At 35.4% G+C, this 72,089-nt stretch overlaps 1 protein-coding gene and 2 pseudogenes across 2 annotated transcripts; all 3 read right to left on the bottom strand.

Annotated features, from left to right (window-relative positions):
* Positions 1–20,799: 20,799 nt before the first annotated feature.
* On the bottom strand, positions 20,800–34,614 carry LOC131153685 ((3S,6E)-nerolidol synthase 1-like; annotated as a pseudogene).
* Positions 34,615–39,899: 5,285 nt separating this feature from the next.
* On the bottom strand, positions 39,900–43,016 carry LOC131153302 ((3S,6E)-nerolidol synthase 1-like). 2 transcript variants are annotated; one of them, XM_058105514.1, is made up of 7 exons: positions 42,840–43,016; positions 42,459–42,726; positions 41,798–42,179; positions 41,128–41,346; positions 40,873–41,011; positions 40,463–40,711; positions 39,900–40,273 (listed from the first exon to the last, which is right to left on the bottom strand). In XM_058105514.1, exons 1-7 carry the CDS (start codon positions 43,005–43,007, stop codon positions 39,998–40,000), a joined length of 1,701 nt encoding a protein of 566 aa, XP_057961497.1. In that variant the 5' UTR covers positions 43,008–43,016; the 3' UTR covers positions 39,900–39,997. The 2 variants fall into 2 exon arrangements, with proteins under 2 accessions (XP_057961497.1, XP_057961498.1); XM_058105515.1 differs by having other exon boundaries at positions 42,477–42,726.
* Positions 43,017–50,641: 7,625 nt separating this feature from the next.
* Positions 50,642–61,028, bottom strand: LOC131153684 ((3S,6E)-nerolidol synthase 1-like; annotated as a pseudogene).
* Between the last annotated feature and the right edge of the window lie 11,061 nt (positions 61,029–72,089).

The following is a 72,089-nucleotide window of genomic DNA, read 5'->3' as shown; positions in this document are numbered from 1 at the left end:
CAGTTTAAACAATCACACAAGCACCAGAAAGCAGTAATGAAAGGTGACATGCAGATATGTTTTTGAGGTTCAGCCAACTGCTATGTCCCCGCCTTGGCTAACCAGCACAAGGATTATCACACTAACTTGCTCACTTGAACGGGTGGAGCGGCACCTATACAAACCAAGTGAAATTATCACAAGGCTGACCTCAACCTTTACACCAATCCTTATCAGGCTGGATTATCACCCCCTCAGGCCACGCCTGGAATCTCTTAGATATACAATCAAAAGGTACAATACAAGAGTGCTTTCACGTAAAGCAGATTTTTACCACAAATGCGCACAAACACATACACCACAGATGATTTAATAATGTAAGCTCAATGTGGTCTAAGTAGTTTAGCTCTCAAAGATGTATTCTATTAATGTAGTGAGTACGTGAGAGTATCAATAATAATCTGTGTATCTCAAAATATTCAATCAAACATATTTACACATAACCCCAAGCAAGCCTCAAGAATATCAATCAGAGAATATCTCAATCACACAAATGTGTATATGCTTGGATTGCAAAATAGATAATTTTTGTTTTCGGAAAATGATATATATACTTGTATAAATATTACCACAAAGATTAGTGTAACAAACACAAATATCTTTTCACAAATAGTTCAATAAATTCCACAAGATATTTGAGTAAGCTTGAAATATGTTTTTGCAAACTAAAAACAAATACAAACTTCCAAAGATATTGCAATGATAATGCAACACTCGGAAGTTTACCACAAGTCTTCTTAGGGTAGGCTTATTAGAAAAGCCTCCTAAGAAAACTTAGGTTATGCTCTCGAGAGAAAAGTCAATTCAACCACTTTAAACAATGAGAGCAAAACCTTTTTGAATATACACTCAAAGCACTTACAAATGATTTTGAACTTGAAGAAGTAAGCTAGAGTGTTTGTAAGAAAGGTATGAGCAATACGAATCAAAAGGAGTATTTTTGCTTGAAAGAGAAATCTTTAATCCTTTTTTCGCTAATCACTTTTTAATCCACCAAATGAAAGAGTATATATAGACATACTAAAAATTTTGACCGTTGGGGACCTATTAGGGATTATTGGAAAAGTTTAATGACATTTAAATTAATTTAACCCTGTTTAAAATTATTAACCGCGGTAAAAAAAAATATGAGCAACCCGAGAGATCCGATCGACCAGAAATGGTTCAGTCGACTAGGACTCAAATGGCTCGGTCGACCAGGGGACTTTTGAACTGAAAGGCTCGATCGACCAGAGAGGGAGATTTCCCAAACTTCCGAGGTTCGGTTGACCAGGGCATTTTGAACTGCCTGGTTCGGTCGACCAAACCGCTGGGAATTCTCCCGAGGACCCTTCGGTCAACCAGGTCATTATAGTACAAAAGTTCTCGGTCGATCAGATGGTTAACTGTTGACCCAGGAGGGTTTCGGTCGATCAGGGCATTTTGAACTAACCTTGCTGGTCGATCGAGTGGTCAAACTTTGACCCTAGGGAGTTTCAGTCGACCAGGGCCTTTCGAACTACCTTTGCTGGTCGACCGGGTGGTCAAACTTTGACCCAGGATGTCTTTATGGACCAGGCCAAAATGAACTGGCTTGGCTGGTCGACCAGAAGTGCATCGTGTGTGCATTTTGGTCCCATATTGAAGCAAACAAGCCCTATTCAAGTGCCTAACAAATATATGTGAAAGTGTGAGTGTCCTAGGGGCACTTGGTGTCCAATTTGAAGACATCGAAAAAGTCCGGTGTCCGTCGACCTTTAGTCGACCGAAAGAACAACCCTAAGGTCTTTCTATGGTTATTTTTGGTTTGTATCTGGTTTGAGCTTACAAAATAAATCATGCATATGATGTGTGTGCTTATTACAAACCGAATACCCTAATTACTATTATAGACAAATTTCACTAAAATTATTACAATTAAGAGCATGAGTTTGTCTTCAAGCTTTAAACTTTCACGTGCCATTGATGATATGCTAATATGAACCTGCACATGAACTAGATATTTATTAAATACAAGAGTATTTATCATTATCAAAACCAGGGCGTGACCTATAAGGTCAAAAATAGTACTATTTAATTAATTATGGAGAAAAATTTTCATTTCTTAACTTCCATCTCGGCTTAAGGAAAAAATGAAAGAAAAGTCGATTGGGATACCCACCTTCAGGGACAAAATAACCTTGTTGTCTCAACATTTGAAAGTGCAGTACAACCTCATAAAGATCATGAGTAAGATCATCACGATCAATGCGTAGTTTGGCGTACTGGTTCCTTAGTAGAGCCTCGGGCTCATCTTGGAAGTGGTAGTCGATGCCTAGGCATTGGATGGCATCAACCATCATCAGCCCTTGCAATGGATCTTCTTCATTTTCTAGAGAACTTGCTTAACCTAGTACAATTTTTTGGGGTATTTAATGAGAAATTCGTCCTACAAAGGAAGAGTTGTGTTAGCTTTAGAAGTTATATATACATATATATAGAAAATGGCAATGCAGAACTTAACAGTATTGAAGTGGGAAGAGGATAGATGAGTACGTACTTTGTGGTGCTTAGAGGGGGTAGAGACCAATTGCGAGGTGTGATTTTGGTCAATGTTCCATTTAAATGTTGGCATAGCCTTTGTGGGTTCTATTTTTCCAGTGCATGTGATTCTGCTTGGATAACCAGAAAGGGAGAAGAAAGCATGAAATGCGTGTGAGAATGCCATTGGAATGACTAACTGAGGAGAGAGAGAGAGAGAGAGAGAGAGAGAGAGAGAGAGAGAGAGAGAACTGTAATTTATAGAATCTTGGTATTCCAAATACAGGACAACATGGCTTGCTTTCCAAAGAAAAAAGAAGACAGAAAAAAATAGAAAGAGAGAGAAAATGCACAAGTGCTTCAATGACTAACACATTTTGGTTTGGTACAGTACAGTGATTTGACTTGCCACTTTTTTTGTAACACATATTTCGCTTTACCACGACACAAGTCCAAAAGAAGAGGAAAGAGAACAAGGAAAAAAGAGAGACACATTTGAGGCAAAGAAAATAATTATTGGTAGTTAGGAAAAAAACAATTGTTGACTCAACAGGTCCAATCTTGTTTTGATAATGACAAATCACTTGATATTTGATCTGTGCTTTGTGTTTGTGAACAGGACTGACACTAAGCATGCACGGAAAGTTAACAAATCTTGGCAAGATCCATGGAACTCAAAGAGTACGAGAATCAAGATGCAAGCGGCAAAGTTCAAGAATATCTTAGGAAAGGGTATTTAGAACTCATGTATTTACATTTTCGTATGATTTAATTTGAGGCTCATTATAACTTAGAATGGTTTTAGGATTCATGTATTTCATGCACATCATTAGGAAACTCTCATGGACCTTGAAATGTTTTCAAAATTATGAAAAATATGTTTTATGAAAGACTCAATAAAAGGAGCTAAGAAGATTTTTAATTAGAAATGAAAATTTAAGAAAATGGGGACTTCGGTCGCCTGAACTCAAACCTCAGGCACTTAAAGAATTTCTTCGGTTGCCTGAAAATTAAGTTCAATAGCCTGAAAAATTAAATGGAGAAGACAAAACCTGGCCGAGGCTCTTCGATTGCCTAACCTTGGAACCTTAGGCGCCTGAAGTCACCACTTCGATCGCCTGACCCTGTATTCCAACGTGATTTTTCAAGGCTTAAGGAACTTCGGTCGCCTGGACCTTTACCCTCAGGCGTCTAAAGTCGCAGGGCTGCTAAAAACCAGATTTTTATTAATTGAACTCGCAAGCCATCTGATTGATCCAACGGCTGAGATCAATCCTAAGGGTCATTTACTATATATACTAAATGTCTAAACCCTAGAAGAAAGCGAAGACACACAATAAGAAAAATATACATCTGATTGCAAGACTTGAACCCTAAAGCTGATTTTCTGCACTCCTTCCATCTTCATTGGGCAAATCTCTTCGGAAAATCAAAGGGGTTTCATTATCTCTTTCAACTGTACCTCAATCGTCTAGTGAGGTTTAATCTTTCAAGTTTTTATTTTTCAAGAACCTCTCATCACATCTTCTGTTTTCTTGAGTATCTTTAGAAAGAGTTTTTTTTTTTTATCTTGAGTGTGCATACACATATAAAAGTTGATTTTTGTAAAAAAAAAAACACATTTTGTGAGAAATTCTTGTTAGCTTGGTTCATTGATGGTTGGAATCTAGAGTATATAAACTTATATATATATATATATATATATATATATATATATATATATATTTCATAGGGTCTTTTTTATTGAAAAATCTAGTTTGGTGGAAATATTGAACTTTGAAAGAAACTTTGTGAGTTTATTGTGTTTGTCTTCAAGAAAAAGTTTTTTTTTTTGCTAACTAGTTTGCTTCAAATATACTTGTGCATCTTTACAAAGCGAATCAAGAACCCTAGTTGACTCCAAAGCATTCCAAATATATTTTCACTTGGGAGTTTTGATTAAATAGAGATTTGTGTGTTCAAGCATATCATACATAAAATGAGTTTATCGTTCTCATGCATTCACGAGTTTCAAGTTATATCATATGTTAATGTGTTAGGAAATTGAATTATACTCACAAGCTTTTGTTAGAAGCATTGTTTTGAGTGTTATTTTCAGATTTCATTGTAAACACGGTTCACGTTGTGAACCAGGTGTGAGGAGGAAGTTGTACCTCTTATGAGCAGCGGATAAGGAGGGAACTGTACCTCCTGTAACCAGCGGTTTGTAAGGGAAGCTCCATCCCACTTTAAGGAGTAGGGTTTTAGTGAATCCTTGAGTGGTTGCTCAAGGTGAGGACGTAGGCCAAGTCAGCTGAACCTCGTAAAATCGCGTTTGTTTTCTCTCTTCCCTCTACTCTTTATTTTCCGCGTTGTATTTAAATTGAGTATATTGCATGCATAGATAGGATTGCCACACACATACATAATTGAGCAACAAGAAGTAGTTGGTAAATTTATAAGAAGTGTGTAAAAGGAAATTAAGTGGCTTAAATTTTTTTTTAATATCCAATTCACCCCCCCTCTTGGGATTACACCTGATTCAACATTTGGTATCAGAGAGGGTTTACTTAGACTTGATAGTTAATTTGTAAAATGATCACATGGCACACATTGGTGTAACTCCATTTGGTGAGAGACACTCATCCACTAGACCACCCATTTTCTGTGGTGTAAATTACACCTACTGGAAATATAGGATGAGCATATATCTACTGAACGTAGATTGGAAGGTCTGAAAAATTGTGACTAAAGGAAATCACATTCCCATGAAAGTCATTGATAAGATTAATATACCTAAAACTGAAGATGAATATACTGAAGAGGATTGGAAGTCAGTTCAAAGTAATACCACAGCCATGAATATATTTTTCTATGCACTAGATGTCAATGAATTTAATAGGGTAATGATATGTAACTCAGCAAAATAAATTTGCGAAAAATTAGAAGTTACATATGAAGGCACTAAGGAAGTAAAGGATAGCATAATAGACATGCTTACTAGTGAATATGAAGCATTTAAAATGACGATTGATGAGTCCATACAATCCATGTACACTAGATTCACACACATCATTAACTCTTTAAATGCTCTTGAAAAAACTTACCCCTCTTATGAGTTGATTAGGAAAATACTCAGGGGATTACCTCCAGTGTGGGAAGCAAAAGCTACTGCAATAGCAGAAAGGAGAAATCTCAAGGAGATGTCGGTGGACGAACTCATTGGATCACTCATCACCTATGAGCTGGTGATAAACGAGAGGAAAAATGAACAAAGCAAAGCTAAAAAGGTCACTGCACTCAAGGCATCATCAAGCTATTCAAGTGAAGGAAGTGATTCCGAAACGGATGATGACATGGCCTTGCTAACAAAGAAGTTTGGAAAGTTCTTGAAGAAGAACAAAAAGTTCAACAAAAAATTTTGAAACTCTAAATCGGAAAGAGGAGAGCAAAGCATGAAGAAAAAGAAGGAGGATCCACCAACATGCTACAACTGCCGAGAAGTTGGACACATCAAGCTCGAGTGCCCCAAACTCATAAAAGCTTCAAAGAAAAAGAAGAAGGCGCTGAAAGTCGGCTGGGATACACACAGCACTAGCAGTTCAGAATCTGAATCCAGCGATGACAAGGTTGCTAATCTATGTCTAATGGCACATGATGGCCTTGAGGTACAATCATCTCGTTCATCATCTTCATATTACTCTAGTGAATCTGAAAATGAAAATGATATGATGTCATATAATGAACTGAAACAAGAATACCTATACACTATTAAAATGCTTGAGAAGAAAACAAAGAAAATTTTTGAGTTAAGAAACAAAGTCAAAGAACTTTCAAATCTTGTTGAACACCAAAATGAATCTTATGCATCTTTCATAAAGGATAAAGATTTGAAAATTGAGGAGTTAGAAAAGGACTTGAAAGACAAATTTGAAATTATCTGTAAATTTACTGAAAGACAAAACAATTTTGAAAAGTTGTTAGGATCTCAAAGAAATTCTCTAGAAAAAGAAGGGCTCGGTTTTAATGGTAAAGAAAATATAAGGAAAAAACAACTTTACATGGGGTATTTTACAAAAGAATCAAAGTCATTTGTTCCAACTAAGAATCATTATAGATATACTACATGCTTCAAATGTAGGAGGTTGGGTCACATACAATTTGACTATCCTTTCAAAAACAAAGATGTAAAAATTAGGAAAGTATGGAAGGTTAAAGGTGAATCTAGCACTAACCCTCCTGGACCCAAGACAATCTAGGTACCAAAGCTAGTTGTTTAATTGTGTCTTACAGATTTGCTTAAGATCCACATCTTCAAAAGATAGATGGTATATGGATAGAGGATGCTCACACCACATGACCGGACACAAATCAAAATTCACATCCTTCACACTCAAGGAGGAAGGGTTTGTTACTTTTGGAGATAATGTTAAGGGAAGGATCACAGGTGTCGGTAAAGTCGGTAATGATTTCTCACTCATTATTGATGATGTTTTATTAGTTGAAGGTGTAAAGCACAATTTATTGAGCATAAGTCAACTATGTAATAAAGGTTACAAAGTATCATTTGAACATGACAAGTGCATAGTTGAACACAAAACTGATAATAAGATACTGTTCATTGCTAAGCGACATGAAAACGTATACATCACAAGTTTTGATAACCTAACTTCACAAAGTGTAACATGCTTATCTGCTATGAATGAAATAAGTTGGATTTGGCATAGGATACTAGGACACGCAAACATGGATTTAATTTCAAAATTAGTTAAGAAAGAATTAGTTAAGGGACTGCCCAAGAAAAAATTTGTGAAAGATAAAATTTGTGATGCATGCTAACTAGGAAAACAAGCAAGAACAAGCTTTAAGAAGAAGAAAGAGATCTCCACTACTAGGCCACTTCAAATGCTACACTTAGACTTATTTGGACCAAACCAAATTCAGAGTTTAGGAGGAAAATCATACGTTTTTGTCATAATTGATGACTTCTCAAGATACACATGGGTACTATTCTTAGGTCATAAAGATGAAGCATGTGAAAATTTTATAAATCTATGCAAGAGAGTACAAAATGAAAAGGGATACACAATTACCAAAATTCGAAGTGATAGGGGTTGAGAGTTTAAAAATCAAGGCATGGAAGACTATTGTAACTCATTAGGAATTGCCCATAATTTTTCAGCTCCTAGAACACCACAACAAAATGGCGTAGTTGAAAAAAAGAATAGATCTATACAAGAAATGGCCAGAACTATGCTTAACGAACATAAATTACCCAAATACTTCTGGACCGAGGCAGTGAATACCGCCTGCTATGTACTAAATAGAGTTCTAATTAGACCATCACTTAATAAGACTCCTTATGAGTTATGGAATGGCCATAGACCAAACATATCATATTTTCATGTTTTTGGCTGTAAGTGTTTTGTGCTTAGAGACAATGAGCATTTAGGAAAATTCGATGTAAAATCTGATGAAGGTATCTTCTTAGGGTATGTCTTAGATAGTAAAGCCTATAGAGTATATAATAAACGACATTGACGGTTATAGAATCTATTCATGTAGTGTTCGATGAGACAAATCCCTTCTCCAAAAGAATTGATGAAGATGAACCTAAATTAAACAAGGAACTAAAAGAACTATCAATTGAGAATGATTCAAAAAAGAAAATTGAACTTAATGAACCATCCATTGAAATTGATCAAACTACAAATGAGGCTAATGAACCACCTAGAGAATGGAAATACATAAAGAATCATCCCATAGATCAAATAATAGGTGAACCATTACGTGGAGTATCCACTCGCTCCTCTCTTAGGAACATGATGTGTCATTGTGCATTTTTATCACAAGAAGAACCTAAGAATGTGAGTGAAGCTATAGAGGATGAATCTTGGGTGCTATCCATGCAAGAGGAATTAAATCAATTTGAAGGAAATACAGTATGGACTTTAGTTCCCAAACCAGAGGATAAGTCAATCATAGGGACCAAATGGATATATAAGAATAAGAAAGATGAAAATGGAATAGTTGTGAGAAATAAGGCTAGATTAGTAGCTTAGGGATATAACCATGAAGAAGGTATAGATTTTGAAGAAACATTTGCCCCTATAGCTAGGATGGAAGCCATACGAATGTTATTAGCATACGCAGCTTTTAAGGATTTCAAACTATATCAAATGAACGTGAAAAGCGCATTTTTAAATGGCTACATAAATGAAGAAGTGTATGTAGAACAACCCCTAGGGTTTGAAAACCATAAGAATTTAGATCATGTTTATAAACTAACAAAGGCCTTGTACGGTTTAAAGCAAGCTCCTAGAGCTTGGTATGAAAGGCTAAGCGGATTTCTATTAGAAAATAGATTTATAAGAGGAAAGATATATACAACCCTGTTCATAAAGGCAAAGAAAGATGATATTCTCCTAGTGCAAGTATATGTAGATGACATCATCTTTGGGCGCTACCGATAAAGAATTGTGTAATGAATTTGCTAATACAATGCAAAATGAATTTGAGATGAGCATGATGGGTGAACTAAATTTCTTCCTAAGACTTCAGATTAAACAAGCAAATCGTGGAATATTCATAAATCAATCAAAGTATATTAGAGACCTACTCAAAAAGTTTAACATGGAAGACAGAAAAATATTAGGTACACCTATGAGCACTTCATTGAAATTAGATAAAGATGAACAGGGTATACTAGTAGATGTCAAACTATATCGTGGAATGATAGGTAGCTTGTTATACCTGACTTCCAGTAGACCAGATATAATGTTTAGCGTATGTTTGTGCGCAAGATTTTAGTCTACTCCAAAAGAGTCTCACTTGCTAGCTTTTAAACGTATACTTAGATATTTGATAGCAACCGTGGACATTGGGTTATGGTATCCTAAGCACACATCATTTGAGATTCTTAGTTATTCAGATGCTGATTGTGCGGGTAGTAAAGTGGATAGGAAGAGCACTAGTGGTACTTGTCACTTCTTATGACACTCCTTGGCCTCTTGGTTTTCCAAAAAATAAAATTCAGTCGCTCTTTCCACAGCTGAAGCTGAATACATAGCGGCAGGTAGTTTTTGTGCTCAAACGCTTTACATGAAGCAACAACTAAAGGATTTTGGATTAAGCTATGAAACAATTCCCATAAGATGCGATAATACGAGTGCAATAAATATCTCAAAGAATCCCATATTACATTCACGAACTAAGCACATAGAAATACGACATCACTTTCTTCGTGACCATGTGCAAAAAGGGGATGTAACATTAGAGTGTCTGCACGGATGAACAATGGGCTGATATATTCATGAAACCACTTGCGGAGGATAAATTTATCCAAATTAGGCGTGAATTAGGTCTCATGCATAGTCGAGAGGTTGCTTAAAATCGTGTTAGATGATATAATTCAGGGGGAGCAACATCTCTTATGACTTAATCAATTGGAAGTGCATATTATTAATATTTGGTATCAACATTTGGACACATTCAAAACCTTAAGATCTCTAAGGGGAGAAGAACATAAGGTTGCGTCTACTCATGCTTTATTTGTTTACACCTTTTTGTTGATGTCAAAAGGGGGAGAAAATCTGGAAAAGCAAAAATAATAAAATGGAAGCAAAGAGTCTTGGTAAAACTAATTTGCAAAGGGTCAGATATTCAAAGGGATAAATCTAGCATATTACATTCATTATGAGCATATTTCATATTTCATTTGGATTCAGACTAAACACTTTGTGTATGAACATGAGCATATTGTCATTCATTGAATATTTGATGCATTAATTGAGGGGGAGCCCTGTTAGGCGTAACCCATTATATATATATATATATATATATATATATATATATATATTTTGATCGTGCATTTGTCATCATCAAAAAGGGGGAGATTGTTGACTCTACGAGTCCAATCTTGTTTTGATAATGACCAATCACTTGATATTTGATCTGTGCATTGAGTTTGTGAACAGGACTTACACTAAGCATGCACGGAAAGTTAACAAATCTTGGCAAGATCCATGGAACTCAAAGAGTACGAGAATCAAGATGCAAGCGGTAAAGTTCAAGAATATCTTGTGAAAGGGTATTTAGAACTCATGTACTTACATTTTCATATGATTTAATTTGAGGCTCATTATAACTTAGAATGGTTTTAGGATTCATGCATTTTATGTACATCATTAGGAAACTCTCATGAACCTTGAAATGTTTTCAAAATCATGAAAATATGTTTTATGAAAGACTCAAGAAAAGGAGTCAAGCAGATTTTTAATTAGAAATGAAAATTTAAGAAAATGGGGACTTCGGTTGCTTGAACTCAAACCTCAGGAACTTGAAGAATTTCTTCGGTTGCTTGAAGATTAAGTTCAGTAGCCTGAAGAATTAAATGGAGAAGACAGAACTTGGCCGAGGCTCTTCGGTCGCCTGACCTTGGAACCTCAGGTGAAGTCACTTCAGGAGCCTGAAGTCACCACTTCGGTCGCCTGACTTTGTATTCCAAAGTGATTTTTCAAGTTTTAAGGAACTTCAGTCGCCTGGACCTTTACCCTCAAGTGCCTGAAGTCGCGGGGCTGCTAAAAACTAGATTTTTATTAATTGAACTCGCGAGCCATCTGATTGATCCAACAACTGAGATCAATCCTAAGGGTCATTTACTATATATATACTAAATGTCTAAACCCTAGAAGAAAACTAAGACACACAATAAGAAAAATATACATCTGATTGCAAGACTTGAACCCTAGAGCTGATTTTTTGCACTCCTTCCATCTTCATTGGGCAAATCTTTTCAGAAAATCATAGGGGTTTCATTATCTCTTTCATCTGTATCTCAATCGTCTAGTGAGGTTTGATCTTTCAAGTTTTTATTTCTCAAGAACCTCTCATCACATCTTCTGTTTTCTTGAGTATCTTTAGAAATAGTTTTTTTTTTTTTTTTTTTATCTTGAGTGTGCATACACATATAAAAGTTCATTTTTGTAAAAAAAAAAAAAACATTTTGTGAGAAAGTCTTGTTAGCTTGGTTCATTGATTGTTGGAATCTATAGTATATAAACTTATATATATTTTGTTCATAGGGTCTTTTTTATTGAAAAATCTAGTTTGGTGGAAATATTGAACTTTGAAAGAAACTTTGTGAGTTATTGTGTTTGTCTTTAAGACAAAGTTTTTTTTTTTTTTTTTGCTAACTAGTTTGCTTCAAATATACTTGGGCATCTTTACAAAGTGAATCAAGAACCCTAGTTGATTCCAAAGCATTCCAAATATATTTTCACTTGGGAGTTTTGATTAAATAGGGATTTGTGTGTTCAAGCATATCATACATAAAACGAGTTTATCGTTTTCATACATTCACGAGCTTCAAGTTATATCATATGTTAATGTGTTACGAAATTGAATTGTACTCACAAGCTTTTGTTAGAAGCATTGTTTTGAGTGTTATTTTCAGATTTCATTGTAAATACGGTTCGAGTTATGAACTGGGTGTGAGGAGGAAGCTATACCTCTTGTGAGCAGCGGATAAGGAGGGAGTTATACCTTTTGTAAGCAGCGGTTTGTAAGGGAAGCTCCGTCCCACTTTAAGGAGCAGGGTTTTAGTGAATCCTTGAGTGGTTGCTCAAGGCGAGGACGTAGGCCAAGTCGGCTGAACCTCATAAAATCGCATTTGTCTTCTCTCTTCCCTCTATTCTTTATTTTCCGCGTTGTATTTAAATTAAGTATATTGCATGCATAGATAGGATTGCCACACACATACATAATTGAGCAACAAGAAGTAGTTGGTAAATTTATAAGAAGTGTGTAAAAGGAAATTAAGTGGCTTAAAATTTTTTTTAATATCCAATTCACCCCCCCCCCTCCCCTCTTGAGATTACACCTGATTCAACAACAATTACTCTATTTTATGGCATTTAGATCCCATAGATTGCTTCATCTACCCACTAAATCTGGGCCCCATGAAAATGCAAAGTTAGGATGAATCGAAGGGGTTAGCACATGGAAGGAGTTTCAATGTAGTGGGTTTGGGGCCTTTGGGTAGAAATGCCATGAGGGAGGGGGTGGAGAGAGAGAGAGAGAGAGAGACCATGTGGGTCAAAGACCGGATAGACTTAGAGCTTCAACTAGACACCCAAACCGACCAAGGAAGTTGGAAAAGAAAACCAGAGGAGGGAACTAAGAGGGTATATATCTAAAATCCTACTCCTGAAATTGGTCAATCTATGTGATAGTTATGCAGGTATGAATGCTGGTACCTCCATTCAGATTTCAAATTCACATGTGAAGCCGAACTCATAGCCTTCTTTGAATTCCGGTCCGAATCTTTTGATCTGGATTTGAACTCAATCTTGATCTAAGCTTGAACTAGAAACTTGAATCCATATCCATCCCTGACTTGAACCCGAATCGGGTTTCAAATCCCAAACCCTGTTTTGACCCAAAAATCGAGCCCACTGCTTCCAAAACTCGAACACTGTTTTTACCCAATCCCCCGTTAACCCAAAATGCAAGCTTGTTTCATAACCTGAGCCCAAATTTAACCCTCACTGAACCCAATTTCATCTTTGAATCAGCCCAATTTCCAAAGTTAACCCCCAAACCCACTTTAAAATTAACCCAAAGCCGCCTGTTGAAAAGTTTTACCTGAACCCCGTTCGAAAGAACTTAACCTAAGCTTTTTGAAACTAAAACCCTAGCCCAAAAATTCTTTTAAAAACTATAGACCCACTTCTTTACTAAAACCCACAGCCTCCACTTCATTTTAAGAGCCCATATCTTATATTCAATAAACCCCCGACCCAAATGAAATTAGGATTGCTTCCCAAGAGGGGGATGAATTGGATTTTTTAAAATTATATTCTTTTTAATACTTTATTTTATATCAACAATCACAACAAGTAAACACAAAATCAATTCAACCACAACCAATCAACAAGATAATCAAAATCTTGATCTTTGTATCAATAGCCCTGTAGCAAATTGTAAAGCACGCTGAATTTATGTAAGCCTTGTGTTATTCCAAACTCACACTTCTTCTTTGTGTTTAGTTATTAAACAAACTTTCAGATTAATAAGTTTAGGATGATCAACCAACGTAGTCCCTTTCGGTTTTCGCAATCAATGTTGATCAAACCAAAACGAATTATCCTCCAGTTTATTTAACAACCATACACTCAGAATTTAACAATTTAAAGCATACATGCAGGTTGTAAGTATTGCTAAAAAATAAAGAGTAAGGAAGAAAGAGAGAGACACAAAGCTTTTACGAGGTTCGGCTTATACCCAGCCAACGTCCTCGCCTTTGGCAAACCACCAAAGGATTCACTAGTTCAATTCTGTTGATGGGTGGAACAATACCGATTACAACCACTCCTTCATTTAGGTTAGAGCCCATCTCTCCAAATGATATTCCCTCGTTCGGTCCAACGATTCTACAACCTTGAATCGCCTATAAACAAGAACCAAGATAGAAAAAAATTTGTGTACAAAAGACACTCTCACAGTAGAGTAGATTAGTACAACTATCAGCACAAGAATACTTCAAAGTAAATCAAATATAAAAGGATTGAAGCTCAATACTGAATTTAGATCACTAAATATTTTCCATGTATTGAAAGATTCAGACTTTGAAAGTTTGAATCAGTAGCAACTCAGTATTTAAAGCTGGATGAACACAAGAGAGTTTGAGAGCTTTTAAAGAACTTTGATTGCTGGAAAATTTCTTGGTTTTCAAAATCTTTGAAGTTTGGGGCTATTTATAGATGTTTAAAAGTAATTCCTTACCCCCAAAGTTTCTTTGAAGTAAACCTCAAGTTTTTCAAAATAGTAGTTCCCAAAAAATTCATTTAAAAAATCTTCCCGTTGGAAATTTTTAAACCAACTTTCGAGTGGCAGTCGCCTGCCATAGAAGAAACTTAAAACACAGAACACTGGCAGTCGCCTGCCAGAACTCAGGCAGTGGCCTGGCATGACCACCCAGGCGCCTGGCTATGCTCAGGCAGTCACCTAGCACCCTACTCCCTCTTTGAAGATATTCATTTAAACATATCATGATTTGTTATCATCAAAATAAGAATTGTAAGTCTTGTTAGGCCAACACCAAAACATCTTTTAAAAACTACAGGCCCACTTCTTTACTAAAACCCACAGCCTCCACTTCATTTTAAAAGACCATATCTCATTTTAAATAAAGCCCGGTCCATCTATTCTAAAATCAAACCCTCAAAGTCCATTTTGGAAAGCAAACCTAGACCCATTTCGTTTCACCCGAAGCTCGAACTGATTCCAACTCACCCACTCACAGCCACACAAGCACACACACTAAACACTCACTCGCACACCACCCTGGGTTGACTCGCACAAGTCAACCCAAAACCCACTCACTAGTTCAAGGCGAAGTAACTCGGCTTCACCCCTAACCTTGCAACCGAACCTAACCTTAAATAGATTTCGGAACCCTAATAGATCTGGACTCTTCGAAACCCTAACTCCCCCAATCACAACATAGAGACCACATACCAGTATTTCGCATCATGCCCACACACATTAAACTTCAACCATACACATAAAAAATGAAAAAAAACAAAAAAAAAAAAAACAAAACAAACAAACAAACACAAAAATCAAAACAAAAAGAGGGAGGAGGAGACTTAGCTCTCAGCTTTGAACAGCCCTTGGGTCGAGTTTGCATATTGATCTGGCACCCAATGGTACTCCTTTCCCGAAGCCTTTTCAGGTACTCAGGTTGCTTCCTCATCTTGAACCTCAGAGATCTGAGAGGAAGCTAGTTGGGGCTTTCAGATTCGTCTTACTGTGAACAGGGAATGTTCAGAGGGTTTGAGATTCAAGGATTCATCGAGTCGTTGAGTCTCTGACAAAAAAGAATGTATGAGATAGAGAGAGACCTAGACGGAGAATGGAGGACAAGCAGCTCATAGTCGCTGAGAGGCGGAGGAGCAATGGATCATGTAGAAGCCCTCGAGCGCCTAAAGAATCTCCACCAAGGTAATCACCATTTTGAAGGTGGGTTTCAAGTAAAGATGGAAGATTCGATATACGACACCATCGGTGATGCCGAGTATGATGCACTCGTTGCTAAGTGTAGAGAGGAGGTTCGCAGATTCATTGTGGACGACGACGGTCTCGGGTACGGAGACGAAGGAGAGGAAGAAGATTGGTCCCAAGCTGGTCTTCCTCTATCATTAGACGAATCAGATTACGAAATGAAAACCTTGAGGGCGAGACCCTCCTCCTCTAGTTAGCGTTTGTGAAGAAGGAGATAAATGGAACGAAGAAGTGGAACAAAGAAGAGAGAGCACGCTTGGGAGAGGAGAGAGTGAGAAATGAGGGGAAACCCAAAATTTTTGGTTTAAGTAATCTCAAGTTTTGGGTCGTGCGGATCTTGCCACATGGAGTCTCTCACCACCCCATGATCAAAGGTTGTACACAGCCAAATCTGAGCCGTTCATTGTGTGTTTGTTTTAAACAACACGAATGAAGCCACATCAACGATCCTCCCCATCCACTCTCACCCACTCGTGGGGTGACACGTGTTTGGTCTTGACCAGACCTTAAAAAGGTTGACCCCCTTTTTTAAACTGGTTTTCCTCTGAATCGGTTTAGGTCATTTGAACTGACTGTGGACCAGTTCCTATTTAACTATTTTTAATCAAATTGAAAATTCACAAAAACTCAAAAAAATTCATAAAAATGCACAAAAGGTGTTTTGAAGTTTTAAATGTTTTGCATTTGAAAAATCAGAGGAAATACAATAAAAATTCAAAAAATTTACAAAAATTCTCAAAAATGATTTTGAAAATTAAAAATTTGTTTATGCACTTTAAAAATTTTAGAAAAAAGTTCACAAAAATAGTTTGAAGCTAAAAAATATTTTGCACTTGAAAAATTCACAAAAATTCATTAAAATCAAAAAAATGCTAAAAAATTCAGAAATTTCATATGAAAATTCAAAAAATATTTTGACTCGATCTTTTTTGTTTTTGCTCAATTAAATTTTTGTTATTTAATTCAAAAATTCAAAAAAATTTGAAAAATCTAGACAAATAGAGGAAAAATCAGGAAAAATATTTTAAAACTTGAAAATCATTTTACAAACTTTTCATCCCCAGCAAGTTCCCAAACCTCCTAGAATATTATTTTTCATACTTAGAAAATTCTTACACGATTTTAAAACCCTTGGAGCATATTTTGTACCGTCCTTTCTCAATTTTCCCTTCTCGATGATTGCAACGGGAGGCATTGAGCTTTTCGGAGTATGATATGCCCTGATTTTGAGGGAATACTTATATAGTATTTTATTTTGTGCATTTCTGTACACTTTTTGATAAGGAGTAATTTTCCAAGGCTTATTAAATTTATTTTAGGATAGTTTTCGATTAATTAGGTACCATTAGTAAGAACAGACATGTAGGGGGTGCTAATACTTTTCCCTTGGGTAACTAAACTCCCGAACCCAACTCTGGTAATGTAAACCGATTTTACCCTTAATTAGATAGTAATCATGTGTTCTAACTAAACTAAAAGGTTAGTGACGACTTCATACACTTTGTTTTCTACGAAAATATTATATTAAAAAATCCACCTTTTCCAGTTCGCGTATCTCGGGGCAACACACCTCGTTCTGGTGTTTTCGCCTGAGCAGGAGCACGACGCGACATACACACACACACACACAAATAAATAAATATATATATGTAGTAAATTAATATAAAAGATTCTAATTTAATACATTATAATGAACATTGTTGTTGTTATGGCTGTAATGAATATTTTATTTCATAAAGTTAACTTATATTAGATCAAATCTTTTACATTTACTAGGATTTGATAAAAGGGAAAAAAGTAACAACAAAAATAATTTTTTTCTTTTCATATTGTTTCCTTATTTTTTCGATTTGTCCAAACAAAGCTTTGGTTAGAGATTCAAAATCAACTCAAAAAAAGTTACCATACACCATACATATAAATATTCAAGCTTGAATAGCTTTTTCTTTCATAATGTTTTTTAGGATTCAACATTTTTAATTATTTGAAAATTTTTTTGCCATCAATTAAAGATTTGAGATTGCGAAGTTAAAATTTTCATGCAACGGACGTTTGAGTATAAAACCATGATGAAATATATGACATTTGTATTATAACGTTTTACTTTACATAATGATCTCACAATCGGACATTTAAATGGATGATAGAGGACAGCACGTGCAAAGGGACCCAAACAGGGCCTTATTAGAAGTGACAACCACCACGCACCATCGACCAAGTTAACATCAATGCGCGTAGCTTTCAAAACAAAAAGGGACCTTTTCACAGCGACACAAACATTGAAGCATTAGTCTATGCAGTCCGCAAAAACGACAAAACAAATTAAAATATCTAAAACGATGAAACGAAAAAACGAAATGTCAAATTCAATTCACGAGAGGCGTACATCTCTTAAATTTATACTTGGGAAAATAATTTTATGATTTGAAATGGGTTGGAATAGTGTTTCCAACCACGGATGTATGGAGCGGTGAAATTTCATTAGGTTAATGTTGATACATATATTTTAAGACAGCGAGAGTCCTTGTACGCTGAGACAAGTATTATATGTTCTGCTGTTTCTATCTATTGGGCTTCTAGTGTCATTTTCAAAAATATTAAATTTATTTTTATAAATTTGAATGATTATTTTAAAATATGTTTTAATTATCTAAAGTTATTTAAAAATACTCTTATAATTATGTTAAATTTATTTCTATAATTACTCATAATTATTTTAAAACGCTCCCATAACTAAATTTTTTAAAGGTTTTAAAAAATAGAAAGTCGTAGATATCTAAAACCATGAACAGAAAAAACAAAATGGGTTAATTTGTTTAGGTGATTAATGATTAATATCTTTGAAAAAATCATGTGTTAGAATTATTGAATTAGATGTCCTTAACTCCACTATTGAACATGAGACTTGTATGTCTCTTAATTCTATACTTGGGAAAATAATTTTGTGATTGGAATTAGGTTGGGGTTAAGTATCATTATTATTTAAGGCTCAGTTTGACTTCCCTTGCAACTTCTAAAGAATTTTTTTTAAAAAAAAAAAATTATGAAAAAGAGTTTATTGATATTGTTGTAAAAAAAATATTTTGTCCTCTGAAAAAATAATTATTAGAAAGAAAAAAAAATAACTTTAAGCATTTGGAGAGGATTTGGATTTGAATAAGATGTGACAAAAAAATTTATTTAAATTTATCCAAATTTAAGATTTGAAATTCATACTTCCAAATACTGCTTAAAAGTATTTAAAATGACTAAAATGAATATGTACTTTTAGGGAATAGAGTTAAAAGTTTCAAATATACGACTTTTAAAAATTTGTCCAAAAACTATAAGTTAAGGAAAATGCTTAAAGTTATAGGTCCGTGACGTATGGGTAATTAATTTTTAGAAGTTAAAATATACTTAACTTAAAGTTGGAATGATAAACAAGGAGAGTCAACTCACCTTATAAATGAAAAGAACAAAAATAAAGAAACAAGGTTAAATGTAAACCATACTTTGGCAATTTCCAAGTCATCCCAAAGATGAAAAAGTGTTGCCGTGGAAGGTACAATAGCTGGGTTACTATCAAAATATTTTAGCTAGCTACCTAGTACTCATACATACAGTTGTACTATAAAAATATTTTCACGTTCGAAGCCATAAAAATATTTTCACGTTCGAAGCCTCAAGTCATTCTAATCTCAAGAAGAACTATATATACACTTTTTTTATTTATTTTATTTATAGTCTTCTTATTGATCAATGGAAATATATTAACAATATTTTAATATCATTTTATTAATGCATAGAGACACACAAACATACACACTAGGCCTGGAAAAATGGGTCATGACTTCGGACCCGCCCGTTTAAAATGGGTTTGGGTTTTAAAGAAGTTAGCCCGTTTAATAATTGGGTGGGTCACAGATTGACCCGTTTATAAACGAGTTCAACCGGGTTCGGGCAGCGGGTGACCCGTTAATTGGGATCCTTTATATATATTTATTTTCAGTTCAGCCTCTCTTTACTCTTCAGATAGAAGACTCTCGGCAATTCCACAGTGGTCCACAGCCTGAACTGTTGAAACCAGCCTTGTTTCATCCTCCGTTCTACTGTCATTCACTTGCACAGTCATGCTTGTTCAGTTTCTTACCCCGTTCCAGAGAGAGCGTAGAGGAGTGAGAGGCAGAGAGGGTCACTACTATTTCTGTGGAGAGCTTTCGACGGATCTTTCCCTTTTATCTTCTGCTCCCCGTGACTGCCTCGCCACGCACCATAAACAAACCCTTCCTCTTTCATATCTGCTCCTACTGCTGGATTCTCTGTCTCCACTTCGCGTCCTTGATGCCCTTATTGGGTAACTTTTCTTTCTGAGATAATTTCTTTTTTATTCCATTGGAGCAAAACTCATCTCCTAAAACATTGGATTTTTGGGTTTTGTGCGTCTGTTTCCTGGGGATTTCATCTGGGTTTTTCTAGGGCTTTTGGTTAGAGGGAGAAACAGGGTGCTTCCAATTTGAGCTCTATTTCTATGTGTTCTGGAGTTCTTTCTGATGTTCTTAATGGCAATCTGATTCCTAGAGAAGAAGGCAACATGGCCACTTTTTTCGTAGGATTCAGCTGCTACAACGTGGTCATTTTTTTTAGGGTTTTTGTATAGGGGTCTAGCTTCTGGATCTCTGGTGCGCTGCTACGCTGCAACCCACGACTCTCCTCTCAGCTCTCACTCTCTCAATCTTCTCCTCTTCGGCTCTCCTCTTAGCTCTCACTCTCTCAACCCTCTCCTCTCTGGCTCTCCTTTCGTGCCCTGCTACGTGCTGCGGTTCCGGTGCTGCAAACGATCCCCTCATGGTCCCGAAAGCCACACCTCCAGCCTCCACAGTTCCCACCTCCAGCTTCCACAGTCTTGAGTCCACACCTCCAACTTCCACAGTCCTGCATTAATAAATATAAGCATTATTTTATTTTATTTTTAAAAGTCATTTTATATGGATTTTTTTGAAAAATATTAAAATAAATAAATTATATTTTTTAAACGGGTGATACCTGCCCGTTTATTAGACGGGCGGTTTAGGATTGGCATGTGTGTGACCCATTTAACATCAACCCTTTTATAACCCAGCCCGTTTATGACCCGGCCCGTTGGTGACCCGCCTAGACCCGGCCCACCCGCCCATTTTGCCACCCCTAATACACACACACACACATAAATAAACATATATGATTTAGAAAATAATTTCATATAAGTATAGATTTCATATGCTCCTCAAGACAGGGAAGGCATTGGTTATTGTCATAACTATACATTAAAGGGACCATTCTTGTGAGATTTAGAGAAGCTTGAACAAAGGAAGTCGAAAATGGATGTGGGGAGAGACATTCTTGGTTCAGACGCTTCCACATTTCTGAAATCATGTAAATTACATGCTCTTTTGCACTCTCAACTTATGCTTCGGGGTATTCCATCATGTAGTACTCTATGTAAGACCCATCATAACCGTCTTGATTCTCATCCTGAGTGGTAAATTATTGGTAAGTCAAGTGAAAACAATTTAAATAGTAAATTAATATAAAGATTGAATTTTGATTTAAACCATCATTAACTTTTTATTCTTCATAATTTTTAATATCTAACTTTTACTTTTAGTAGTGTTTGATAAAGATAAAAAATATAATGATTGAAAATAGATTTTCCCCCTTTTTACTTTAGGTTATTCCTCTCCCTTTCTTAAAGAAAACAATTAAGGCTAAATGCAAATCAACCATACTTTGGCACTTCCCAAGTCATCCCAAAGATGAAGAAGCGTTGCTGTGGAAGATACGATGGGTGGAGTACCATCAAGGCAATCTACCGCGTCTTTTGTTATGCCTTCACCCAGTACAAAGAAACCGTGAACCAGCATAATATGCACTCCTGAGCTCACTGCCCCATTCTTCAAGTACTCCTCTGCTTTTGGCAAACTCCTGAAAGCAAACCAATGTGCTTCTACCAGAAACGCATTACACAAACTCGCCCACTGCAACCATTAAGTTCTCATTAAAACCTAGTTAAATATAGCTAGTATTCGTACATACATTAATTTACGCTGTATAAAAACATTTTTCATGTTGAAAGTCTCCAATATTTGTAAGAGCTACATTAAATGGCCATAGAGCTACATTGAATGTTTATAAATATGTAAATATATACCGTTTTTCTTAAAGGATTGACGGGGTTCCACCCATGCTTAATGTAGACCTTATGGCTGATTTCACTAGTGATTTCATCAAGAGTCGCAAAACATTTCTTCATGTAGACTGGCAGTTGTTCCGCTGTAGCAAATTCCCACCTACAACCAGTAATATTTCATATACCAATGTAACAAATTAGCGTTGGTATATATATATGTCTATACAATATGTATGAGCATCATGAGGAAATAAAGAAAATATATTCTGTACCTATTGACAGCTTGAGTGAAGAGAGTGAGTTCATCAAGCGTCCCAATAACATCGTAAATGTCATCTATAATGTAGATGAGAGAGATGGGCTTTGTGAGATCAACCCTCTACTCTGATAAGCTTGGGTCCGCTAGAACTGCCATGGGCCACCTGTACCACTTCAGTGGTTGATCTCTAGCAAACTTCCAACTCTTTGGCTAAACCCATATCCCTCCACCATCTAAGCATTGTCACAAAAATGTATATATGTAAGGGACTATATCACTCTCATTGTCAAGAGAAAAAAAAAGATGTAATGTGAGAAAAATTTTTAAGGAGCTGCTTGTCCATCCCTATGTAAGATTTAAAATACATTAATTAAAAGATGTCGGATTAGTATTTGAATTCATAAAAGCGAGAGATAAAGATTAGTGTAGGTTCCTATGATATGGGTCCAACCATCAATATAACATTTTATGATGATTGGTAGAGGCCATATTTCAAATTATATATGGGAGTTGGGACCGTTTTTTATGCTCTAGTGTTGTGTTCTAGAAAACGTTTGGCCATATAAATGATGGATGTGACTCAACCATGCAAGTGTGCAACTAGCTAGCTTGGATTTTTTTTTTCTTGATTGTGACATAATCTTCATGAAAAATATTTATTATTGTCATGCAAACTTTGGATATTTGAAGCATTTCACTTCGGTGCACAGATTGAGCGATATAGGAATCCAACTTGGTTAATTCGCATAGGACATTCATCCATCCAGTACTAGTGCCTTGGAAATTACCTAGGAAGCTTTTCGGACATGAACCTAGCCAAGCTCTTGTGATAGGGATTCTCCAATGTGTTAGCAACAATTGTAGCTTGATGATGATCAAGATGTGTGGCCTGTGCATTAAGGAGCCCGCTAGTAGAGTACTCCATGGCCTCATTAAGTATGTCTTCTCCTTCCATACTTAGTTGTGAAGCTTCATATAATGCCATCAATCCTCTAACGCCTTTGCTTAGTCTTTTCTTGTCGAACTTTCCTTCCTCATCATTGAACTTGTTAAATATGTCTAAACCAAATTGACAATTGATTAGTAAATTGCTATAATTATATTGACACTATGTTTGAAACTGACCTTGAATCTATTTTTGTATGGATTTGAAAAAATGTAATACAAAATTATATTAAATTATGTATAAATCTATTTAAATCCAAATTTAAAGCTTGAAATTTATGGAGTCCAACACAACGTGACGGTACTATTTAATTAATTATGGAGAAAAAATTTCTTTTCTTTCAATCTCGGCGTGAGGAAAATATGAAAGAAAAATCGATCGGGATACCCACCTGCAAGGACAAAATAACCTTGTTGTCTTAACAGTCGAAAGCGAAGTGCAATCTTGTAAAGATTATGAGTAAGATCATCACGATCAATGTGTAATTTGGCGTACTGGTTCCTTAGAAGAGCTTCAAACTCGTCTCGGAAGTGGTAGCCAATGCCTGGGTGTTGGATGGCATCAACCATCATCAACCCTTGCAATGGATCTTCTCCCATTTTCCAAAGAACTTGCTTGGCTTGGTTCAAATTTTTGGGGTATTCAATGAGAAATTCATCCTACAAAGGAAGAGTAGTGTCAGAAGTTAAATATATATAGAAAATGGCAATGCAGAACTTAACAGTACTAAAGTAGGAAAAGGATGGATGAATATGTAATTTGTAGTGTTAGAGATGGAGCCAAAAGACAGTCAGGAGCTGAGTTGGAAACGCGTATCATTCATGGAGATGAGTTGGAAAAATGCGTTGAAATTAAGTGCAATTTATCTCTTCATTATCCTTCCCATTGTAACTCTCATTCTTGATTAATTTTTTATCTTAATTGTAATTTATTCCAAGCCCTATAAAAGGAGGGCTGTGGAAGATGTATTGTACTGAAGAACAGCACAGAACAGTGCAAAGAGAGCGTGAGAAGCTCAGAGAGAGCTGAGAGGAAGAAGGGAGGAAAAGAGAGAGAGAGAGAAAAAAAAAATTGTAATATTTTCCGGCGAATTAGTGAATACTTGGTGTGTGCTCCGTGGACGCAGGTCGTTATTGACCGAACCACGTTAAAATCTTGGTGTCACTTTGATCTGGATGCTCATAGGTTCGTAACAAGTGGTATCAGAGCCCAGTTGGAGTAGAAAAGCCAGATAGAAGTGATCCTGAAATTCAGAGCTCTATTTAGTAGATCGAAATTGTGTTTTGAGGCCACCATAGCACTCAGCTGGCCGAGACGAAGAGAAGGGTGCAATCCGGAGCTTAAACGAAATTCTATAGAAGCCGCACGCGCCCCCACGCACCTTGCCGAAGAAAGACGCCTTTCCACGCAGTGGCGAACAGCCCCTCACACGCTGCACGTGGTGCAGGCGTCTTCTTTGCCCGATCCGTCTCGACCTAACCCGGTCCACCACTCGACCTGAATCGGCAAGAGACTCAAACTCGAGTGAACCCGAGATCCGATCCTTGCACCGGATCCGACCTGCCGCTCATAAACGACCGTGTCAGCGCTGCTGCATCAGCTGCCACGCTAGCAGTGCCACGTCAGCGAAGGCCACGTCAATTAGAGGCACCACGTCATCAGCCATGTTATCAGTGGGCCTCACCCTGCCACGTCAGTGCTACATCATTAGGTGGGCCCCACCCCTACCACTTCATCAGTAGGTTCCACCTCTGCCACGTCAGCAGTGCCACGTCAGCAAGCTTGACCAGGTTTGACCAAACTTTGAATGACCTTTTTGGAGTCATTTTGGGTCTGTTTTTCAACCGACTTAAACCATTTATAGGGTTTTTGAGTGTTCCAGATCCAACCACACTATCCATTTGAGCTAATTCCATCTTTAGATCAGTGAATCGAGATGTTGAATGAAAAGGGCTCAAAAATTGAAATGTTCAACGGAAACAATTTCGATTTTTGGAAGATATAGATAGAGGATTATTTGTTTGGGAAGGAATTGCACTTACCATTGAAGGGTAAGCCAACATCAGTGAACGAGGACGAGTGGGAGTTGTTTGATCGAAAAGCCCTCGGAGCCATCAGAATGACGTTGTCGAAATCTGTAGCGTTCAATATCAAGCATATAACATCCACCAAGTCTCTGATGGATGTGCTCTCAAATATCTACGAGCAGCCTTCAGTCGCAAACAAGGTACATCTCATGAAAAAACTATTTACGATGAACATGTCTGCAGGTGAGAGTTTCAGCAGGCATCTGAATAACTTCAATGAGTTATCTGATCAACTTGCCTCAGTCGGGATAATGTTTGATAATGAGATTCGGACTCTACTGATTCTCAGTCAGTTGCCTGAAAATTGGAATGGTGTCATCACTGCCATCAGTAGTTCCGCAGGAAAATTGAAGCTTGTATACGATGAGGTCGTTAGCATGATTTTGACGGAGGAAATAAGAATGCAGCCGAACCATAGCTCCAATTTGACTTCAACCTTGAATATGGAGAGTCAAGGCAGAGGAAACAGGCATGGACGATCAAACAACCGCGACAGATCTAGACCCAGGCGGTCTAAATCCAGAAATCCCAGAGGTCAGGACACAGGTTCCCAGAGCACTAAAGTTATTGAGTGCTGGAACTGTGGAAAGACTGGTCATTACAGGAACCAATGCAGGAGTCAGAAGAAAGAATTCGAGATGAGGGCAAAGATTGAAGCAAATATTGCTTCCGAGAATGATGAAATGTTGATCTGCTCTTGGGAAAGCAAGCGGAGTCTTGGGTCTTAGACTCCGGAGCCTCATTTCATGCCACATGCTGCAGAGATTGCCTAGAGGAGTACACACCAGGTAATTTTGGTAAGGTGTGCCTTGGCAACGATCAACCTTGCGATGTAACCGGCAAGGGAGTTGTGAAGATCAATATAAACGTGTCAGTATGGAAGCTGAAGGATGTCAGGTATATTCCAGACCTGAGAAAGAATTTGATCTCAGTTGGTCAGCTGGCAGATGAGGGATACACGACGAAATTCATTGACGATGAATGAAAAGTTTCAGAAGGTGTACTGACGATTACCCGAGGTAAGAAAAGCGGAACACTTTTTCTAACCTCCAATGCCTCCATGTCTATTTCAGTTGCTGCAGGAAATGACGATAGCAACATCTGGCACCAACGACTTGGTCACATGAGTGAGAAGAGACTTAGGGTGATGCACTCAAAGGAAAAATTGAGTGGTCTACAGTCAGTGTAGGTTGACATGTGTGAGGATTGTATAGTCAGGAAACAGAAGAGGGTTAGTTTCCAGATAAACACTCATGCCCGAAAGAAGAAGGGACTAGAACTGGTCCACTCAGAATGTGTTGGGACACATCAGCAGAATACCAAGAATCCTTAGGTGGAGGAACCAGTGGAGTAGATTGTCGCACCACCGTATCCTACTCCAGTTCCGGAGCTTAGGAGATCTACTCGGTCTCATATACCAAACAGAAGGTATATTGATTACTTACTTCCTACTGATGGGAGGAGAGCCTGAATGCTATGATGAAGCATGTCAGGTGGCAGATACGAGCAAGTGGGAGCTTGCAATGAAGGATGAGAGGAAGTCCCTCACCTCCAATAGAATGTGGAAGTTGCCCAAAGGCCTTCACAACAAGTGGGTGTACAGAATCAAAGAGGAGCATGACGGCTCTAGAAGGTACAAGCCTCAGTTGGTAGTCAAAATCTTTTAGCAGAAGGAAGGGATTGACTACAACGGCATTTTTACACCAGTTGTGAAGATGACAGCCATCAGATTAGTCCACAGGAATCGAGTAGACAGGAACATGGTGACTACAAAGAAACTGAAGTTAATTAAAAACCATTAGATTCAAATTAGAGATAATTATTGTTAATTAGGTACCATTTTTAGAACGGAAGTATAAAGGATGCTAGTACCTTCCCGTCGCATAACTAAATTCTTGATCTCAAATCTCGTAAAAACAAACTAAGATTGTTGGTTCCACTTATTCATTTGAAACATGTCATAAATTGGTCTCATTTCTTTTAGGTTCCAAGCCGTTGGAACTCAGAAAATATTAGGAAAATAAATAAAAATATTAAATAATTTACTTTTTTTTAATATTTGCATGGTTATGAGAGAAATCAAGAAATAAAAAAATATATATATCAAAGGTTGGACTATATGACATTTTATTAATTACTTGAAAAATAAAAATCAAAGGCATGCATACATCATTAACGGCGAGTTTGGATAAAAATTTTGCTTGAGGAAAAAAAAAAACAAAAGGAAAGGAAAGAAACATGAGAGGAAATTTTCTTTTCTTCTACATTTTTTTCATATCAAATATGATTTTAAAAATTTATATATTTTTATTTTTTTAACTTCGCCTGTGATGCACTTAATGTCCTAATTTTTTCACACACAGCTAGTCTCAAGCCCGGGTTAAGGAGGAGGGTTGCGTTAGGTAGTTGACAGCCAGCGTAAAATTTGTCAGATCACTATGATATGAATCCTTACCGAATATTTACTAGGTTGTCCCCTACGAGCGATGCGTTGCACTTGAACCACCCAGGTGTAGCGAAAAGTGGGCGAAGGTGGGCTAGATAGTCGCCCCGAAGCGACGCGCCGTGTCTGCACTCGGGTACGGTGTCAAATATGCGAGGGTTCCTGTATCATTCTGGACGTGGGCAGGTAAAGACGTTAGTTCAGGAAACTAGGATTAGATTAGCAACTTGGAATATAGGGACACTTACGGGTAAAAGCATGGAAATTGTAGATACAATGATTAGAAAAAGAATTAATATAATTTGCCTTCAAGAAACTAAGTGGGTGGGGAAGAAAGCTAGAGAAATCAATAAATCAGGATTTAAACTTTGGTACACTGGAAAAGAAAAACATAAGAATGAAGTAGGCATTATTATAGACAAAAACTTAAAAGATGGCTTTGTGGATGTAACTAGAGTAAGGGATAGAATTATAAAAATCAAAATGGTATTAGGACAAAAGATAATAAATATCCTTAGTGCTTATGCTCCTCAAGTTGGCTTAGTTAGAAAATCTTAAGAGACAATTTTGGAAAGATATGGATAGTATTATACAAGGCATACCAGGGACTGAGAAAATATTTATAGGAGGAGATCTGAATGGACACGTTGGAAGAGATAATAAAAATGATGAGAGGATACATAGAGGATATGGATATGGAGACAAAAATGAGTCTAGGGAGATGATCCTAGACTTTGCTATGTTATATGATTTTAGTATAATGAATACTTGCTTTAAGAAGAGAGAAGAACACTTAATAACCTTTAAAAGTGGACAAAATAGAAGTCAAATAGATTTTTTTTTTAACTAGGAGGGTAGATCGTTTATCATGCAAGGATTGTAAAGTTATTCCAGGGGAAAGTCTAACCACGCAACATAGAGTCTTAGTATTAGATATATGCATTAAAAAATGGAAGAAAAAGGATAAAATAAACCAGTGTAGGTGAACTAGATGGTGGAACCTAAAAGGAGAAAATATAATAAAATTTAAAGATAAAATGATCAAAGATGGGGATTGGACCTTAGAGGATGAGATAGATTCAAATACTCTTTGGAATAGATTAGCTAACTCTATTAAAAAGATAGCAAAAGAGATTTTAGGCGAATTAAGGGGAAGATTCTCAAATAGCAAAGAAAGTTGGTGGTGGGATAAAGATGTACAAAAAATCATAAAGACAAAAAGAATTTGGTATAAAACGTGGCAAAAATGTAGAAACAGAGATAACTTTAAAAAATATAAGGAGGCAAGAAAAGATGCAAAAAAGGCCGTTAGTGAAGCTAAATATAGATCATTTAATAGTTTGTATGATAAATTAGGTACAAAAGAAGGGGAAAAAGATATATTTAAACTTGCTAGAGTTAGAGAAAGGAAGAATAAGGAGTTAGGAAATGTAAAATGCATAAAAAGTGAGGATGATATTGTCTTTGTTAAGGACGAAGATATTAAAGAAAGATGGCGAAGTTACTTTAGTAAGTTGTTTAACGAAAACCAAATAGAAGGCTTAAATTTAGAATTGTCAAATGAGGAAAAGACTAAAAATATAAGATTTATTCGCAAAATTAGAGTTAACGAAGTTAAGTTTGCACTAAAAAAGATGAAAAATGGGAAAGTTATGGGACCAGATAACATCCCAATTGAAGTTTGGAAATGCTTGGGTGATAACGGAATTATATGGTTAACTAATTTATTTAATACAATTGTAAAAACTAAAAAAATGTCAGATAAATGGAGGAAAAGCACTTTAATACCTATATACAAAAATAAAGGAGATATTCAAAATTATAATAACTATCGTGGAATTAAACTTATGAGTCATACGATGAAACTATGGGAAAGAGTATTTAAACAAAGATTAAGGTTAGAAATGAAGATCTCAGAAAATCAATTTGATTTTATGCCTGGGAGATCTACCACAGAAGCTATTTATCTTTTAAGAAGATTAATGGAAAAGTTTAGGGAAAAGAAGAGGGATTTGCATATGATATTTATTGACCTTGAGAAAGCATATGATAGGATACCTAGGAAGTTCTATGGTGAGTTTTAGAAAAAAAAGTGTATGTTGTAGGTATACCAATGTCATTAAAGATATGTACGATGGAGTAATGACTAGTGCAAAGACTATAGATGGAGAAACTAGAGAATTTCCAATTACCATAGGTGTACATCAAGGATCGGCTTTGAGTCCTTATCTTTTTGCTTTAGTGATGGACCAATTGACTAAGAGTATTCAAAAGGAGGTTCCATGGTGTATGTTGTTTGCAGATGATATTGTATTAATTGACGAAACTAGGGATGGAGTAGAGGCTGAGCTAGAATTATGGAGAGAAGTTTTGGAATCTAGAGGCTTTAAGATAAGTGGAAATAAAACAGAATATATGACATGTAATTTTAGTAATGATAGGAGGAATATTGGAGACAAAGTTAAACTTGATGATGAAGAAATAAATAGCACTTGTAGATTTTGATACCTTGAATCTATTATGCAAGCTGAAGGAGAAATTAAAGATAATGTAATGCATAGAGTTAAAGTAGGTTGGGTAAAATGGAGAAGTGCTTCAAGTGTTCTATGTGATCGTAGAATACCCTTAAAATTGAAAGGGAAGTTTTATAGGACAACTGTAAGACCAGCTATGTTATATGGATCAGAATGTTGGACGATGAAGAAATATAATATCCAAAAAGTAAAAGTTTCCGAGATGAGGATGCTTAGATGGATGAGTGGTATAACATTGAAAGATAACTTAAAGAATGAACATATTCGTGGTAAGTTAGGTGTAACTTTTATAGAAGATAAGATAAGGGATGGACGACTCAGATGGTATGAACACTTGCAACGTAGGCCTTATAGTGTACCTGTGAGGAAGAGTAACTTAGTTACTGGGGGGGCAATAGAAGGGGTAGGGGTAAACCTAAAATAACTTGGGAGGAAATAGTGAGTAAGGATTTAATATTTTTGAATTTATAAAAAAAAAAAAGTTCATGATTGCATAAATTGGCGGAAAATGATTCATATAACCGATCCCATTTAATGGGACTAAGACTTGGTTTTATTGTTGTTGTTGTTGTATATATTTTTATTTTTTTCTTTTTTTAATACTTTTTTCAAGTTTTACACTCATCGTAATTAATTTTAGAAAATAAAATATATAGCTAAGATCCTACAATTGGATATTTACATAAATGACATGTGCAAAGGGACCCACTCAAACAGGGCCTTATTAGAAGTGGCAGCCACCGTCCTTCGGCAATAAATGATTTTGCATGGGGCCATGAATTTCTGTCAACTTCAAATCAATCCGTACTTTTCCGTCAAAAATTTGTATAGCGACGCAAGCATTACAAGCATGAATTAGGTCCGCAGAAATGACCAAACAAATTAAAATATCTAAAACAATGAAACAAAAAACAAAATGTGTTATTTTTTTATGTGACTAATAATTAATATCTCCAAAAATAATCATTGTGTTTGAATTATTGAATTAAGTGTCCCATTCAATTCACGCTATGTATATTTCTCTTAACTATATACTTAAGAAAATAATTTCGTCGAAATAATATCTTTAGTTGGTCTCCAATTGTTTTAAAGTTCGAAATAAGGCAAGTATTATAAAGGGACTATTCAATTTAGGATCAGATTTTAATAATATTAAATTTATTTATTTAATTATTAATGATTATTTTAAAATAATCTTCGAACTATTTACAGCTATCCCAAAATATTCTTATAACTATAACTACTCATAATTATTTTAAAACACTCCTATAACTATCTATAGTTATCCCAAAATGTCCTTATGCCATTTATTTTTTTATTATTTTCTTTATAATTTTTTAAAAAAATTAAAAAATAGAAAGTCATAGACATGGCTAGTTTTAATTATCTATATATCTTCATGCGGTCTATAAAAACAATAAAACAAATTAAAACATTTAAAGCCATGAGTAGAATGTTGTATCGGGCACCCCACTTATACCAAACATCAATACTACAACTATTGCTATTGAATATATAAGAAATTAAAGCAATACAGAAACTAATAATAAAACAGTAAAAAAAATAAGACAAAAAATTTACGAGGTTCGGTATAGAAATACTATGTCCTCAGGCGCCGATGATCAATCTACTTCTTCTTGATAAAGTACAATTTTGAGGTGTGTTTTACAAATAAAGGATTGAACTCTTTATACAACTTCAACCTCAAGTCTAAAAAAATACTTTTCTCTAATGTGAGACAAATAATATAAAAAATTCAAAAGAACCTTTTATACTAATGTGGAACTATTCTACCAATGTGGAACAAAAAACAACAAATCTCCACTAGGGAATACTTATATAGTATTTTATTTTGTGTATTTCTTTACACTTTTTGATAAGGAATAATTTTCTAACACTTATTAAATTTATTTTAGGATAGTTTTCGATTAATTAGGTATCGTTCGTAAGAACGGACGTGTAGGGGGTGTTAATATCTTCCGCTCGTGTAACTGAACTCCCAAACCCGACTCTGATAATGCAAACCGATTCTATTAATATCTTCCGCTTGTGTAACTGAACTCCCAAACCCGACTCTGATAATGCAAACCGATTCTATCCTTAATTGGGGTAGTAATCATGTGTTCTAACCAAACTCAAAGGTTAGTAGAGACTTCGTACACTTTTTTTTCCACGAAAATATTATATTAAAAAATCTAACTTTTCCAGTTAGCATACCCCGGGGCAACACACCCTGTTCTGGTGTTTCCGCCCTGTGCAGGAGCACGTCGCAACACAAACACACACACATATATATGTAGTAAATTAATATACAAGATTCTAATTTAATACATTATAATGAACATTGTTGTTGATATTGCTGTAATGACTCTTTTATTTCATAAATTTAACTTATATTATATCAAATCTTTTACTTTTACTAGGATTTGATAAAAGTGGAAAAAGTAACAACAAAAATATTTTTTTTCTTTTCATATTTTTTTTATTTGTCCAAACAAAGCTTTGGTTAGAGAGTCAAAATCAACTCAAAAGAAGTTACCATGCACCATGCATATATATATATATATATAAGCTTGAATAGCTTTTTCTTTTATAATTTTTTTAGGATTCAACATTTTTAATTATTTGAAAATTTTTTTGCCATCAATTGCGGAGTTAAAATTTTCATGTAACGGACGCTTGAGTATAAAACCATGATGAAATATATGACATTTGTATTATAACATTTTACTTTTACATAATGATCTCACAATCGGACATTTAAATGGATGATAGAGGGCGGCACGAGCAAAGGGACCCAAACAGAGCCTTATTAGAAGTGACAGCCACCACATACCATCCTTGATATGCGTAGCTTTTAAAACAAGAGGGAACTTTTCACAGCGACGCAAACAATGAAGCATTAGTCCGTGCGGTCCGCAGAAACAACAAAACAAATTAAAAGATCTAAAACCATGAAACAGAAAAACAAAATGTCACATTCAATTCACGAGAGGTGTACATCTCTTAACTTTATACTTGGGAAAATAATTTTATGATTTGAAATAGGTTGGAATAGTGTTTCTAATCACGGATGTATGGGGTGGTGAAATTTCATTAGGTTAACATCAATACATATATTTTAAGATAGAGAAAGTCTTTGTACACCGAGACAAGTATTATATGTTCTGCTTCTGTCTATTGGACTTCTGGTGTCATTTTCAAAAATATTAAATTTATCTTTATAAATATGAATGATTATTTTAAAATATCTTTTAACTATCTAAAATTATTTTAAAATACTCTTATAATTATGTTAAATTTATTTCTATAATTACTCATAATTATTTTAAACCACTCCCATAACCAAATTTTTTAAAAGTTTTTAAAAAATAGAAAGTCATAGATATCTAAAACCATGAACAGAAAAAAAAAATAAAATGGGTTAATTTGTTTAGGTGATTAACGATTAACATCTTTGAAAAAAAATCATGTGTTAGAATTATTGAATTAGATGTCCTTAACTCCATTATTGAACATGAGACTTGTATGTCTCTTAATTCTATACTAGGGAAAATAATTTTGTGATTGGAATTAGGTTGGGGTTAAGCATCATTATTATTTAAGGCTCAGTTTGACTTCGCGTGCAACTTCTAAAGAATTTTTTTTTTTTTTAAATTATGAAAAAGAGTTTATTGATATTGTTGTAAAACAAATATTTTGTCCTCAAAAAATAATTATTAGAAAGAAAAAAAATTAACTTTAAGCATTTGGAGAGGAATTGGATTTGAATCAGATCTGACAAAAAATTTTATGGAAATTTATACAAATTTAAGATTTGAAATCCATACTCCTTAACACTGTTTAAAAGTATTTAAAATGACTAAAATGAATATGTACTTTTAGGGAAAATAGTTAATACTTGATAGCTTTGTAATATTTGAAAGAATTAAGGATAACAATGAAATGAAATATAATATTTTATTTGAGAAAAAAAATTAACTTTTTGTTTTTAAAAGTTTCAAATATACAACTTTTAAAAATTTGTCCAAAAACTATAAGTTAAGGAAAATGCTTAAAGTTATAGGCCCGTGTTGACACCGGTCCGTGACGTATGGCACAACTCAAAAATTAATTTTTAGAAGTTAAAATATACTCAACTTAAAGTTAGAACAATAAACAAGGAGAGTCAAACTCACCTTATAAATGAAAAGAACAAAAATAAAGAAACAAGGTTAAATGTAAACCATACTTTGGAAATTTCCAAGTCATCCCAAAGATGAAAAAGTGTTGCCCTGGAAGGTACAATAGCTGGGTTACCATCAAAATTGATGGGTGGAGAGGATCGCTCAGTCACTGGTTGTGACTGAAACTCAGTGAGAATCAATTGCACACGAATATATTTCAATCTGAAAAATACAGAGAACTTCAAAAACAAAACTCTCTCTCTAATTCACTGGCTTTACACTCTCAACACACCACATTTCCACATTGCACACACACTTACCTATTTATAGCAATTATAGAAAACAAATAATCAACAATGATAGGAATTAAACTTCAACGGAGGTAGGTTGGTAGGTGGAGTAGGTTGCCTACCAATCTCCAATGTCAACAGCGGTGGGCTGCCGGCCATCTCCAAACTCAGTCAAGGTTACTGTTTTCAACATCCCCCCTTAAACTTGACTCTCCTAGCTTTGTCATTCCGAGCATTGTCTTCAGTCTTGCAAAAATATCATACCTGAGTGGTTTTATGAAAATGTCAGCAATTTGATCATACGTTCTGTAAGATATCTACTCAACTTCTTTATTCTTGACATGCTCCCTGATAAAATGATATCGAGTATTAATATGTTTGCTTCTTTCATGGTAAACTGGATTTTTCGCAAGTGCAATTGCTGATCGATTGTCAATGTAAACTTATATGGGGTTATCTGGAAGAAATCTCAGATACTTCAGTACATTCCTAATCCATATACCATGACAAACAGCTGAGCTGGCAGCAACATACTCAGTTTCACATGATGAAAACGTTACGATGGGTTGCTTCTTTGAAGACCATGTAAACGTTGTATCTCCCATGAAAAATGTGAATCCCATCGTGCTTTTTCTTTCATCAAGATCTTTTCCTTAATCGCTATCTAAATAGTCGATAAGTTTGCACTCACCTCTTGATGAATAGAACATACCATCGGTGATGGTACCCTTGACATATCGGAGTATCCTTTTCGCTACATTCAGGTGGAACTGGTCAGGAGTCTCCATTTGTCTGCTAACAAGTCCAACTCCATATAGTATATCTGGTCTAGTGCACATCAAATACCTCAAGCTTGGAACCAGACTCTTGAAATATGTGGGGTCAACATCTCCTTGCTTATTCTTTCTCAACTCCAATCCCGTTTCAACTGGAGTTGTCATAGGGTTGCATTTGTCCATCCCAAACTTCTTCAGTACTTCTTTTGCATAGTGGCTTTGGGAGATGAAGATTCTCTTCTCGCTTTACACGACTTCTATGCCAAGGAAGTGATCCATCTAGCCAATATCTGTCATTTCAAATTCTTTGACCATGCTACTCTTGAAAGCGGCAAACATCTCTGGATTGTTGCCGGTGAAGATCAAATCATCAACATATAGGCAGGCTATCAGCATGCTTCCATCTGTCTCCATCTTTATGTATAGCGCATGCTCGTAGGGACACTTCTCAAATCCGTTCTTCTGGAAGTAGTCATCAATCCTCATATTCCACGCACGAGGTGCCTGCTTCAAGCCATAGAGTGCTTTCTTCAACTTGTACACTTTATCTTCTTTGTCCTTCTTGACATATCCAGGTGGTTGGTCGATATAGATCTCTTCTTTAAGAAAAACGTTCAGAAATGCTGATTTCACGTCCAACTGGTAAATCTTCCATCCATTTTGTGCTGAAAGTAAAATTAGTAATCTGATGGTTTCAAGTCTGGAAACCGGGGCAAAGATTTCTCCATAATCAATCCCTTCTTTCTGCTTGCAGCCTTTGGCGACAAGTCGTGCTTTGTATCTCTGAACTTCTCCTTGAGCGTTCTGCTTGGTCTTGTAGACCCATTTCACACCAATAGTTTTGCGGCCCTTCGAGAGATTTGTCAACTCCCAAGTCTTGTTCTTCTCGATGGATTGAATCTCCTCATCCATCGCTTTTCTCCATTTGTCTTCTTCGTTAGCTTCCTTAAAGCTAACTGGGTCGCTAGTCAACAACATACAATATAGAGTAACATACTCTTCTATTGGTTCTGTAGTTTCATACAGATCGGATAAATTTCGAGCTCCTCTAGGTCTCATGTCTGAGATTTCATGCTCTATTGGTGATGGAGCTTCATTCCTCTGTGATGAACCATGTGGAGGTGTCTGCAGCTCGGGAACTTGTGGTTTGATAGCCACTTCTCTTGTCTATGTAGGTTCTTCTCCTTCAAGTGTCAATTCTGTATCTTTGGAACATTCAGCCTGGTCCCATTTTCAGGATTCATTTTCTTCAAAAATAACATCCCGACTATGAAAGACTTTCTTATTGATGGGATTGTAGAGTCGATATCCTATGGTGCTATCGCCTTATCCAACAAGGATACACTTCTCTCCTTTATCATCCATCGTTGTCCTTCTAACTTCTGGGATCTTGGCATAGGCTATGGAGCCAAACACCCTAAGATGACTCACACTAGGCTTGTGAGTACTCCAGGCTTCATATGGTGTCTTTGTATCCATACTCTTCATAGGACATCGATTTAGCATATAGACTGCACATGATACTGCTTCTGCCCAAAAACTCTTGGGCACATTCTTATCCTTTAACATGCTTCTGGCCATGTTAAGGATTGTGCGGTTCTTCTTTTCGGCTACACCATTCAACTGGGGAGTGTATGATGGTGTGAACTATTTATGAATTCCTTGATACCTAAGGAATTCTAGGAAAGCCTCGTCTTGGTACTCTCCTCCTAGGTCTGATCGGAGTGACTTGATGCAGTAGCCACTCTGTTTCTCCACAAGAGCTTTGAACTCTTTGAATTTATCGAACACCTCCGACTTCCTTTTCAGGAAGTAGACCTAAGTCTTCCTGCTGTAGTCGTCGATGAAGGTGAGGAAGTATCGATTCTTTCCATTCAAAAATGGTCTTAGTGGACCACACACGTCCGTGTCTATTAGCTAGAGCGGCATGGTTGATCTCCAGTCGGCTTGCTTTCCAAAGCTGTATCTGTGTTGCTTGCTCAAAATATAACTTTCACATATCATATTTGGATGGTGGATATTGGGTAAGCCTTTCACCATCTTCTTGCTTCCCAATTGTTTCAAACTTTCAAAATTTAGATGCCCATACCTTAGATGCAATAGCCAGTCTTTGTCATTAATGATAGCGCTCAAACACCTTGGCTTATCAACATTCGATTCTTTACCATTTGAACTTGAGTAACAAGCTTTCCTCGAGCATCTATTATCACCATCTGCTTATCACTCCACGAGCTATCCGAGACTAAGTATATTAGTCTTCATGGCTGGCACATAGTAGACGTTGGAGATGTAAGCATGATCTCCAGACTTCTGTTTGATCAAAACTTCTCCTCTCCCTTGGACTGGGATTTTAGAATTATCACCAAAAGAGTTCTCCCCTTAAGCTTTCTCATCAAGTTCAAAGAATAAGTTCTTTCTGCTAGTCATATGGTTGCTAGCTCTAGAATCAAGGTACCAAACGCTTTGGTCCTGAGGAGTTGCATTGTGTGCCATCAGCATCAGCGACTCTCCATCTGCATGTTTAGTTTCGGCAAGGTTAGCCTCCTCGCTAACCTTTTCTTGCTGTCGCCCTCAACACTCATTGTTATAGTGTCCGTACTTATGATAGTTGTAGCATTGAATGTTTCTTTTGTCTACATTTGAGCGATTATTGTAACCTCCTCTTCTTCCTTGTCCTCTGCCTCGTGGGACATAGTTCTGTTGATTTCATCCTTCTCTAGTGGGACCTCTTCCACCTTTGCTAGCTCCTCTGGAGTCAAAGTTTCCAGAATTTCTTCCACGAGATCCTCGGCCTCCTCCTCTTCCTTGCTGTGACGTCTCCCCTTTGTCGTATCTATCTGCATTGAGGGATAGCTTTGTTTGGAAGGCTTGCTCCAGTGCTTTATCATCATTCCTTCTGTTGACTTTCTGCTCATGGGCTTGGAGTGAGCCCACAAGTTCTTCTACGGACATTGTTTCCAGATCTTTTGTTTCTTCCAGGGTCACAACAATATAATCAAATTTTGGATCTAAAGATTGCAAAATTTTCTCACAAATTCTCTCGTCATTGAGAGTCTCTCCATTTCTTCTCAATTGATTTGATACTACCAATACTCGTGTATAATAGTCAGTAATAGATTCAGTAAACTTTATTTTTAGATATTCGAACTCACCTCGCAATGTCTAAAGATGAATCTTTTTCACTTTATCTGCACCTTTGTATGTTCGATGGAGGGAGTCCCAAACTTCTTTGGACGTCTTGGCGAATGCTATGATTTCGAACGTGGCCTCATCAAGGCCTTCGTAGATTATGGACTTCGCCTTATAATCTTTCTTTCGATCAGCTCGCAAGGTCGTTCTTTGAGCATCCGACATATCTGCTTCGGATTCTTTTGATGGGCTTTCTCTGTACCCATATTCAACGATGTCCATGACATCTTGAGCACCTAGAAGGGCTCTCATTTGAATCGACCAGTTGTCGTAATTCTCCCGGGTCAATTTTGGAATGACCGATTGGGTAGTACCGTTAGCCATCGAATTTAATATATAAAAACAGAGAGATGGAAATTGATTTTGGAATATCTGATGCCACCAATGTGTTTAAAAGGTCGAAACACCTTAGAAACCGGTTTTGGGTTGTAAAGAACCGGTTTAAAAATCACTGAACCGGCTATAGGAAATTCTAGTGAATTTTTTAAACTAACCGGTTTAACTTAATGGCCGTTTAACGGCGTTAATGTTCCCATTACGCCACGTGGCGTGCTCTGCGAGTGCCGCGTGTCTGCTGCTGGGTGCGGGTTGGGTCGCAGGTACGGATCCGAGGTTTCGGGTTGTGCAAGCAGGTAGCTGGACCGGGTTGCGGGTCGCCTTCCTGGTCGGAACTCGCCAATCGGGCGAAGAAGACGCGTGCAGGCGCATGTCGCAGTCTGTCGGTGCTTCGTCGGCACATGCGGCGAGTGGGCATGACGCTAAAACCATCGGAGGCGCGTGTGAGGGCATACATAATTTCCCGGAGTCCGTTTGAGACGTGGTTTTCACCGTTGGAATCTTCTTGAGTCGAATTTCATAATGGAAGGCTTAATTTTAAATTTGGAGCAACTTCAAAACTGGGAAGAAAAATGAATTTCTCCTCGCCTCTGTTTGGCGAATTCCGGCGTATCTGGACGCTCTGATACCACTAATGGGTGGAGAGGATCGCTCAGTCACTGGTTGTGACTGAAACTCAGTGAGAACGATTGCACACGAATATATTTCAATCTGAAAAATACAGAGAACTTCAAAAACAGAACTCTCTCTCTAACTCACTGGCTTTACACTCTTAACACACCACATTTCCACATCGCACACACACTCACCTATTTACAACAATTACAGAAAACAAATAATCAACAATGGTAGGAATTAAACTTCAACCCAACAATGGTAGGAATTAAACTTCAACGGAGGTGGGCTAGTAGGTGGAGTAGGTTGCCTTCGAATCTCCAATGTCAACAACGGTGGGCTGCCGGCAGTTAAGGTTACTGTTTTCAACAAAAATATTTTAGCTAGCTCCTGAGTACTCATACATACAGTTGTACTATAAAAATATTTTCATGTTCAAAGCCTCAAGTAATTCTAATCTCAAGAAGAACTATATATACACTTTTATTTATTTATTTTATTTATAGTCTTCTTATTGATCAATGGAAATATATTAACAATATTTTAATATCATTTTATTAATGCATAGAGACACACAAACATACACACACATACATAAATAGACATATATGATTTAGAAAATAATTTCATACAAGTATAGATTTCATATGCTCCTCAAGACGGGGAAGGCATTGGTTATCATCATAACTATACATTAAAGGGACCATTCTTGCGAGATTTAGAGAAGCTTGAACAAAGGAAGTCGAAAATGGATGTGGGGAGAGACATTCTTTGTTCAGGCGCTTCCACATTTCTGAAATCATGTAAATTACATGCTCTTTTGCACTCTCCACTGATGCTTCAGGGTATTCCATCATGTAGTACTCTATATAAGACCCATCATGACCGTCTTGATTCTCATCCTGAATGGTAAATTAATATAAAGATTAAATTTTGATTTAAAGCATCATTAACATTTTATTCTTCATAATTTTTAATATCTAACTTTTACTTTCAGTAGTGTTTGATAAAAATAAAAAATATAATGATTGAAAATATTCCTCTCCCTTTCTTAAAGAAAACAATAAAGGCTAAATGCAAATCAACCATACTTTGGCACTTCCCAAGTCATCCCAAAGACGAAGAAGCGTTGCTGTGGAAGATACGATGGGTGGAGTACCATCGAGGCAATCTACCGCGTCTTCCGTTATGCCTTCACCCAATAGAAAGAAAATGTGAACCAGCACAATATGTACTCCTGAGCTCACTGCCCCATTCTTCAAGTACTCCTCTGCTTTTGGCAAACTCCCGGAAGCAAACCAATTTGCTTCTACCAGAAACGCATTACACAGACTTGCCCACTGCAACCATTGAGAACATTAGTCGTAAGCTCTCATTAAAATCTAGTTAAATATAGCTAGTATTGGTGTGTACATTAAAAATTTATTCATGTTGGAAGTCTCAAGTATTCGTAATCTCGATAAGAGCTACATTGAATGTTTATAAATATGTAAATATATACCGTTTTTCTTAAAGAATTGACGGGGTTCCACCCATGCTTAATGTAGACCTTATGGCTGATTTCATCAGTGATTTCATCAAGAGTCGCAAAACATTTCTTCATGTAGACTGGTAGTTGTTCAGCTGCAGCAAATTCCCACCTACAGCCAGTAATATTTCATATACCAATGTAACAAATTAGCATGGGTATAAATATATATATGTCTATACAATATGTATGAGCATCATGAGGAAATAAAGAAAATATATTATGTACCTATTGACAGCTTGAGTGAAGAGAGTGAGTTCATCAAGCGTCCCAATAACATCATAAATGTCATCTATAATGTAGATGAGAGAGATGGGCTTTGTGAGATCAACCCTCTGCTCTGATAAGCTTGGGTCCGCTAGAATTGCCATGGGCCACATGTACCACTTCAGTGGTTGATCTCTAGCAAACTTCAACTCTTTGGCTAAACCCATATCACTCCACCATCTAAGCATTGTCACAAAAATGTATATATGTAAGGGACTATATCACTCACTGTCAAGAAAAAAAAAAATGCTTAATGTGAGAAAATTTTTTTAAGTAGCCGCTTATCCGTCCCTATACGTAAGATTTAAAATACATTAATTAAAAGATGTCCGATTAGTATTTGAATTCATAAAAGCGAAAGATATAGATTAGTGTAGGTTCCTATGATATGGGTCCAACCATCAATATAACATTTTATAATGATTGGTAGAGGCCATATTTCAAATTATATATGGGAGTTAGGACCGCTTTTTATGCTCTAATTTTGTGTTCTAGAAAACGTTTGGCCATATAAGTGATGGATGTGATTCAGCCACGCAAGTGTGCAACTAGCTAGCCAAGATTTTTTTTTTTTTTCTTGATTGTGACACAATCTTCATGAAAAATATTTATTGTTGTCATGTAAACTTACTTGGATATTTGAAGCATTTCACTTCGGTGCACAGATTGAGCGATATAGGAATCCAACTTGGTTAATTCGCATAGGACATTCATCCATCTAGTGCCAGTGCCCTGGAAATTACTTAGGAAGCTTTTGGACATGAACCTAGCCAAACTCTTGTGATAGGGATTCTCCAATGTGTTAGCAACAATTGCAGCTTGATGATGGTCAAGATGTGGGGCCTGTGCATTAAGGAGACCGCTAATAGAGTACTCCATGGCCTCATCAAGTATGTCTTCTCCTTCCATACTTAGTTGTGAAGCTTCATATAATGCCATCAATCCTCTAATGTCTTTGCTTAATTTTTTCTTGTCGAACTTTCCTTCCTCGTCTTTGAACTTGTTAAATATGTCTAAACCAAATTGGCAATTGATTAGTAAATTGCTATAATTATATTGACACTATGTTTGAAAGTGACCTTGAATCTACATTTGTATGAATTCGAAAAAGATGTAATACAAAATTATGTTAAATTATGCGTAAATCTATTTAAATCCAAATTTAAAGCTTGCAATTTATGGAGTCCAACACAACGTGACGGTACTATTTAATTAATTATGGAGAAAATTTTTCATTTCTTTCAATCTCGGCATGAGGAAAATAGGAAAGAAAAATCGATTGGGATACCAACCAGTAGGGACAAAATAACCTTGTTGTCTCAGCAGTCGAAAGCGAAGTGCAACCTCGTAAAGATCATGAGTAAGATCATCACAATCAATGCGTAATTTGGCGTACTGGTTCCTTAGAAGAGCCTCAATCTCATCTTGGAAGTTGTAGCCGATGCCTAGGCGTTGGATGGCATCAACCATCATCAGCCCTTGCAATGGATCTTCTCCCATTTTCCAAAGAAGTTGCTTAGCTTGGTTCAATTTTTTGGGGTATTCAATAAGAAATTCATCCTACAAAGGAAGAGCAGTGTCAGCTTTAGAAGTTATATATATATATATATATAGAAAATGGAAATGCAGAACTTAACAGTACTAAAGCAGGAAGAGGATGGATGAGTAAGTACTTTGTAGTGCTTGGAGGGCATAGTGATCAATTGCGAGGTATGATTTTGGTCAATGTTCCATTTAAATGTTGGCGTAGCCTCTGTGGGTTCTGTTTTGCTTGTACATGTGATTCTGCATGGATAACCAGAAAGGGAGGAGAAAGCATGGAATGTATGTGTGAAGGCCATTGGAATAACTAATTGAGGAGAGAGAGCGAGAGAGAGGTGTAATTTATAGAATTTTGGTACTCCAAATATTGGACCATATGGCTTGCTTTTCAAAGAAAAAAGAAAAAATTAGAAAGAAAAAGAAAATGTACAGTATAGTGATTTGATTTGCCACTTTTTTTGTTACACATATTTCGCTTTATCACAAGAAAAAAGAGACACGTTTATTTTATTGATAAAGCAAGTCCAAATGAAGAGAACAAAAAACAAGGGAAAAAAAAAAAAGACACGTTTGAGGCAGAGAAAATAATTATTGATGGTTAGGATTTTGATTTTTTTTTTTTTTTTTTTTTTGCGTTCTATTTTATGCATTTAGAACCCACAGATTCCTTCAAGGCCACGAGAGAGAGAGAGAGAGAGAGCATGTGAGTCAATTGCTGCTTCCATATTTTCAATGTTTTAATCCACAATTGCCATGTGATTCAATTGCATGTGAGTCAGCTGCTGCTTCCATATTTTCTATGTTTTAGTCCACAATTGTCACCTGCGCATAATTTCTTTCTGTGTTTGCATATTTGAAGCTGACTATACTAACCGACCACTTCACTGTTACCTCCAAGACACCTAATTCGAAATTTTGTACAAAGAATAAAAATGTATTTCAGACTTCACCTATATTTGTTTTGAAGGTTTATCTAATAAGATTTCCTCTCTTGGAGGCCTTATTAAAAATTCTTAAATCGCACCATATTTTACATTTTATTTTAAAATTTTAATATTTATTAAATTTTTAAGAAGTTAATTAAAGACCATTAAATTCAATTTAGAGATAAATATTGTTAATTAAGTACCATTTTTAGAACAGACGTATAAAGGATATTAGTACTTTCCTGTCGCATAATCAAACTCTTGATCTCAAATCTCGTGAAAACAAACCGAGATTGTTGTTTCACTTATTCATTTGGAACATGTCATAAATGGGTCTCATTTTTTTTAGGTTCCAAACCGTTTGAAACTAAGAAAATATTAGGAAAATAAGATAAAAATATTGAAGAATTTACTTTTTTTAATATTTGCATGGTTATGAGAGAAATTAAGAAAGAAAAAATATATATATCAAAGGCTGGACTATATGACATTTTATTAATTACTTGAAAAATAAAAATCAAAGGCATGCATGCATCATTAAAGACGAGTTTGGATAAAAATTTTGCTTGAAAAGGAAACATGAGAGGAAAATTTATTTTCTTCTACATTTTTTTCATATGAAAGTTTCACACTTATCGTAATTAATTTTAGAAAATAAAATATATAGCTAAGATCCTACAATTGGACATTTACATGGATGATAGAGGATGGCATGTTGTGCACAAACAGGGCCTTATTAGAAGTGATCACCGTCACATTCAATTCACACTATGTATATATAGTTGAGAAAATAATTTTATGGTTTGAATTAGGTAGAAATAATATCTTTATTTGGACTCCAATTGTTTTCAAATTCGAAATTGGTGCAAATATTATAAAAGGGTTGTTCAATTTAATGTCATATTTTAAAAATATTAAATTTGTTCGTAAAATTATTAATGATTATTTCAAAATATTTTTCGAACTATTTACAACTATCCCAAAATACTCTTACAATTATATTAGATTTATTTCTATAACTACTCATAATTATTCTAAAACACTCATATAACTGTCTATAGTTTTCCCAAAATGTCCTTATAACATTTATTTTTTTATTATTTTCTTTATATTTTTTTTAAAAAAATTTTAAAAATAGAAAGTCGTAGACATGGCTAGATTTAATTATCTATATATCTTCGTGCGGTCTATAAAAATGATAAAACAAATTAAAATATCTAAAATCATAAACAGAAAAACAAAATGGGTTAATTTTTTTAGGTGATTGATGATTAATATTTTTGAAATAAATCGTGCATTAGAATTATTGAATTAGATGTTCTTAATTCCATCATTGAACATTCAATTCATGAGACTTACTGTCTCTTAACTCTATACTTTGGAAAATAATTTTGTGATTTGAACTAGGTTGGGATTAAACTTCATTATTATTTGAGGCTTAGTTTGACTTCCTTTGTAATTTCTAAAGAATATTTTTTTTTATAAAAAAAAAAAAAACTGGTGAAAAAGAATTTATTGATATTGTTTTAAAACAAATATTTGGTTCTCTGTGAAAAAAAAATTATTAGAAAGAAAAAAAAATAACTTTAAGCATTTGGAGAGGATTTGGATTTGAATAAAATGTAATCATAGCATCTAAAAGGTATCGATCGGATGGATAGGTGGAGTTTTATTTCCGTTTGTCGTTAGTTCATCTCTAAAGTTTCGTTTGGTGTATTTCGTTTTATTTTTGGTTGTTTTTATGTTTTTAATTAGGATGAAATTAAAGATTGGGCACAAGGCACCTAGTTGAGTTTGCTCTAATGGTAAGGATGAAATTAGGCTATGATAACTTCAAGTGTCAAGTTCAATTCCCACTTGTTATGTGTCTAATGAATCACAGGAATAAATGAACAATGTTTTCATCCCTAGTTTGGTGTCATTTAGCTAAATTAGAAGGACTTGGTCAGATTGAAATTCCGATCATTAAAAATGAAAAATTGGGCACAAAGGCAGGCTTGCCCATAAATCAAATGGTAAATTTTTATTCTATTCTTTTGTATAAAAAAAATATTAATTAACTTATTTATTTATTTATATTTTTAATTTTGATGTTAGTCTCAAATGAACCAATAATATATAAACCCAGCCCATCCAACACTGCTCAAGAGTTTGATTACTTCCTCCTTAAGAATCTCCAAATTGCCTCGAAGAGTCGTTCTCATAGTTATTTGTATTATTCCCCACAGAACAATTTGTGGCAGAAGGAAAGAACAATTTTTAATTAAAAAAAGCAAAGTAGTTGCGGACTTGCCGTAATACATACAGCTCAGAAAAGTTCACGAGAACCCGAAAACGAAACAGGGGACGGACCGACCGCAGACGAGATGGGCACGCAAGTCCAAAACCATCACCGTCCCTTCGCTTGTTTTCAGTGATTGCCCTCATCGTCTCAAGTCACGGACGAGCCTCTGAATCCTTCCATCCTCAGGTCATACGTAGCATTCATGCCTTTTCAACTGTTCCCCACCCCCCACTTCTGCTACCTGCACAAAGAAAACCAAACACCAGAAGCAAAATTATTTCCATAATCGTGTTAAAATTGATGAGGGTTTTAGGATTCCTCCATAGCCCATAGGGGTTTGTTCATTATCGCGTTTTATTCTGTTGTGAATGTGAGAACAAAAGGTTGAGTCACATGCTCAATTATACATTGTACCCAAGAAACTGAGAAAGAAACAGAGCAATGGAATCAAGACCTCTCTTGGTCATGACTCGTTAAAAAATGTTAATAAATGAAATGGAAGTAAATTATTGCTTACAATAATTCTCAATGATAATAGCTATAATTGTCAAATAATAATATCATAAGTGATCGTTAGGTAGGGGTTGAGGTGGCTCGCGTTGCCTGGGTCGTTCTTTTCTCAACCAGGGCCTAACATAAGCCTCGATCGATCTGGGCTTTGGGCACGTATCCTAAGCTCGCTATTAGCTGGATTAGAGTTTTCTTGCTCAGAACCTCTTCCAAATATTATTTCAGAAATGTTCAATTTTTCGGGTTGAGCACAAGCCGAAATATATAAGTATATATATATTTTAGCTACAAATATTATAGTTGTAGCTACATAATGCCTCAGTTAGGATGAAATGAAGAGAAGAGATTAGGATAATTTCATATATATATATATATATATATATATTTTAGCTACAAATATTATAGTTGTAGCTACATAATGTCTCAATTAGGATGAAATGAAGAGAAGAGATTGATGTATTATCTTATGTCATGAATTTGTACGGCGACACAAGCATTACAAGCATGAATTAGGTCCAGAAACAACCAAACAAATTAAAATATCTAAAACCATGAAACAAAAAACAAAATGCATTATTTTTTTTTGTGACTAATAATTAATATCTGCAAAAATAATCATTGTGTTTGAATTATTGAATTAAGTGCCCCATTCAATTCACCCTAAGTATATCTCTCTTAACTATATACTTGAGAAAATAATTTTATGATTTGAATTTCGTCCAAATAATATCTTTAGTTGGTGTCCAATTGTTTAAAGTTCGAAATGAGGAAAGTATTATAAAGGGACTGTTCAATTTAATGTCATATTTTAAAAATATTAAATTTATTCGTATAATTATCAATGATTATTTTAAAATAATCTTCGAACTATCTACGGCTATCCCAAAATACTCTTACAATTATGTTAAATTTATTTCTATAACTACTCATAATTATTTTAAAACACTCCTATAACTATCTATAGTTATCCCAAAATGTCTTTATGCCATTTATTTTCTTTTATTATTTTCTTCATAATTTTTAAAAAATTTTTAAAAATAGAAAGTCAAAGACATGGCTAGTTTTAATTATCTATATATCTTCATGCGGTCTATAAAAACAATAAAACAAATTAAAACATCTAAAGCCATGAACAAAATGTTGTGTCGGGCACCCCACTTATGCCAAACACCAATACTACAACTATTACTATTGAATATATAAGAAATTGAAGCAATGCAGAAACTAATAATAAAACAGTATAAAGAACATGACAAGAAATTTATAAGGTTCGGTATAAAATTATCTATGTCCTCGGGCGCCGATGATCAATCCACTATTTCTTGATAAAGTACAACTTTGATGTGTGTTTTACAAATGAAGAGTTGAACTCTTTATATAGCTTCAACTTCAAGTCTAAAAAACACTTCTTTCCAATGTGGGACAAATAATATAAAAAATTCAGAATAACCTTTTATACTAATGTGGAACTATTCTACCGATGTAGGACAAAAAATAACAAATCCCCATTAGGGAATACTAATATAGTATTTTATTTTGTGTATTTCTTTACACTTTTTGATAAGGAATAATTTCTAACACTCATTAAATTTATTTTAGGATAGTTTTCGATTAATTAGGTATCGTTCGTAAGAACGGGCGTGTAGGGGGTGCTAATACCTTCTCCTCGTGTAACTAAACTCCCAAACCCAACTCTGATAAACCGATTCTACCCTTAATTGGGTAGTAATCATGTGTTATAACCAAACTAAAAGGTTAATGACGACTCTGTACATTTTGTTTTCCACGAAAATATTATATTAAAAAATCCACATTTTCCAGTTCGCATACCCTGGGACAACACGCCCTGTTCTGGTGTTTCCGCCCTATGCAGGAGCACGTCGCAACACACACACACACACACACACACACACACACACACACACATATATATATATATATATATGAGTAGTAAATTAATATACAAGATTCTAATTTAATACATTATAATGAACATTGTTGTTGATATTGCTGTAATGAATCTTTTATTTCATAAATTTAACTTATACTAGATCAAATCTTTTACTTTTACTAGGATTTGATAAAAGTGGAAAAAGTAACAATGAAAATAATTTTTTTCTTTTCATATTTTTTTTCCAATTTTTTTATTTGTCTAAACAAAGCTTTGGTTAGAGAGTCAAAATCAACTCAAAAGAAGTTACCATGCACCATACATATAAATATTTAAGCTTGAATAGCTTTTTCTTTTATAATTTTTTTAGGATTCAACATTTTTAATTATTTGAAAATTTTTTTGCCATCAATTAAAGATTTGAGATTGTGAAGTTAAAATTTTCATGCAACGGATGCTTGAGTATAAAACCATGATGAAATATATGACATTTGTAGTATAACATTTTACTTTTACATAATGATCTCACAATCAGACATTTAAATGGATGATAGAGGCCGGCACGAGCAAAGGGACCTAAACAGAGCCTTATAAGAAGTGACAGTCACCAGGTACCATCCTTGATACGCGTAGCTTTTAAAACAAAGAGGGACCTTTTCATAGCGACGCAAACATTGAAGCATTAGTCCGTGCGGTCCGCAGAAACAATAAAACAAATTAAAATATCTAAAATCATAAAATAAAAAAACTAAATGTCACATTCAATTCACGAGAGGTGTACATCTCTTAACTTTATACTTGGGAAAATAATTTTATGATTTGAAATAGGTTGGAATAGTGTTTCTAATCACGGATGTATGGGGTGGTGAAATTTCATTAGGTTAAGATCAATACATATATTTTAAGATAGAGAAAGTCTTTGTACACCGAGACAAGTATTATATGTTCTGCTTCTGTCTATTGGGCTTCTGGTGTCATTTTCAAAAATATTAAATTTATCTTTCTAAATATGAAGGATTATTTTAAAATATCTTTTAACTATCTAAAATTATTTTAAAATACTCTTATAATTATGTTAAATTTATTTCTATAATTACTCATAATTATTTTAAAACACTCCCATAACCAAATTTTTTAAGAGTTTTCAAAAAATAGAAAGTCATAGATATGTAAAACCATGAACAGAAAAAAACAAAATGGGTTAATTTGTTTAGGTGATTAATGATTAATATCTGTGAAAAAAAATCATGTGTTAGAATTATTGAATTAGTTGTCCTTAACTCCATTATTGAACATGAGACGTGTATGTCTCTTAATTCTATACTTGGGAAAATAATTTTGTGATTGGAATTAGGTTGGGGTTAAGCATCATTATTATTTAAGGCTCAATTTGACTTCCCTTGCAACTTCTAAAGAATTAAAAAAAAAAAAAAATTATGAAAAGTAGTTTATTGATATTGTTGTAAAACAAATATTTTGTCCTCTGAAAAAATAATTATTAGAAAGAAAAAAAATTAACTTTAAGCATGTGGAGAGGAATTGGATTTGAATAAGATATGACAACAAATTTTATTGAAATTTATGAAAATTTAAGATTTGAAATCCATACTCCCAAACACTGCTTAAAAGTATTTAAAATGACTAAAATGAATATGTACTTTTAGGGAATATAGTTAATACTTGATAGCTTTGTAATATTTGAAAGAATTAAGGATAACAATGAAATGAAATATTTTATTTGAGAAAAAAAAATTAACTTTTAGTTTTTAAAAGTTTCAAATATACAACTTTAAAAATTTGTCCAAAAACTATAAGTTAAGGAAAATGCTTAAAGTTATAGGCCTGTGATGACAGATGTATGGCATGACTCAAAAATTAATTTTTAGAAGTTAAAATATACTCAACCTAAAGTTGGAACAATAAACAAGGAGAGTCAAACTCACCTTATAAATGAAAAGAACAAAAATAAAGAAACAAGGTTAAATGTAAACCATACTTTGGCAATTTCCAAGTCATCCCAAAGATGAAAAAGTGTTGCCCTGGAAGGTACGATAGCTGGGTTACCATCAAAATATTTTAGGTAGCTACCTAGTACTCATACATACAGTTGTACTATAAAAATATTTTCACCTTCGAAGCCTCAAGTAATTCTAATCTCAAGAAGAACTATATATACACTTTTTTTTTTTTTTTTAAATTTATAGTCTTCTGATTGATCAATGGAAATATATTAACAATATTTTAATATCATTTTATTAATGCATAGAGACACACAAACATACACACACATACATAAATAGACATATGATTTAGAAAATAATTTCATACAAGCATAGATTTCATATGCTCCTCAAGACGGGGAAGGCAATGGTTATCGTCATAACTATACATTAAAGGGACCACTCTTGCGAGATTTAGAGAAGCTTGAACAAAGGAAGTCGAAAATGGATGTGGGGAGAGACATTCTTGGTTCAGGCGCTTCCACATTTCTGAAATCATGTAAATTACATGCTCTTTTGCACTCTCCACCGATGCTTTGGGGTATTCGATCATGTAGTACTCTATGTAAGACCCATCATGACCGTCTTGATTCTCATCTGAATGGTAAATTAATATAAATAGTAAATTAATATAAAGATTAAATTTTGATTTAAAGCATCATTAACTTTTTATTCTTCATAATTTTTAATATCTAACTTTTACTTTCAGTAGTGTTTGATAAAGATAAAAAATATAATGATTGAAAATATTCCTCTCCCTTTCTTAAAGAAAACAATAAAGGCTAAATGCAAATCAACCATACTTTGGCACTTCCCAAGTCATCCCAAAGACGAAGAAGCGTTGCTGTGGAAGATACGATGGGTGGAGTACCATCGAGGCAATCTACCGCGTCTTCCGTTATGCCTTCACCCAATAGAAAGAAAATGTGAACCAGCACAATATGCACTCCTGAGCTCACTGCCCCATTCTTCAAGTACTCCTCTGCTTTTGGCAAACTCCCGGCAGCAAACCAATGTGCTTCTACCAGAAACGCATTACACAGACTCGCCCACTGCAACCATTGAGAACATTAGTTGTAAGCTCTCATTAAAATCTAGTTAAATATAGCTAGTATTCGTACGTACATTAAAAAAATTTTCATGTTGGAAGTCTCAAGTATTCGTAATCTCGATAAGAGTTACATTGAATGTTTATAAATATGTAAATATATACCGTTTTTGTTAAAGTATTGACGGGGTTCCACCCATGCTTAATGTAGACCTTATGGCTGATTTCATTAGTGATTTCATCAAGAGCCACAAAACATTTCTCATGTAGACTAGCAGTTGTTTCCCTGCAGCAAATTCCCACCTACAACCAGTAATATTTCATATACCAAAGTAACAAATTAGCATGGGTATAAATATATATATATATATATATATATATATATATGTCTATACAATATGTATGAGCATCATGAGGAAATAAAGAAAATATATTTTGTACCTATTGACAGCTTGAGTGAAGAGAGTGAGTTCATCAAGCGTCCCAATAACATCGTAAATGTCATCTATAATGTAGATGAGAGAGATGGGCTTTGTGAGATCAACCCTCTGCTCTGATAAGCTTGGGTCCGCTAGAATTGCCATGGGCCACATGAACCACTTTAGTGGCTGATCTCTAGCAAACTTCAACTCTTTGGCTAAACCCATATCACTCCACCATCTAAGCATTGTCACAAAAATGTATATATGTAAGGGACTATATCACTCATTGTCAAGAAAAAAAAATGCTTAATGTGAGAATTTTTTTTTAAGGAGCTGCTTGTCCGTCCCTATACGTAAGTTTTAAAATACATTAATTAAAAGATGTCTGATTAGTATTTGAATTCATAAAAGCGAAAAATATAGATTAGTGTAGGTTCCTATGATATGGGTCCAACCATCAATATCACATTTTAAGATGACTGGTACAGGCCATATTTCAAATTATATATGGGAGTTGGGACCGCTTTTTATGCTTTAATGTTGTGTTCTACAAAACGTTTGGCCATATAAGTGATGGATGTGATTCATCCATGCAAGTGTGCAACTAGCTAGCAAGGATTTTTTTTTCTTGATTGTGACGCAATCTCCATGAAAAATATTTATCGTTGTCATGCAAACTTACTTGGATATTTGAAGCATTTCACTTCGGTGCACAGATTGAGCGATATAGGAATCCAACTTGGTTAATAGGACATTCATCCATCCAGTACCAGTGCCCTGGAAATTACTTAGGAAGCTTTTGGACATGAACCTAGCCAAACTCTTGTGATAGGGATTCTCCAATGTGTTAGCAACAATTGCAGCTTGATGATGGTCAAGATGTGGGGCCTGTGCATTAAGGAGCCCACTAATAGAGTACCCCATTGCCTCGTCAAGTGTGTCTTCTCCTTCCATACTTAGTTGTGAAGCTTCATATAATGCCATCAATCCTCTGACATCTTTGCTTAGTATTTTCTTGTCAAACTTTCCTTCCTCGTCTCTGAACTTGTTAAATATGTGTCTAAACCAAATTGGCAATTGATTAGTAAATTGTTATAATTATATTGACACTATGTTTGAAAGTGACCTCGAATCTATATTTGTATGATTTTGAAAAAGATGTAATACAAAATTATATTAAATTAGTTATAAATCTATTTAAATCCAAATTTAAAGCTTGAAATTTATGGAGTCCAACACAACGTGATGGTACTATTTAATTAATTATGGAGAAAAATTTTCATTTCTTTCAATCTCGGCGTGAGGAAAATATGAAAGAAAAATCGATCGGGATACCCACCTATAGGGACAAAATAACCTTGTTGTCTCAGTAGTTGAAAGCGAAGTGCAACCTCGTAAAGATCATGAGTAAGATCATCACGATCAATGCGTAGTTTGGTGTACTGGTTCCTTAGAAGTGCCTCGATCTCATCTTGGAAGTGGTAGCCGATGCCTAGGCGTTGGATGGCATCAATCATCATCAGCCCTTGCAATGGATCTTCTCCCATTTTCTAAAGAACTTGCTTAGCTTGGTTCAATTTTTTGGGGTATTCAATGAGAAATTCGTCCTACAAAGGAAGAGCGGTGTCAGCTTAGAAGTTAAATATATATATAGAAAATGGCAATGCAGAACTTAACAGTACTAAAGCAGGAAGAGGATGGATGAATATGTACTTTGTAGTGCTTAGAGGGCGTAGAGATCAATTGCGAGGTGTGATTTTGGTCAATGTTCCATTTAAATGTTGGTGAAGCCTTTGTGGGTTCTGCTTTGCTTGTACATGTGATTCTGCGTGGATAACCAGAAAGGGAGGAGAAAGCATGGAATGCATGTGTGAAGGCCATTGGAATGACTAATTGAGGAGAGAGAGAGAGAGAGAGAGAGAGAGAGAGAGAGAGAGAGAGAGAGAGAGAGAGAGAGAGAGAGAGAGAGAGTGAGAGGTGCAATTTATAGAATCTTGGTACTCCAAATAGAGGACCATATGGCTGGCTTTTCATAAATAAAAAAAAAAAAAATTGAAAGAGAGAGAGAAAGAAAATGCACAAATTTTTTTTTCTTTTTTTTTGGGTTCTATTTTATTGCATGTAGAACCCACAGATTCCTTCATCTACCCACTAAATTTGGGCCCCATGAAAATGCAAAGTTAGGAAAGGCCATGAGAGAGAGAGAGAGAGAGAGAGAGAGAGAGAGAGAGAGAGAGAGAGAGAGAGAGAGCATGTGAGTCAATTGCTGCTTCCATATTTTCTATGTTTTAATCCACAATTGCCATGTGAGTCAATTGCATGTGAGTCAAGTGCTATGTTTTAATCCACAATTGTTACGTGCCTGATTGCATATATTCTTTTAGTGTTTGCATATTTGAAGTTGAATATACTAACCCACCACTTCACTATTACCTCCAAGACACCTAGTCCCACATTTCATACAAAGTGATTTAATTTTTTTGAAGATATTAATAATTTAGTCTGGTCGAAGCCCATTTGTTTTACTATAGATGTTTCATATACATATTTTGTGTGTATGCGTTTCAATTATTAAATAAAGGATAAAAATATATTTCAAACTTTACCTGTATTTGTTCTGAAGGTTTATCTAATAAGATTTCCTCCCTTGAAGGTCTTCTTAAAAATTCTTAAATCGCACCATATTTTATATTTTATTTTAAAACTTTAATATTTATTAAATTTTTAAGGAGTTAATTAAAGACCATTAAATTAAATTTATAGATAACTATTGTTAATTAGGTACCATTTCTAGAACGGACGTATAGAAGATGCTAGTACCTTCCTGTCGCATAACTAAACTCTTGATCTCAATTCTCTTAAAAATAGACCGAGATTGTTGGTTCCATTCATTCATTTGGAACATGTCATAAATGGGTCTCATTTCTTTTAGGTTTCAAACCGTTTGGAACTAAGAAAATATTAAGAAAATAAAATAAAAATATTAAAGAATTTACTTTTTTTAATATTTGCATGGTTATGAGAGAAATTAAGAAAGAAAAAATATATATATCAAAGGCTGGACCATATGACATTTATTTGATTACTTGAAAAATAAAAATCAAAGGCATGCATGCATCATTAAAGACAAGTTCGGATAAAAATTTTGCTTTTCTTCTACATTTTTTTTCATATCAAAGTTTCACACTTATCGTAATTAATTTTAGAAAATAAAATATATAGCTAAGATCCTACATTTACATGGATGAGGCATGTTGTGCGTGGGGTCATGAATTTCCGTCGAGTTCAAATCAATCTGTACCTTTCCGTCATGAATTTGTACGGCGACGCAAGCATTACAAGCATGAATTAGGTCGGCAAACAAAAAACAAAACGTGTTAATTTTTTGTGTGAGCAATAATTAATATCTCCAAAAATAATCATTGTGTTTGAATTATTGAATTAAGTGCCACATTCAATTCACGCTATGTGTATATAGTTGAGAAAATAATTTTGTGATTTGAATTAGATAGAAATAATAGACTCCAATTGTTTTCAAATTCAAAATGATGGTATTATTCAATTTAGTGTCATATTTTAAAAATATTAAATTTATTTATATAATTATCAATGATTATTTTAAAATATTCTTCCAACTATCTATAACTTGTTGAGTTATTTCCTTCTATGTGAAGGAAAGTAAGTGAGTTTTATTTAAAAGCCCAAAACTCATCTCTTTTAGTGTGAAAAAAACTTAAAGGAAGTTATAAAAAGAGAGGAAAGAATAGAGGAGCCGTCACTTCTCAAAAGAAAGAGAGAAAAAAGTGATTTTTCTCATGCTGCCCAGATTTCATCAAGACTCCGATTCCGCTTCGTTAGTGGTTCGATCGAGGTTAAATTTGGAGGAGAGGTTCACGACTCAAAGAGCTATAATCTGAACGGTGGATATCGGATTTGGAGTTTAGGAGTTGGGGTTTTTTCCCGTGAACAGTAACCTCGAATTTGGTATATTTTCTCAAATTCTTTTTGTATTTGCCAAAATTATTGATATCTTGATGAGAGATATTTGTATCCTCTAATTACGATTAGAGAAGATTTTGTGTACCCATTATTTGATTGATAGTGGAGATTTTAACTAAACTAGGTCCCGTGGCTTTTCTTCCTCACACTGGGGAAGTTTTCCACGTAAAAAAATTGATTGTGTTCTTGTGGTTTTGTGTGATTGATTATTTTTCTTATTATTTCCAGCACGTATAAAAGTAGAGATACACTATATTTACTTGCATATAAGGAGAAGAATTATTCCGCTGTGATTATTTATTGATAACTCTCCCAACACAACTACCCCAAAATACTCTTACAATTAGGTTAAATTTATTTCTATAACTACTCATAATTATTTTAAAACACTCTTATAACTATCTATAGTTATCCCAAAATGTCCTTATAACATTTATTTTTTTATTATTTTCTTTATAATTTTTTTAAAATTTTAAAAAAATAGAAAGTCGTAGACATGGCTAGTTTTAATTATCTATATATATATATATATATATATATATATATATATATATCTTAGTGCGGTCTATAAAAATGATAAAACAAATTAAAATATCTAAAATCATGAACCAAAAAACAAAATGGGTTAATTTTTTTAGGTGATTGATGATTAATATCTTTGAAATAAATCGTGTATTAGAATTATTGAATTAGATGTCCTTAACTCCATTATTGAACATTCAAATTCATGAGACTTGCTGTCTCTTAACTCTATACTTTGGAAAATGATTTTGTGATTTGAACTAGGTCGGGATTAAACTTCATTATTATTTAAGGCTTAGTTTGACTTCTTTTGTAATTTCTAAAGAATATTTTTTTTTTATAAAAAAAATGATGAAAAAGAGTTTATTGATATTGTTTTAAAACAAATATTTGGTTTTTGTGAAAAAAAAATTATTAGAAAGAAAAAAAAAATAACTTTAAGCATTTGGAGAAGATTTGAATTTGAATAAGATATAACATAAAATTGTATTAAAATTTATGGTTTGAAATCCAATACTTAAAGGTCGCATAACATTTCAGGAGGCAATGTGAAAAGCGTGGTTTCCCCCAGCCTTCTTGTTTTCCTTCCTCTGCTTGTGGCGTGGCCCACAGCCGTGTGTGCCTGCGGCCGAGCGAGCTGCTGCCTTTCTCTCTTTGATTCCCACAAGGCTGCCGTCCACCCCTCTTGTCTTTGCATGGCTTATGGGCCAACTTTGCATGGCCCATGCGTTTCAGTTTATTGTCCAATTTTTATCCTCCAAAAATAAAAAAGAAGCCCAATTTGTTGACATACATATATACTCTTTTTGAATTAATAGGCTCTGATTTATTGGCATATGTCAATCCTCACATAATTGATTTTAAATCTTTGACGCTCCTTTATTGTGATGATTTTCCTCAAATCTTCGTTATTTGAATCCATAATAGACAAATGTAACCGTTGGCAGTTTGCTGAAATTGTCAACAATTTGGTGTAACTGTCGACGGTTTGATGAAATCGTCGACAGTTTGCTTCGGAATTAATTTTTATCTGAATCGTTGATGTAACCGTCAACAGTATTACTCTCATGGAGTGTGTTGAGTTGTGATGCATTGTTAACACCTTCCTGCAAACTTTGTCGGGGCTGGAGGCAACGTTTGTTTTGAAAAATAATAAAAAGCGGCCTTTGAAGGTGCGGATATGTTCTGTTATTGTTGTGTGATCTTCATTCCGAAGGTAGTTGGTGTGTTGATGATTTTCACCATGTTATGAAAGCATCTGTTAATTGAAAAATGGCGTCGACGGGTTCGATCCACCCTCCAAGGAGACAATCAGACTTTCACCATGCTATGATGTAACATTGAGATGTAGTGTACACAATGGTGAAAGAAAAAAGAACATAAGATAAGATGGAGGTGTATGGATAATACAAGAACTAAATTTTTTTTTTATTCTATTTGACATAGTGTTCACAATGGTTGTGATACCATAAAGAAAAAATGAAACATGAAGAACCAATGATATTTTATTACAATAATTGAGTTGTGAACACTAAATGCTTAAGAAAGATATTGGCTGGGGTATTTAAACAGGTTTACAAGATATAGTTAATAATAAATGAGATATCATAAATCCCATGAAATGTAAGATAAAATCTGTGTTGTTGACATATATGCTCCTTTTGAATCAATAGACTATGATTTGTTAGCATATGTGATCCTCAGACAATTGATTTTGGATCTTTGAGATTCCTTAGTCTTTATTGTAATGATTTGTTTCGAATTTTTGTCATTTAAATCTGCAGCGGACATATGTAAACCATTGACAGTTTGTTGAAATTGTCGATGGTTTGGTGCAACCGTCGATGGTTTGCTTCAGGATTACTTTCTGTCTGAAATCGTCGATCTTACCATCGACCGTATTACTCTCATGAAGTGTACTGAGCTGTGATGCATTGTTAACATACCCAACCAATTTCCAGGTGAGGATATTCTTAGCCCCTTGAGGGTCATGAATAAAGTAATGCTTTTATATAAGACAGTCAAAATTTTACTAGGTACTGCATAATAACACCTCCTGACGAACAATTACTTTCACCTTACCTCCTTTATTATTATGTAATTCAACATAACAGTTTACCTCTCCATGGATCATTATTAAGGTTTACAGAAGAGGAAAAACCTCTGATTAGGATCACATTGGTCAGCGGAGATAAATACCAAATAAAGAATTAATAATGCTACATAGAATTCTGAAGTTTACACAAATTAACATACAGTGAAAAATATGGATCCAACAATTGTAGCAAGAGCAACAACATATTCTTGAAAGGTAGCAAGCAAAAAGAGACTGATGCCACCCAAAAGTGTGATAACAATTTGTTAGGGAGAGAAGATGATAACAGCAACACACAGAACACAATCACACACCCAACACAAAGAAAATTACGTGGTTTGGCCAAACTCGGCCTACATCCACGGGAGAGAGGGAGTCGCATTATATTATCAAGAAAAATACAGTGGAGGAGGAGAACACACTCACTCACTCAACTCTAGCTCAAACCCTTCTGTCACACGCACACAGCACTCTCTATTTTTTTCTCTCTCTAAATTTTCTTTCACACTCACTATATATCACAAAGCAGTGTACATATGTATATATGAGAGGGAGGAGCATTGAGATGGAGCAGCAATAAAGACTAATTGCATGCTTGAGGCTGCACATGCCCCACGAGCTGTGTCTTCCCAAGAAACAAATAAATGCACCCACATGGGTGGGTCAACAAATCACCCCCTCCAAACATGTGGGGGCAACCAAGTGTCTGCTAATCTGATGCTGCAACACTGTGACCTCACCTTAGACTTATGGTGTCCGCACTCCCACGAGAGAGTGCCCACACCCCCTTGCTGAGGTGCACATGTAGGGATCATCTTCTGGATGATTTCAATAGATCTAGGAGACCTACTAAATCTGAGCATAACTCTAATTTCTCTCTAGTCATTGTCTTTGTCATCATATCTACTAGGTTTTGACTGCCAAGGATCTTCCTAACGGTTAATATCCCTTCATCGAGAAGAGATCTGATGAAGTGATAGCGGAGTCTAATGTGCTTGGTCTTTGAGTGGAATGCTAAATTCTTCACCAATTGTATAACACTCTGATTGTCACTATACAAAACACTCTTCACCTGTTTAAAACCCAACTCTATCATCAAACCCTGTAACCAGATCATCTCTTTGCTCGCTTCTGTCATAGCCACATATTCTGCCTCTATAGTGGATAGAGCAACGATTTTTTGAATCTGTGATACCAAACTAACAGCAGTAGCACCTACTGTGAAAACATATCTAGTAGTGCATCTTCTGTGATCTATCTCGCCAGCAAAATCTGAAACTACGTATCCCTGTAATGTCAGATCACTTTTGCCAAAGCATAAATATTTGTTAATTGTACCTCAGAGATACTGTAAAATCCATTTTACCGCTCCCAATGAATTTTTTCTAGATTTGACATGAATCTACTAATGGTTCCCACTGCATGACTGAGATCTGGTCTCGTGCAAACCATGGCGTACATTAAGCTTCCTACAGATGAAGCATATGACATTTTGTCCATTTCTTTCTTCTCTTCCTCTGACTCTGGAGATTGAGTCTTTGATAACTTGAAATGACCGGCTAATGGTGTGCTAACTGCCTTAGCATCACTCGTGTTGAACCTTCTGAGAATCCGCCTGATGTACTCGGCCTAAGACAACTGCAAGGTTCCCTCCTTTATGTCTCTAGTGATTCTCATCCCAAGAATCTGCTTTGCTGGACCCAAGTCTTTCATTTCAAATTTAGTGGACAACTGCCTTTTCAATTTTCTGATCTCGTCCATGTCTAATCCTACAATTAGCATATTATCAACATAAAGCAAAAAAATTATGTAACTTGATTTATACCTCTTGAAATAGCAATAATTATCAGCGTTGCATTTGCGGTAGTCATTCTTTTGCATGAAGCCGTCGAATTTCTTATACCACCGCCTTGGAGCCTGTTTCAAACCATACAGACTCTTATTCAACCTTCAAACAAGTTTTTCTTTGCCTTTCTCTGCAAAACCTTTAGGTTGGTGCATGTATATCTCTTCCTTTAGATCACCATGGAGGAAAGCAGTTTTTACATTTAACTGCTCGAGATGTAAATTCTCTACTACAACAATGCTCAAAACTGTTCGAATGGTTGTGTTTCACAACTGGTGAGAAGATTTTTGAGTAGTCAATACCTTTTATTTGTTGGAAACCTTTGACCACGAGTCTTGCTTTGTATCTTCTCGAACCATCATGCTCTTCTTTTAAACGGTACGCCCATTTGTTTTGAAGAGCTTCTTTTCCCTTGGGCAACCTAGCTAGCTCCCAAGTCTTGTTGTCAGTGAATGATTTCTTCTCATCCTTCATGGCAAGTTCCCACTTGCTAGTTTCATCCACCTGACATGCTTCATCATAGCACTCTGGTTCACTTGCATCAGTTAGTAACAGGTAATCCAAATATCTCCTATTTGGTTTATGCGGTCGGGAAGACCTCCTCAGAGTCGAAGTTGGAGTTTGTGGTGCTTTAGAGCACTCCTCTGTGATAGATTTCTCTATTTGGGAATTATCAATAGTCTGTTGTGCCACGTTGCTGTTAGTGAAATCATCCAACTCTACAATATCAGGGTTATATAATGCGGGATTACTTGATGATGTCGCATCTTTGTACATAACCTTTTCATTGAAAACAACATCTCAACTTCTAAATATTTTCTTGTTTTGATCATCCCAGATGCGGTAACCAAACTCATCTTCACCATATCCAAGAAATGTGCATTTTTGAGATTTTGGATCAAGCTTGCTCCTAGCCTGATCACTTATATTTACATAAGCAATGCAACCGAAAACTTTTAAATGTGAAAGTTTTACCTCCTTTTTGCTCTATTCCTCCTCCGGTAACTGGAACTATAGTGGTACTAATGGACTTCAGTTGATAAGATAAGAAGTTGTGTTGATAGCTTCTGCCCAAAACTGCTTTAGTAAACCTGCTTGTAATCGCATACTTCTGGCTCTCTCAGTCAAGGTTCTGTTCATTCGTTCTGCTATGCCATTATGTTAGGGTGTACTTGGCACGGTTCTTTCAAGTCTGATCCCACGCTCGTAGCAAAACCTTTTGAATTCTCTATCTTTATATTCACCACCACTGTCTGATCTCAGCTTTTTGATTTTTAAGTCTATTTCATTTTCTACCATGGCCTTCCATTTTCTGAAAACATAATACACTTCAGATTTATGTCTTAAGAAATAAATCCATACCTTCCTAGACTGGTCGTCAATAAAGGTGATGAAATAGGATTTCCCGCCAATGGATGAAATTGGGCTCGGTCCCCAAACATCGGTGTGCACCAGCTCTAATTTTTATTTCTTTGGAGTTCTGCTGAATGGCTAAAAGCAGACTCTTTTCTGTTTGCCGAGGATGCAGCTTTCACATTGGTCCATATTCGCTTACTGGAGACCTGGAATCTTTCCCTTTGAATTCATGATTTTCAAACCTTTCTCACTCATCTGATCGAGGCTCTGGTGCCATAGGTTTGAATCTTCATTCCCTGCAACAACTAAAATTGACATGCAAGCATCTGAGGTTATATAAAGAGTACCAGTTTTCTTACCGCGCAAGCATGTCATTGTGCCTTTGGAAATTTTCCAACTTTCGCCATAGAAGGTTGTAGTGTAACCTTCACTTGCAAGATGTCCAACAAATATTAAATTTTTCTTGAGATCAGGGATATATCTAACATCAGTTAAACTCCAGGTGGTACCTGTCAAATTTATTTTTGCTTATCCTTTTCCTGAAATTTCACAAGTTTTGTCATCACAAAGATAAACATTGCCAAGATTATCGGGTACATACCTGTTAAGCATTTCTTTGTTTCCTGTTGTGTGAAACGAGGCTCCATAGTCTAATACCTAAGACTCTCCCTTTTTTTTTTCTAAAGAGCATAACAGTGCATCTCCTTCTCCTGAAGAAGATGCGACATTTGCTTCAGTCTTATTTTCTAGCTCCTTCTTTTGGGATCGACAATGATTTTTGTAGTGGCCCATCTTGCCACAATTCCAACACTCGATCTGCTTTTTGTTCTGAGTGTTGTTAGAATTTCCTGGAGCTCTTGATTTAGACCGTTTGCTTCTTGATCTTCCATGGTTTTGATTTCTATTTTGATTTCTACCCCTGGTCTGTTTCTCATCTTGTGAGACCAAGGCACGCCCTTAGAGGTTAACAATTGGCTTTCTAAGTGTAACGACTTGCTTATCTTATCATTTAATAAACATACTAAATAAAATAGTCAACCCGAAACCCGTGGGAAGCGGGGACACCTGTCATACACAGCGAAACCTAGGCGGCAGTAAATGTAAATCATCATTCTCATAACCATAAAATATAAAATACTAGAGCCAACTACAATCGACAGTGATACTATATTCATATACAACATCTAAATATCAAAAATACATCTAGGATCCCACAACAAAAATCTCATGATCCTAGTACAAGACTTACCCTCCAAACGGGGTAGCAAAATAGACTCAATGGTGGCCACGACCCGTCGGTTCTTCTGGGTTTCCTAAAATACATTTAATGTTCGGGAGTGAGACATTTCTTAGTAAAGGAAAATAAACTAAATACAACTGTGTGACAACATAAATATTTGATGCAATTATACATATGCAGTACATTTCATATATCTGAAACATTCATCATAACATACTGAATAATCAACTACTTTCATATTTTCTAATACATCATATAGTTCATAAAATGTCTGGGATAGCTGATAATACTGAAAACATACCTAGGATGAATAGCTAGTTGATGTCATGTATTACCCCTATGACGGGTTGTGCAGCCCGAGGGCGAGACCCGACAATGGTTGTGTAACGACCCAAAAAATAATGATATTTAAATATGAAAGAGAGAGGGAAATGAAAACAAAAACAGAAGGAGGCAGTAGGAGCTACGCCTCATCGACGAGAAAATACCGAGAGAGGTTTTGGAGTAGCCTGAATTTCGTCGATGAAGGAGCAAGGTTCGTCGACGAAATTACTGAAAGATTCGTCCATGAGATGACATGTCTCGTCGACGAAGGCCACAGTATAAAAGTGGAAAACCTGGATTTTTATCCATTTTTTAACGCTCCTTTCTCTCTCTCTCTCTCTCTCTCTCTCTCTCTCTCTCTCTCTCTCTCTCTCTCTCTCTACGTCTCTCTCTCACTTCTCTCTTCGTTTTTGGGCCTGTTTCTCGCCGGATCGAAGATCTGAGGCTACCACGACGCTCCTGACGAAGTTCTTTGCAAGTCTGCCGGAGCTGATCGTTGGAAAAGTTGGTTTGGATTTCGTCCCAATCTTAAGGTAAGACATTTTATTCAGTATTGGCTTTTCCCTCAGTTATAAGAAATGTTATAGGTAAGAAAATACTGATATTTTGTTCTAGGGTATTGTGTTTTCGGGATGTTGAGTTAGGAACCCTACGGGTATAGAGCTAGAATTTTATAAGGGTTTTTCAAAGTTAAGGTAAAAGAAATATGCTATGCTAGGAGTTTTCATGATGTTATTAGAGATTTCATAAACATATATTTATACCAGTTTATTATACAGTATTTACAGAATATGAGTTTAAATGCTTGTGTGGTCTGAGTAGATTTTCATGGGATGAAGAAATTTATATAGCTTTTATAATGTATCATACTATACTGAATACACCGATATAGACAGTATATACAGTTTATATAGTTTTTCCCTAGTATATGGAGTTATACAAAATATACAGATATAGTTATATATTCACAGAGATTATACAGAGAAATTTACATGCATATACAACTTTTATACGAATAGTTTCATTAAACACACATATTCATATACATGTATACAGTGTTACTCAGATCAGTATATATATTACAGTTTATACAGAACAATATATACAAAGTTATAACATGCCATGTTTCCTATTACCATAACATACAAAGTATATAGATAGAGATATAGATAGATATACAGAGGTAGCATCAAGATGCTACAGATACAGTATACAGAGATTACAGTATTTACAGTATAGAAAGATAACGTTATGGTAATTTTGGAAACATGATGAAAACAGCAAAAGAGTATATATGTATATAAGTATATAGTATCAGATCCCTGTGGAAAGATTACAGATAGATACAGTACAGATATAGATTACAAAGCACAGTACCATTGTTATATATAGATAGAGTGCAACCACATATCTTAGATAGTGTGTGGGTACCCTCAGCCGTACTCGGAGAGGATGCAGCTCCCCAGTTCATTGGGTGGAGGGGGCCGGTTTTGACGAGGTAGTAACCAGTCCCAAGCTTAGGAGTGGATGTAGTTTGGCCGGGCTGAGGTAGTGTAGAGTATATTGATTTATCTGGAGGGCTGACTAGATGAAGTCCCGTCTACGGGCCGCACAACCTTGTCATGAGGGGTCAAATCATGAAGTACAGAGTCCTAGGGATAAAGCACAATTATGTATATGTATACAGTTTTACAGTATATGATGAGTATAGTATGATATTATCAGTATGAAAAGTAGAAAATACAGATGATACAATATATTTTAAATTGAGAAATAAAGATATGCTTTATAGATTATTTGTTGCATTACAGTTTAGTTATTATTTTAAAAGTATCTTTAACTTAGTTGCCACACACTAGTAATAGCATATTTCCACTGTCGTGGCGTCCCGGGAGCGCGTGTGCCCCGGGCGGCGAAATTAAAATCAATTTAATATTTTCATGGAAAAACATGGATATCGGAGTCGCCACTAACCTTTAGTGCGGTTAGAACACATGATTACTACCCCGTAGGGGTATAATCGGTCTACATTACCAGAGTTGGGGCCGGGAGTTCGGTTACGCGATGAGAAGGTACGAGCACCCCCTACGCGCCCGTTCTTACGAACGGTACCTAATTAATTTGAAATTATCCCTAAGTTAATCTAATAATTCTTTAAATTACTCCTTTTTATGAATTTATAAATACATGTAAAATATAAATAAATAAATATATACATATATTCCCTCAGAGCTTAAGGTACGTGAAGCCCGAAGGCTCATACCCCCGCATTAAAATCATAGGGATATACATACGAAAATACTTAATAAAATAATACAAAAATACTAGAAAGAGTAGTTATTGTAATACAATAGAAACATAGAAAATAGTAAAAAATGAAAAAAAAATATATATATATATTTGATAATAATAAGGCTAATACATCATAATGATAATACACTACATGTAATAACTATTCTACTATGATAGTGATACATATATATATATATCTCATAATATTAATAACATATAAATGTTAAGACAATATTTTAATATTATATATCATAACACGTAAGTACTAATATTGTACAATAATAGTATTATTAGACTGATAATATACCTATATCACACTATTAGCAATAGTAATACACATGTATTATAACAATACTACTAGAATACTAATACACATATACCACAATAATATACATATCTTAACACGTAAATATTAATATTATACCATAATAATACTACTAGACTAATAATACATATATATCATAATTTTAATTTATACAATATGATAATAATACATTTTAACAAATACATGCAAAAACCCTAATTATAAACAGTCAAAACTTTAACATAGCACTAACAAAACTCTTATATTAAGAATAAAGGAAACATTTAAGAACACGCCAATAAATCAAATCCTAAAAGTTAAAAACAAACATGAAAACAAATAAGACGAAATTATGGAATTAGCCAATCCCTAAAATAAATATACAATATATGCAATAATAATTATGGAAATAATTGAAGCCTTACCATTAATATACCATGACAATATGAGAAACCAACGGAACCCTAAATAAAACAAAGCCCTAAATATACCATTAAAACCCTAAATACAAAATGTAGTAATTTAAACCCTAAATACACAATACATAAATAACATACCACAAGATAGTATACAATAATAACATAGATACCCTAAATAATAAGTATATTACAATGATTGAATATATAATTATAACATAAACACTTTACACCGATATCCAAACAATAAATATAGACATGTAATAAGGTATAAAAAAATAATAATAATAATAATAATCCAACAATAATACTAATTCATATAATAACAGTCTAAACATAAAAACTATATATCACACTAAATATTACACATACCTGCATAAATGAATATGAGAAAAAAAAAAAAACCAATATTAGATGTTAATAATGAAATAAATAAAAATAAAATAAAACAAAATGACAAAAATAAAATAAAATTGCATGTATGTGTGTGTGTTCTGTGCATGTGTGTGTGCGGGTTAGTGTGTGTACCTACAGGAGAACTTACTGCGGGGAGTACCGGAGGAGTGGCCGTGCAGAGGGTCTTCGGGCTAGAGATTCCGGCAGTATGGTGGTGGCCGGAGTTGTGTCGCAACTGGTTGCCGTCTGTACAGACTGGTGTGGCCGCGGCTGTCTGGTTCGTTACCGGTGTTTGCTGTGATGCCGCAGTGGTGCCAGAGCTGGAGTGAGACGGTGGCTAGTTTGGTTCCCGGCCGCTGGTCTAGAGAAGCCGCTAGAGAACTGTGGCGGGCAGAGCTGCAGGGCAAGGCGTAAGGCCGGTAGGGATGATGCGGACATGAGCTTTCTTGATTTTTTTTGGTCTCCGGCCTGTGCCCCCCGGCTGTGCGCTCGTGGCGGTGGTTTGGTGTGGAGACGGTTCTCAGTTGCTGGTTGCAGATGATGGTCGGATGGGGACAGAGATGGCCAGTTGCAGACTGATCTTCTGCTGCTACTGCAGGGGAGTTTTGCTCTGCTGTGCACGTTGCTGGAGCTCGTGGCGGTGGTCTAACCAGATGGTGGCTCGGTGGGTCTACGGGAGTAAGGGGCAGGGAGAGACTCCGGGGAACCTCTCGGAGCTGGTATGCTGTGTGCTCCGGCGGTTGCAGCAAGATGGAGGCTTGGCCGGATGGAAGAGGGAGAACTGAGGATGAGAGGGTCCAAAGGGGGGCACCGGCTGTGTGTAGAATAGGGGTTTTTTTTTTTTTTTTTTGTGTTTTTCTCTCCCGGCTGTGCGCTGCGCCCCCTTTGCTTTATAAAACTTTCCTTTCTTGGTTTTATTTTTTCTTTTTCTCTTTTTTTTTATGCTTTTATTCTTATGGTAATAATGAAAAAAGAAATAATATTAATAATAAGTATCATAATAATATAAGTATCCATAAGATAATAATAATAATAATAATACTACTATATTAATATTAAATAATAATAAATAATTATGGTAAAAATAAAAATAAAGTATTATCAGTAAAATAATAATAATAATAATAATAATACTAATAAAAATAGAGTAATAATACAAAAAGTAATAATAATAATAATAATAATAATAATGATATATCAAAAACAACAAAATAAATGAAAAATAAAAATAAGTATAGTAAAGTAAAAATAAAATAAAGATAATAAAAGTACTAGTAATAAAAAATGAAAAATAATAATAATAATGATAATAAAAATATAAGTAAAGTACTAATAATATAGGAAAATAATATTAATAAAATAATAAGAATAATAATAAAAGACCCCTTGTTCTGTTTGGTTAGGGCAAAAATAGGGTGTCTACATCCACTTACTGAGCGTCAACTCACCCCATTACTTTAACATTTTTTAGGTGAACCAGTTAGGCGAGTAGATCAGGCTCGCGGATAGAGAGTGTTTGATCACCATGGTTATAGGGTGAGTTTTTGACAGAGTTGTGTATATTTTTTGTAGATGATGCTGGAGGGGTATTTTTGTATGGCTATAGTCTGTATATACTAGAATCTGGTATTGTCTAGTATATATGTGAATGGTTGTATGATATGTGTTTCCGCTGCTTAGGTATGGATGTAGATATACATATATATATGAAAAAAAAATGGTAAGAATTTTGAGGATGTTACAGGCTGGCCGACTACTGCTGAGTCAAAAATGTCTATAAGTACCATGGGTCCGCCACACTCTAGTCCAGAATGCTAGGTGGACGTCTTCAACTCTACACTGAAAATCACATCGACTATCCATCTCCCACCCTCTCGTCGGGCGGTTAGCACAAATTTGAACATAGTAATCTGATCTGTATAGTTACGGTACCGTGCTCTTCTAACTGAACCAAACTATCATCCGGGCTTTGATAATGCATAATACATGATAGTATATAGTTTAACATAATAGATTGATAGCATTTTCTGTAATAACTTAATACATACGACCTTGTGTCGTTTACTTTCATATTTGTGGCCTTGTGCCAAAATCATACATGTACATGACCTTGCGCTGGCTATCAATCACGGCCTTGTGCCGAACATTTCATAAATATCATTCTGAATAAATAATTCATTTATCATGTATTTCAAAAACCATAATATACTGTATTATTTCATAACTTCTGAAAAACATACTTTATTCATAAATTTGTCATATCATAATACTTATCAGGTAAAATAATATTCATGTCACACAATGCTGAGTAAAATCATACATTTCATTCTAAAATCGCATTTCATGTATAACATCAGTATTTTCCCAAATATGTATTTTCTCAATAATAATCAAGCATAAAACATGCTTTTCTGAAAATTAATTTGCTGATAAATAAAAATAATTTGCATGAAAAAATAACTGTTTTAGTTTATTCTCTTACTTGATAGTGAAAAGAAACCCCCTAAATAAGCTCGTCCTGCACCCGCAGGTTTCCCCATTCAACACCCTAAAAATAATAACTCTCATAACTAAAATTTAGTATTTTTTCATGTATAACATTTCCTATAACTATCGAAAACCCAAATTTTGAATAAAATGGCTTACCTTAAACCAGGGATGAACTTTAACTCAAACCTACCAACGATCCACTTCGGCAGATATGCAGAGAACTTCTCTAGGAGCGTCATAGTGGCTTTAGATCGTCAAATCGGCATAAATCCGGCCCGAGATCGTAGAGAGAAGGTAGGTGGGACATAGAGGAGAGAGAGAGAGAGAGAGAGAGAGAGAGAGAGAGAGAGAGAGAGAGAGAGGAGTGTTTGCGCAAGAATTCGGCCAAAAATGAGGTTTTTACCCATTTATACAATGGCCTTCGTCGACGAGCCACGTCACCTTGTCAACGAGGTCAAGAAGGAACTTCGTCGATGAGTGCTCCCCTTCGTCGATGAAATTCAGAGCTATACAAAATGGCCTCTTGGTATTTTCTCATCGACGAGCCCTATATACAACGTCGTCGATGAACGCCTACTGTCCCTCTTATAAATTTTTCATTTTCCTCTCTCTTAATATTTAAATACCATTATTTTTCGGATCATTATATTCTCCCCTCCTTATAAAATTTTGCCCTCGAAATTTACTATTTATGCAACTCATCATCCCTTAAAGGCAAAACGGTCTACTTATTTTATTACTTACCCTCACTTATGGCGGAGGAATATCGTGGTTACATTTCAAGTCCTGAGAGATTACATATATCAAAATAAAATTTCCCCAAAAACTAAAATACCGTTTGCTAACTAAAGTATTGCATGTACCTGCAAAAGAATTACTACATATTTACTTACATTTCTAATTACATCTGAACTTGGAACAATCACGGGTATTTTTTTCTGATCTGTTCCTTGAGCTCTCAAGAAGCCTCTTCTATTGAATGATTCCTCCATAAAACCTTTACTAGAGGAATCTTCTTATTACGTAGTTCTTATTCTCTCCTATCCAAAATCTGCACCGGTACCTCCTCATAGACTAGTGAATCACTGAACTCTAATTCACCATAACTGATAATATAAGAAGGGTCTGGGACGTATTTCCTCAACATAGATACATGGAATACATCGTGCATCCTGGATAGTGTAGGTGGCAAAGCTAGTCTATAGGCCACCGGCCCCACTTTCTCAAAAATCTCAAATGGACCAATGAACCTAGGGCTAAGTTTACCCTTTCTACCAAACGTCATAACCCCTTTCACCGGAGTTATCTTCAAAAATACATGATCACCCACATCGAACTTCAAATTCTTGTGGTGATTATTGGTATAACTCTTTCGTCGGCTTTGAACTACACTGATTCTATCCCTAATAAGCCAAACCTTATCGTACGCCTGCTGTACAAGCTCTGGTCCCACAACTCACCACTCACCCATCTCGTCCCAATATAACAGAGAACGACATTTTCTACCGTATAGAGCTTCAAATGGTGTCATGCTGATGCTGGACTGGTAACTGCTATTATATGCAAACTCTACCAGCGGTATGAACTGAGTCCATTTACCCCCAAAATCTAATACACATGCTCGAGGCATATCTTTTAGTATATGTATCGTCCTCTCAATCTGCCCATTTGATTGAGGATGGAATGTCATGCTAAACGATAACTAAGACCCTAAAGCTTCCTACAAGCTTCTCCAGAACCGTGACATGAAACACAAGTCTCAATCTGACACTATGGACACAAGCACTCCGTGAGAACGGGCTATCTCCTGAATGTAAATCTCTGCCAAATGGTTAAGGGAATAGCTGATCTTAATAGGGAGGAAATGGGCGGTCTTAGTCAACCGATCTATAATACCCAAATTGCATTCTTGCCATAGGATGTCGATGGCAGCCGTGAGACAAAATTCATGGATATATGATCACACTTCTACTCTGGGATAAATAGCGGCTGCAACTGACCCGCTGGCCTCTGGTGCTCAGCTTTTACCTGCTGGCACGTCAAGCATTAGGCTACATACTCGACAATCTCTCTCTTCATACCACTTCACTAGTAAAACTCTCATAGATTCCCGTACATTTTTGTACTGCCGGGATGAATTATGTACAAAGATTTGTGAACCTCTTCTAAAATAGTCTTTATGATCCCAGCATCAGCCGGAACACACAATCTGGAATGGAACTATAAAGCCCCGTCATCTGAAATGCAGAATTCCTCTCCCTGACCAATCTGCACTCTATCTATCACCTCTTCTAATTCTAGATCTTCCTTATGAGCGGTTTTAATTCTTTCCTACAGAGTAGGCTGTACCACTAGGCTGGCGATACATACTGAAAGATTACTGTCGATCAATTCAATGTCGAGTCTCTCCAAATCCATCATGATCGGATACTGGATCCCTATAGCCGCCAACGCTGATTCCCTAGACTTCCTGCTCAATGCATGAGCTACCGCGTTTGCTTTCCCTGGGTGGTAACTGATAGTACAATCAAAATTCTTAATTAACTCTAACCACCTTCTCTGTCTTATATTCAATTCCTTCTGAGTGAAGAAATACTTTAAACTCTTGTGGTCGGAGAAAATCTCACACTCCCCGCCGTACAGGTAATGCCTCCAAATTTTCAATGTGTGTACCACTACAGCCAACTCAAGATCATGAGTAGGGTAGTTCTTTTCATATTCTTTCAACTTTCTGGACGCATACGCCACCACCCTGCTATGCTGCATCAATACATAGTCAAGTCCCTTCAAGGACGCATCACTGTAAATGACGTAATCCTCACCCCCTGACGGGATGATCAGTATTGGCACTATGACTAGCCTCTTCTTCAATTCCTGAAAACTCTACTCTCAACTGTCGTCCCATTCAAATCTGGCATTCTTCCTAGTCAGTCATGTTAGAGGCCCTGATAATGCTGAGAACCCCTAAAAAAAACAACAGTAGTAACCAGCTAACCCCAAGAAATTCCTAATCTCCTGGA

This window comes from Malania oleifera, chromosome 4, assembly GCF_029873635.1.
Source record: "Malania oleifera isolate guangnan ecotype guangnan chromosome 4, ASM2987363v1, whole genome shotgun sequence".
NCBI classification, from domain to species: domain Eukaryota; kingdom Viridiplantae; phylum Streptophyta; class Magnoliopsida; order Santalales; family Ximeniaceae; genus Malania; species Malania oleifera.
The sequence above is the reverse complement of the archived record's forward strand: the minus strand, read 5'-3'. Positions and strand labels throughout refer to the sequence as shown.

Coding starts and splice junctions, on each gene's coding strand:
- LOC131153302 (XM_058105514.1), bottom strand. CDS start 43,007: ATGGCCTTCACACATACATTCCATGCTTTCTCCTCCCTTTCTGGTTAT. Junction 42,727..42,839: donor TGCCCTCCAAGCACTACAAA/GTACTTACTCAT, acceptor CTTCCTTTGTAG/GATGAATTTCTTATTGAATA. Junction 41,347..41,797: donor GAAATGCTTCAAATATCCAA/GTAAGTTTACAT, acceptor GACAATGCTTAG/ATGGTGGAGTGATATGGGTT.